Here is a 72,089-nt window from a genome sequence, read left to right on the forward strand (position 1 = left end):
CGGCGCCTGTATGAGGGGCGGGGTTTATCTCTAGAGACCGATGTTGTCATTGAGCGGGGGATGGAGCTATTCTCCTGTAGATGGGTGAAGAGAAGGGCAAGTTAAAAGAAACCAGATTAGAGCGGTGACACATGGCAAAGCAAGGACATCCAAAACTGTTTAACCAACATTTTTAAAGAATTTGGAGTAAATGATGTTTTCATGTCGTCTGTGAGCAGGTGGGATCGGGTGTCATGAAGGCAAAATCACATCGACCTGCAAATGTGCTGCTGCATCAGGTTCCAACATGGACCACGGTTTATGACAAGGACATATGACGCCATCTTCTGGTCCTAGAAATGAACTGCAGAATAACAACACTAATGGGCTTCACTGGGAGTCAACTTTAAGTATATTACTATAAAAGTAATACACAATATTGTGCAGGACTAATGCCATGTAGAACATAAAGTATATTACTGTAGATAATGGGTTTAATGCACCACCAGAAATTAACACAACCACATCTTTCATTCATCCAAAACAACTGTTTTGACAGTATTATGTTTTTTATAGTTTGTAACTGACTTATTGTTAATGGTAATCTTTAGTAATGAGAGTACAACATATTTCAGTATCATACTGTTTGAATGCTCGTGGTGTCATCAGCTCACCGTGTATCTGGCACTTTAAAGCTCCAGTAACCAAGCCGAGGTATTTATGAGCGCATGAGAAAAAGATGTCAAATAGCAGGGCAGCGGATATCCCTCTGAGCCAATCACGACAGAGGCCTTCACGACAGACAGCACTCGCAGCCAATCAGAGCACACATGTCTGTGTGGTGGGCAGCCCTTGTTGCCAGAGTTGGGATAATGTTATACACAGCTGTTTTTTTCCGATTTCAGGACTCATGACAAAATGCAGGGGGGTCTACAGCTTCATTTTTCACTAAAGTCATTAGTGGACATTGAACAAAACATCTGATGTCATCGGATTTTTTTTTTCCCACAGAGGTGTCTAAAGAGGAAATGTCTCGGGAAATGTTATTAGTTTTTAAACTTTAACCCCAGCAGCAGGGTCTTGCTAGAGACTTGGTGACCGGGCTTCTCGCTGACGGCTCTTCGCAAGGAAAGCATGAGGACGGAGGAGCAGCTCTTCAGGAAGGGATTGTTAATGTGCCATGCGGGACAGCAGGGCGGGCGGCTCCGAATAAACAGTCTGTGTCTGTCTGAGCCTCTCTTTGAATGGGACTGCGTGTTTTGATCTTCTGTACTACTCTGCAGGACCAGTTTCCGCGCATCCAGGAGCGCTGCGGCGCCAGCGGCGGAAGATCCCCGGCTGGCGTGCTGAACACAAACCAGACCACTGAGGCTGCATCGAAGGCGACTTTGGAAAGATTATGGTTGGGAAAGGCCTGGTGCTCTGTCTCTCCCGGTCCGCCTCCAACAGAAAAGACGGTTGCTTCTTGCATGTCTCTCGTGTGAGAGTGATAGGTGAGAAACAGCCTCAGTGAAAGTTGACAAATTAGCTTTGACTTTTACGGACACTTGAGAGTCGCGCTGCTCAGGCGTGCCTGCGCAATTACGCCCCCCCGCGTGGTGTTGTCAGTTTTACTCTCGGCTCTCAAAGTGTGACATTTTAAACATTTTAACCCCAGCTGTTGCGGAACTCATAACAGCCGAGGTGCTGTTTGGGTGAATGTATGAGGATGGTGGAGAGTCGGAACTGTGTCCAGAGGGAGGGAGTGTACCGCTGGTTCTCCTCCCTCTCGTCAGCCCAGAGAGCCGAGTTCCTGTGCGGCCTGCTGGACCTCTGCGTCCCCATCGAGCTCCGCTTCCTCGGGTCCTGCCTGGAGGACTTGGCCCGCAAGGACTACCATTCTCTCCGGGATGCGGAGATCAAAGCCAACAACCCCGCCGACTTGTCGGGCCTCACCAACATCACGGACGAGGTGGTGCGCAGCAAGCTGCTGGTGTCTCTCGCACTGCTCGGTTCGGACAACCGGGAGGCGGCGGGAGTCCTGTACCGGACCCTGACTCACATAGACACGGTGATCAATAACTATGGGCTGGCGCTAAACGACGGGAGAACAGAGGAGCAGTTTCTGTTGCTGTTCACCATGGCCTCTAACCACCCGGCCTTTAGCTTCCACCAGAAGCAGGTGCTGAGGCAGCAGCTCAGCCAGATCCAGGACATCCTGCAGGTGAGAGGGATGCTCAGAGTGGAGAGCCACGATAAAAGTTTACATACAACATCCACCGAGAAAACAAAAACAGCTTTAGCGTTTACTCAGCATTAATTCCACCTATTTTTCATGCAAGTCACATTCTTTAGAAATTATTGGAAAACTCTTGGAAACAAGTTGAAACACTGGACCACAGGGTTTTAATTCATTAGTAAAAACATTTGCATTGTACAACATGTAGATGCTCTTGACAAAGAGCTTCTGTTAAAATATGGGCAAAAAAAAAACAAAAAACAACAGCATTATAACAATTAAATATCAGCATCATTGTTTAATAATGAACACTTGTACAATCTGGGACTACGTGTCAGTATGAGGTGAGAAAGGTCCAGCATGAGGAAGAGACTGCTGTGTTTTAATGTGGGCACTCTGTGAGAGGAAGTGAAAGTAGCATCCGAAACAGCTCTGTGTTACGGCTGTGAATGATCAAAAAACAAGTGGAAGTTCTACAGAATTATCCATTGACTGGATAAACAATAGTTTGACTGAAAGACCTTATAAAACACAGGTGACACAGCGAACATGCCGAAGGCTCTTGCTCTGCTGTGAATCCTCCTCCCTCTGAGAAGATGTTCTGTAAATTCAGAGCAAGGTGCAGAATTATCACCGCCTGCAGCCCTCCACCAGGTCCAGGGCCATATGTGAGGCTTTTCACCTGTTCAGAAAGCGTCATCGTAGCAGGTGAAACAAATTTCAGGTGTTTGTGAAACCGGCACAGGAAGTTTATGACAAACACCAACATGTTACCTTTGCACCAAATTACACGTGAGACATAGACAATGACAGACTGTCTGTTAAGACAACAGACCTCAGTCATGTGTTATTCAGTAGTGAACAAAGTAAATTACATGCTTGGAGGTGCAATCTGACAACAAGCAGGAGTTCAGGATGTTGACCAGATGGGAAGTACATTCTTGTTGTTTTTTAACAAAAAGACAGTGATTTTCTGGTAAATCTACCATCTACCAATACAGTTCCTCTTTTGAAAGCAGCTAAAAGATGCGATAGTGGGATTATGAATCATTGGAACTGCCAAGATGTGGCAGTTTTTAAATTAAGATATTATATTAAGTATTGCTGCAACTTCACCAACTGTGTTACAACCTGTTGGGTGTTGCAGGTGAGCAGTGGAGGAGGAGCAGAGGCTCCAGCAGCAGGGCCCGGCGGGGACCGAGCTGCTGTCACTTATCCTCAGCTACACCACCACTATCATCATCAGACCGTGTCCCTGCCTCTGGCCTCGCTGTCCTCCGCTGCCTGCTCCCTGCCTGATGCCAAGTCTGCCTACCTGCCTCTGCCTGCCTGTCAACCCTGCCACACACACTGCACCTGCTGGCACATGGTAGGGTGATTGTTGGCTTTGTTAGCATTCATTTACATTTACATTGCCACAATTCAGAGTCTTTTTGAAGTCAAATTTGACATTATGACTTGTGTGGAACTCTGTGTACTGTATTTATGATAGTTTTACATGGAAATAGCAACAACACCTTTTTAAATCTTAAGCTCCTTGAACATGTATGATTAAATATATACAGATTATTTTAAAGCTCTAAAGCATGATTTCGTCATTTCAGCTATAAAGCCTGCAAATTAAGGCACACACAAAATACTAACATGGAAACAATTCAAATTGAAACAAGTCAGTTTTTGACCACTAGTGGCGCTATGGAGCACTGCTGTCATGCAGACATTCCCACTTATTTGCAGCTTGTGCTCTAACAGCATGTGGCAGTGGGGTGGGACAATACACTGCCATGCTAACGCTTACATGCTGACTGTTAGAGTCTGTAATTTACCAATGAATGTAGAGGAGGTTGGTGGAGTTTAATGATACTTATATATTAAGTGTTATACTTAATGTTACGGATGAATGAATTTCATAATACACTTCTGCTTGTTGTTATGCCTAGCCTATGTTCTTCATAGGCTAATTTAGATTATAATTAGTATAATTAGAAATGTGACTTATACACTGAAGCGACTTACATATATATTTTTTCTATTCAACAAGGCTGTTTTTGCTAAAACTTATACTCTTGTTCGACTAATAGTCCAAAATATACAATAGTTTGAAATCTGTAAAATTATTGTTTTAAGGTAAATTTGTATGCAACATACAATTTTCATTGCACACTGTTTTTTACACACATGCCACCTTCGATAGACAGCTCTTGCAGGTAACATTATAAATATTCCAGTCAGAAAGGGCAGCTAATAGCAATACTGATGCTAGATGAGGCACAGAGTTAGAGGGAACTGATAAAACCTAAAACCACAGGAGGTCAACACAAAATACAGCATAGTGAGTAGTGAATGATTCCCTGTATAGAGCCAGTGTTTGGTTTGTCTGTTCTGGGCTACTGTAGAAACTGTAGAAGTCAAAATGGCTGCCTCCACAAAAGGAGACCCGCTCATTGTAAGATTAAGAAAATGCTATGGTTGTTTTTTTCCAGTGATTACACACTAATGACAGTGAATACTATATTCCATTTCTGCTAATAGATCCCTTTATATATTACATATTGAAACAATGATAAAAGTAGGTGATGTATTGAGTGAATAAAGATAAAAACAAATTGGAAACCAAATTAAAACAAAAAGTGATATTAGTAAAATGATTTTTCTAAAGAGTCAAAGATTTGGCAAGTATCAGGTAACCAGACAGGGACTTCCAAACCTGAACGGCATTTACTGGGAAAGCCTTTAGACCTGAACCATGTCTTAGGAAGAGCAAGAAGAGCCCTGCTTTGAATGTGATCTGTAAAATTCAGACACCTACTGGTAACTGGCCATAACTCGTAACTAATAACTTTTTTGGCTTAACGCTGAATACAGTGGATTACAATAGTCAACACAAGATTTATCCAGTCAACTACAGTTATTTTCTCTCTGTGCCCAAAAAGTTGCTTGTTGTTGCTCAATGATTTTTGCGAGGATAGATTTAAAAACACACCAGGTATGATTGAGTCACAAACTTAAAAACTTTAATAAATTAGCTCCAGATTGAACGTCTGTTGCAATAAGCAAAAACATATGAGGAAGACAAGCCAAACACATGATACGGGATAAACATATTATTTTCCTATCGAGAATATTAGCAGAAGGATAAAATAAGGATTTAGTTTGGATACTAACTGCATCAAAAACATCCATGTGCAACATGGAACATTTAGTACAGTCCAGCACTGCTGTGTTATTCATAAAACACTTGCTGTTCTTTATGAAAGGTGTTGAAGAACATATGGGAGTACAAAACATATTTATGATAACATTTTTATGACCTGTCTAATGACTAGTTCTAAGCTAGTGAAATTGGAGCCAAAGTCATGATATGTAGTCTGGTAGCATCTCCATCAGCAACATCAGCAGACCCCCATGTGCAAGTACTGATGGAAAAAGAGAACAGGAAGAAGACCACTGCAGTTGTTTATTCCTAAATGTGGTTGCTAAATGTGTTGTTATAAAAGGTGGAGATCACAGGGTGAGGCGGACAAGGGGATTTCCCAGTGGTGGTGGGAAATGAGTGGTTCATTAATCCTCACAGTAACATCTGGGGTCACCCTGCACAGATTTGAAGCAGGATTACATAAGTTAGGATGAATAGAAATTGGTAAGACAAAAACTATCAATGCTTGTGTAACGTAAACAGAGATGTGAAAAGGAAGTCAAAGAAGCAACACATGTTGTTCCTCTCTTTCACAGTGACACAGATGCACACATTTAAATGTTCAGGCAGAATCAGGCAGAAACACTGTTTAAACATGTGTGCAGTGAAGGGAAAGTACCCAGCTCAGAGAGGAGCGTTTGTATTTAGTGTTTTGTTGCCCTTGGCTCCTGCTTAGTGCAGGTCAGCACATTTCTCTATGCTGAAATCAACCCTCTGTGGTGTGTGTGTGTGTGTGTGTGCGCGCACATGTATGTGTGTGTCTCCAGTGAATCCCCAGGAAGTTATAAATGCTCTCACTCTCTCACTTGCTCTGGCTCTCTTTCCTTCTCTCAGTGCTCTGAAGGGAATGACAGGGTTTCATTGTAAACCAGAGCAACCTTATCATCTGCAATGAAGTAGCTTTTAGCCTGACCCACTGTCACCTTCTGTAGATATATTTGACACAAAGGCTGAAGGTTGAAGTCCTTGTCAGTATAATAGTATAATAGTACTGTATAAATGTTTAAGTATATGCCACAGTCTTAAGAGTTTGGAAGTAAAAGAAATAATTGACCATCATTGAAGTCCCATGTGATCGGTGTTAGAAAAAGTACTCGAAACATTTGCTTAAAGCTGCACCAATCAATATTTTTATAATGACAACAAATCAAATCACTGTGTGCAATCTGAAAGGGGTCATTACTGCAGGTAGGTATTTCAAAACAAAACAAGTCTGATACATTTTTTGTTTGCTACCTGCCTAGCACCAAATGACAAACAGTCAAATTTAGTAGGTAGCTGGGGAACACAAGCTTTTTTGAATTGAATTGAATTGCATTAGTTTTATGTGACAAACTCCTGTTGTTGATTAACACTGCCGAAGAGCCAAATACATCACTCTGGAGTTGGTGAAAACCAAAACAGAGTTAAAATGAGAGAGAATATTATGTGTGGTGTTCAGAAGTGTGCCTACTGATGAAAGCTAATGCTTCTGTGACTGCATAAATGGACATTGTTTTGCTACATTTTAAAACCATTAAGCCACGAGAGGAAACACTCTGACTTTAATTAATTCTTGTTTTACTTTGGTGATTAAAAAAATGAAAATATTTATCTGACATGATCAAGAACAGTGTAACAACATAAAGTCACAGCAGTGGCAATATCTTTCTGAACTTAGCCAGTATCACCTATGGCAACCTATAGGTCATAACAGGCCAAGCAGGGCTGCAGAAGCTAAATCCCTGTACTGTATCTGTTGCTTACTGTATATGTGTACTGTATATGAATTTGACTTGAAAGAGGAAGGTTGTGTTATTTCCGTTTTCTTTAACGTCTAAGCCAAAATATAATGTTGTAGCCTGAGGCAGAGCTAATTTTTATGCTATATATTATTGGTTTAATGTATAATATCATATAATCTCATCCATTCCATCTCAGGGCTTTGATTTTAATTATCAAAGTAATAAGTCACTATAGCTTTAAGACAGATCTATAAAAAAGTGCAAGGTTTCCCTCTGTTCTATAGTAGAGAAGATGTAAAATGAAGCATAACATATAAACACTCAACATCTAAGTTCTTCAAAATTGTATTTAAGAGCATTTGAGTGAATGTGCTCAGGTACTTTCCACCATGGTACATAAGACTGATTTTAGTGTGGCACTGGTCACTGCAGACAGCTCCTCCTCCAGGATTTTAAGTCAACATGCATAAGCTTATTTTAACACAAAACAGCTGGATGCTTAGTCACTCCAGAGGAAACATAGTTAGATTTTTTTCCAGTGGGATCTTGCAGCAGCAGTATAATGATATAACAGCACATACAATACACTGGCAACATCTGTTGGGCCTGCACAGACTTGCACTCCTATAACCACCCGATTATATGAGTGCTTTATGTATCTATAAAAAACAGTGCCAGTGTCAGAATTAACACTGTCTGGGTTTTATTTTTATTTTTTGTACTGCTGCTACTAGCCGTGTTCAGCTAGTGTTCAGAGGTTTACATGTCCAGAGATCTGGAATGTGTCTTACTTAATTTCATTTCCACACTTCATGCTTTTTGAATTCTTCCCTCTAATCCTTCATGCTGATTCATTTAGTTCTCATGAGTGCTGTTTCTACTTTGTGCAATTACAGTGTTGTACAGTCATATTCCCCTTCAGCTCACTTACAGTCTGAGGATAAAGTGGAGAGTTGGCAGGTTGGGCAAGTAACATGCGGATGTGGCAATAGCACATTTAATTGATTTCAGATCTACTGCCTCCTGTTGTATGTGTGTGTTCGTGTGTGTGTGTAGGAGTCTACGTAATAGCACATACTGAGTTTTCCTCTGTGGATGGACACAGTACTAATTATAATTTTTTAGTTTTAATTCTATAAATCAGCAGGAAAATAAAAAGACACATAAGCATCTATCTGGTTTTAAAGAGAGACATGTAACTTAAAATGCTCACTGGACCATTTCAATCTCATTAAAGGGATCAGAATCACTGTGGGTCAACTCAAATGTGCTACATTTCCATGACAAACAGAAATCCAGTCCAATGTCGAAGTGCAATGGCTCTAAATTTCTGCTATGTTTGTTGTAAATGTCAAGAGTATGTAAGTAAACATATAAGCAGTATGGTATTGTGACAAATTGTTTACAGCACTGGCTTTGGGTTGCGGTAATATTTCATAATCTTTTGGGTTTTATGTAGTTTACAAACTGTGGTGTTTGTGTGAGACTGACATTTTGTGGTACAGGATGGACCTCATGTTGATGCTCTGCTTTCAGTAAAAAAGAATGCAAAAATGCAACAGCAGATTAGGAAATCCAAACCAGATGTAATACTGCAGTTGTTTTTACCATTTTTTTCATTAAGTCCTGCTTTAACTTTGTTTTTTTGGGGGGTTTTTTTGCCACCTTGGGGCAGTGCAACTAGCTGCAAACACAGCACTGACATGTTACCAACCTCTAAAGGTGATGTAATGTATTAGTACACAGATCAACATTAGGATTCATTTGGAGTTGCTGAAGACCTGAGGCGTAAGTCTAACATTCACTCTCTTTTTGGCTTGTTTTGGTCCTTTCCCTGTGCACATAATCATTCAATCTATATATAGAAATATTGACTGCAGCACCTTTAAAGACCCTAAAGAAATTGTTCATTTTACTGACACTGAGGTAAATGCCAGATTTTGGCAGTAGGCTTTTAGAATGAAACTCCTTGCTTGAATAATATCATGTTAGTTCCCTGGGGATTCTGGGAAATCTAAAAAAATACTATTTGAAGTAAAGTTTAAAATTAGAAATAATGAAAAAAAAAAAAAGAAAAAAGATAACTGTCCTGGTGAAAGACGTATCCCCAGGTGCAGTTCCCTACATGTGACCAAAATCTACATGCAGCTCCTGAGTCAGGTCAGAAATGTTTGATTGGAGATGTGGGATTGGTGAAGCTCATCCCGACAATCCCAATTTCAACTGAGGTAGTTTGTCCAGTAAAAGGCAGCTCTGGCTTTTAATGTGTGTTTGAATGTCTACTGTCCCTCCCTACAACTGCTCCTCTGGGGATTTGCTATAAATAAGAGCGCCCTCTCAGTCAACGAGCCTGGTTAAATATTGGTTTGCTCTGCGCAGCCAGATCTTTCTCCTCACTTTGTTTTAGCACTGTGCCAGCCATGGAGCCATGGTTGCTTAGTGTTTGAATTTGTTTAAGCAATGACAGCGCGGAGCTTAAATGTTGCATTGCTTGTTGAATATTGCCATGTGTGTTTGTGTGGGACTGTGAAAGCAACTGTTTGAGAGGAGCAGGCAGAGTTTCCATCTGCCAGCATATGAGCAGACAGAATTCACTATTTGCTTTTTTTGACTCAGCAGTTGACTGAGCAAAGACAAATTTTACATTGATTGATGAATATGACACAAAGACAAACCGTCTGTTGAATAATTCTGCCACAGAGTTGGACCACACTTGCTCCAGTGTGCAAACAAGCTCTATTTGAGGCTGACTAAGTAATGTTAGTACTGTGCTGGGTATTGTGGTCCCTGACCTTTCCTCTGTGGTTCTGGTTTTCACCCTTTGTGCTCTAGAGCCAGACCAGAGATGCTAGCGCAATCTCTGGCTCAGGGGGTACCACGGGACGAGGAGATCAAGGTTTCGGCCAAGAGCTTAACCCTCCTCGCCCAGACCTCCCTCCTCCGCCTCCTCCTCCTCCACCACCTCCCCCTCATAAGCCCCCTTCTCTACCTGCTGGGAAAGGCCAGGATGCAGCAGCACCACTCAAGATCAACCAGGGGAAAGCTGGAAAAGGTGAGCTACCAGATCAAGTCAATGTAGCAGTTACCTGCTACATTTCTACATTTGTAGTTTCTTCAGCATCTCTCTAACTTAACTGTATGTATGATGGTTTCACCCCCACGCTCCATTTGAGGATATGAGCATGAAGTATGTGTGCCTTGCTATAAACTCAGTTAAGCCCAGTTGAACAAGATGTGGCATGCTGGCACTAAAACACTATAACTAATCCTAAAGAATGCTTGCCCTGAGGCTTGTGTGTGTGTGTGTGTGTGTGTGTGTGTGTGTGTGTGTGTGTGTGTGCGTGCAGGTGTTTATCAGAAATACCAGTGGTGTCAGTATCGCTAAATGCTGAGTTAAATATTAGATATATTTTTTCTCTAATTAACAGTGAATGGTGAATAACATAGGAGTATATGATGTTTTTTAAACTTAACCAATTTCCACCAGAACTGTAGTATCGATTCACTACGCTCATTACATATAAACCTTTGTGCTTCACTGAGCAAGTTTGTGTGTTTTAGGAATATAAACACATTTCAAAAAGCCGTAAGGGTTAATTTATATGCTTTATCCCAACATGCACTGAAAGTAATCCCTATTATGATAATGCCAAAACAAAGATGTCTGACAATAATATTAGTTGTTCAGCTATTAAAGTTAAATGTTTGTACAACATTGTCTGAAGAATATGCATTAAAATGTAAGTTCAGCTGTATATTTTTCAAGTGTTTGTTTGTTCAAAACAGGTTCAGAAAATTTCATGATTAAAAAAAATGTTTTTAATTGTTTAATATCAGAGATGCTTTTTGTTACTCATAATCCCTGACAATGATGAATGTCAGTCTGTTCAGCAGCTATGTCATTCTGGACTTTGACAGAAAATCCAGGCTTTCCACCATGCAGCAAAATAATTTGTTGCTTATATGAAAAAACACAATATAAATTCATCATATTATGAAGGAAATTGCTCATTAATAGGACCAGAACCAGCTGATCCACACAAATAATTTCACTTGTCCTGGCTGATTAGGCTTGGCAGAGCTAACAGGACAGCAATGCAAGTGTCAGTCAAATGCTGTGTACACCCACACAGTAACAAGCTGAGGGCTAATCAGGCAAATGATAACATCTTTTAGGTGTAGAACAGTGTGCAGGACCTTTACATTACTAGGGCTAATAGAAACACACATTATGACAATGCTGACAGCAGTGTCAATTCAATAAATTGTACTAAATTATTGGTTTTCCTAAGGCAAATAGATTATCAGTGAAATCTATCATTACTGTCCATCTAAAATCAATCACTTAGTCACCAGCCAGTATCTCAGGTTGAACAGCACGTGGGTTAAGGTGGGGCGAGTCTGTTGTGTCTTGGCCCCTTGCCTCTGTCTGTAACAAAATGCTCAACTATCTCACTACCTCATGGTCACACCACATAGCTGTCACCAGCATAAAACACACGCAACACACATGTGCAGTATGCAGAAACACAAAAGACACAAACGCAGAGAAGTGAACGCACGTGAGAGGCACATGCAATTAGATTGCCATGCTCTGCTGTGTTTACAGTATTGTTACCTCGGGCCAGCATGTTCTGTAGAGCACATATGTCAGTGTGTTATCTTTTGAGGGTATAACTGAAACTCTTCTTTTGATCACATCATGAAAAAGTAATGTACACACATTACTGGAGCTTATTAAGTGTGTTAGTGTGTATCTGTCTGTCTGTGGCAGCCTCCATTAGGTGACATTTTTAAACTTTTCACAGCTGCTGCCCAACAGCCTCAGAGCAAGGTGGTACATGATGTGTGTGTGTGAGTTGTGAGAGCGACTGCTGTATCTCTTTCCTCCTTTATCCCTCTCTCTATTTGTCTCTTCATGTCTTTCCCTCCCCTGCTGCTTTTCTCTGCATGCCTGGTGTGGTTTCAAATGGGGTTTAACATCTAACATTCCTAAATCAATACCGACTGGTCTTCTTCTCGCCCACACACACCCATCTATTTAGTTTTCCCACCGTTGCAGCTTACTCTCACCTTCTGTCTGCTGACATGGATCTAATGACAGTGGAGCAGCCCTAACCAGACCTAATTTTCGCCCGAGGCAGACAAAGAAGTCAACATTAAGTGCAATGTAGAAGAGTAGATGATATTTTAGATACCAAGGCAAGGGAGTGATGGATATTATGTGTTTTGAAATTATGCTGGATGATTGGGAGTTAGGCTGGGGGGATTTATGGGGGTTGACGGGTGGAAATTTTATTTCAGATCTGCAAAAGCAAGGCTTCAGTGCCAGAGTTTAGGGCTGGATGAACATTCAGAGCTCTCAAGACTTTAATAGTCAGAGTTTCTGTCTTGATGGGAAATTAGAGTGCATGTATGCATACTAGAGGTATTGTAATCTGTTGGATCACTCATAATAATGGAGCAAAAGTGTGCAGAGCCAGAGATCTCCTATTTGTTAAATGTTGAGGATATTACATTTTCATGGATGAATGGAAAAACAAGATAAGTGTCTCATTTGTTCAGTGAAACTGGACATGAGCATGAGAAAGCAATGTGTAAGTAGTAGCTGTGGCTACTGAAAGAAAGTTGAGGGAGGATTGTGAGAGTATGCACTGTGTATTGCAAAATACTTGTCAAACCATTGCTAATAAACCAATCTAACTTTGCATATTTTGTAATGTTAAAATTGCTTTATAGATGACAAGCTAATACTAAGACAACAACATGCCAGTATTTGGAAGAGAGTAGCTGCATAAATACAGCTACAACTACCATCATATTCATTATCAGTTAACATATAGTTGTTCTATTAAATCTTTCAGGAGTGGGCACTATAGTTAATCTTAAGTTAAGTTCATGCATCATGGTATATACAGTTTAATATCACATAATCGATATTGTAAAATAATTAATTTTTTGGAAAAAGTAGAGTTTTTGCCATAGAAATGGCAGAATAAAACTTTTACATCAGGATATAAAATATAGAAAGTGACCAAAGAAAGGAGGGACAAAGTTGTACACAAAAATAAATAAATATAAAAGCAAACTTGTACTATCTCAGCACTCTCTTATGACCTGCTGGGTCAGTTTTCCAACCCATCTGTGAAGGGCTATTAAATGATCTATGACGTTTCAGGGGCAAGCTGGTGACCAAGGACCTGCTTTTCTCTTACACTGCTCCGAGTGAAATAACTGCATGAAAACCTGCTGCTTTTCTTGAAAATACAGAGGATTATGTTAGGTAATGGGAAACTTCTATTATGATGTACTTTTCTTAGTAATACTGTATTTAATTTGATTAGTGTCTTAGAACAGTGGTCACACACAGCACTGTCAGCTATGTGCAGCATGTGGCTGGGGACAGAGAGCTGTTTGGCAACCTAAAGAGGAAAGAAATCTCAGCACCTGGAGAAGCAATTGACCTCGAGTCACCAGCTTTTTGCATATTGTACATTCTTCTTCGTGCTGTGTTATGAGGGCAGCTAAATCTTGCATCTGTTCGTAAGCAAAAACACTCAATCCCCACCGGCTCTATGGTGCTGTGCATTAAACAACCCTGACCTTTGACCTTCCTGTCAACCTGATTAGTGCACTTGATGTATTAAAGTACTTGTACCTGTAGCTGCTGGTTATTATTTATTTATTACTTTTGATATTAGGCCACGTTTAATTTCCTCCAGGCCATTTAAACTAATTAATTTTAAATAACTGCACCGTATTGCAGCTTGGCAGGTTTTACTGAAGTGTGTAAAGACGGGAAGTGTGGTTACTCGTGTGAAACAATCTGCCCTTCTTTCAGTAGTGATTGAGAAGGTGACGCTGAGAGGAGTGACGCACAAATCTGAAGACACCAGTGAATATGTGTTTGAGGTCAGTACAGTGTAAGCTCACAGACACACACATACACTCACACACACTAGCTCCAGTGATCTCTGTTTATCTGTTCATGTTTTTACCCTTTCCTTTTACACATTTTCCTTCTTCCTCTGGTCCATCACCTCTGTTTTCTCCTGCTCCTCCAGGTGAGCTGGTCAGATGGTTTTGTGTTGTCTGTTATTCGAACTCAGCAGGAAGTGACAGAGCTGCTGTCCCAGGTGAGGACCACAGAAAGACATTTTCCCTGACAGACAAAATTTAAGGAGCTAACCTTTCACAATAATTTCCTTTCTTAATAATTAAGTAATTTTCTGTTTCTGATTTCATTATGGTAGACATAAATTTGTTCTTAATTACATAAACTAAGATGTCAATTTTTTTTGCTTGGATGTATATTTCATTATCAGAAATGTAATCACAAAATGTGCATAGTTGTAGCTGGCTACACACTAGATGATTTTAAACACGTGGGAGACCATAGACATAAGGACAGTTTGAACAAAAATTTGACCTTAAAATCCTACACACTAGATGATTCGACCAGACCGAGAGAACACACACCTGCTTGTAGTAACAATTTCACTTTGGCAATTCCACAGACACAATTATGCTTGGATTGTGCTGTGATGTCATGTTTGCGAGCTGTAAAAGTACACAACAAAAGTGACGTTTTCCTGGATTCTCGCTCTCATTATTGTTGGTATTCAGTTCAAGCATCCCCAAACAGATCAAGGCTCCAACTCGATCATGAGCGCTAATGTATTTGTTACCACTTGACACCACACACTTGTGGATTATTTAATCAAATAACCAATTACAAAAAGCTTTGAATTGGGCCAACATCCGCACGATCACTGGAGGGGGAAAATCAGGGTCAAACTCATTTAAAATAGCCCAGTGTGTAGCCAGCCTTAATGTGTGTTCCTGTTTTAATTGTGAACTTTTCTCTTTAAGTTGTCACAAGCATTTCCTGACGAAGGAGTGGAGAAGTTTCTCCCTCAGTCCATAGAGCTGGACCCCAGGTTAGTCCCATACCCTGAACCTTTGAGAAAAGAAACTTCAGATCAAATGCAGGTTGAGTTTGGGTCATATCCGTCTCTGAAGGTGACTGCTTTGTCACAGAGACGTCACTAACATCAGTGTTTTAGTTTTCATTGCATATAATTACCGTGTGATCAGTGGGAGTGCTGGATGCTTAGAGAGTAGGATTTAGTTTGCATTCAACTGACCTTGATTGCTTTAACTTCTCATCTTGCTGCAGTGATGTCGAAGTGGACCCTGTGACATCACTGTGTTGTTACACTTCTGACCACAGCCAGCATCACTGATAGTCAGAGATGAAACAGACTAGAGATGGCCAGGATGCCTTATATTGTAAACCCTGCACTGTTGGCATGTTTACTTGCTATCAGGCTCGTTATTCTGTTTTGCACATTGCTGCTGTAAGTGTTACTGCATTCTCTGGACTACTAGTGAAAAACAGGAAATATTAATAATATACAGACTAAAGCAGCCTCCAGCAGGTCCTGACCCTAAATAGGAATAAGCGGATCTAGGTAGTGGATGGATGATACAGACTAAAGAATGACTAAAAACTTTTTAATTAGAGCCAAACCACTAAATTTAAACACATCAGAACTCTTAGCTGCTCTCAGTTTCGCTGATGTTCCCTGTTTTTAAGTATGGTCTCACAGAGGTGCTAGCATGTTTGATTTGCAAAGTACCAAACATATCCAGAGGGTTTCTCAGTTGGCTTTCAGCTGCCAGTGAACATGACTTTTCTAAAGTAGTCTGCTTAATGGTGCTCTGGATTAAAAAAGCATTGCTTTTACTGAAATATTGAATTAATATCAAAACAACATTATTGTTAAGGTAACTGATTTTCTTGCTTATTGTTGATATGCTATGGCACAAAGCTAATTCTTCAGCGCACCTCTGTGATTCAGGTAATGTGATGTGAAGTGTTTTAATCCAAGGTCAGAGCATCTCTCCCTGTCATTTTTAAGTCTGGTTGACTTTTTGTGATGACTCCCTGCTGTCCTCTCCCTGCCTGCACCCAGGTGTCTGACAGCACTACCCTGCAACATCCTCCAGCACCAAAGCGTCCAACTGTTCTTCACCTCCGCCAGGCCTCTCTCACCCAACTGTCATTCCTCCCTCCCCTCAGCCCTCCCTCCATTACCATCCTCCCCTCCCACAGCTCCTGTAGCCCCAACCTGCCCGTTCACCTCCGGTTCTAGTAAGTCTTTGTTTTCTTTCTTTTTTGGGAAATGACTGGTGGCAGAAATCATCAGATCGGTTTGAACTGCAGATGTCATGAGTGTGAGGCAGCAGAGTGTTTATAGTTTTTATAGAGGGCAGAAGGGAAATAAAACAGGATATCCCTATTCTTAGATGAAGGGACAGAAAGTGTCAAGAAAGGACGGAGCAAGAGGGGCATGATAAAAGATTTTATGTTCAAGTGTTGGAGATAAAAGGGAGGAGTGGGGGAGAAAAGAGGTAACTGAAGGGACAACGCCATGAGCCTGGGTCCTGATTGGTGGTTGTGCAGAGGTCAGACTCCAGGCAGGATTTTCACTTTGTGTTTTGGAGGTGTTGCAGGGAGCAGACTGGGTCTATTTTAGTCATCTGTGGGAATTCGGTGTGGCATGTTTGTGTTGGGAAGCCTAGAGTGTGGTGACCTCATGTTAGTGTTTGTGTGCTTGATGTTAAGGGTGTGACTTCATCATGGAGAGTATTTTTAGCTGCCAGTGCAGTGTGTGCTTCTGTGAGTGTGTGCATCTGTGTGTGTGTTGGTGCCAGACTCACAGGAGACCCCAAGGAAGCAGGACTAATAAGAATGTGTCTGTAATGTAAAACCACAAACACACAGCCCTTTGCCCTCCACCACTCACCGTCCATTTTTGATAAGCTGAATATTAGGTTGTAATGTAATGTAACATTTATTGCACCAACCTCCAGCTGACACTTCTGTCAGACAGGCACAAAATGATGCATAAGTTTGGAACTGTTAGCATTTAATAAATTACCTCACTGGTACTGATTCTCTGACACAAGTTTAACGTAATGTGATATTATATGAATCTGAGGTTTCTACAGCTTAACTATGAAGGAACACAAAACTGTCAGTCAGGTGTACTTTATTGTTGATCTTCAATCCTGTGGAAATAAAAGTCATAGTGCAAAACTTTTGCAGCTTTTGATCCTACAAGAAGTACAAGAACTCACACATTTATGACATTTGCAGTTCAGTTTTATTTGTCTTTACATTCTGATTAACCTATGTTAATCAGAATGTAAAGACAAATAAAACTGAATGACAATTGCATTTCAAGTATTTTAGTGGTAATAAAATTACTGAAGCTGAAAAATAGCCTGTTTGCAGAAGTAGTGTTACAGTGTTGTAGGGTATTAAACAACAGTTTTTATGCAGTGACATTTTTGATTTCCCACATCTGGAAAAAGAAGTAAAACATGCTGCAGTTGCTTCCTTATACTAGATCAATGGCACCAGCACAGATGGGTGGCAAATGTAAGAAAAAAACAAAGTGTTTTTATTTTGTTTACAAGTCACCATTTCTTTCTTCACCTCACCTCGTTCTCTTCCCTGCACCTTAGATCCTCCCTGCAGTTTAAGTTTAATAAACCTATTCCTGCTCCAATTAGTTTTTTTTACTCCCTTCCGGCTGATCCTGTTAGAGGTCACCACAGTGGATCAATACATCTGCATGATTGAATAAATGTGATTACAGTGAGTTTATCACTAAAAGAACAGAATTAACTACTCAAAATAAAATCCATAAGTTGTCTATGAAAGGCTGCAGTTCTGACTGATACCATAGGACTAATAATTATGCAAACACATACTGTACATAATGAAATGTGTGTATATATAAATGCACACTTCATCTGAGACATATTTGAGAGGCTGAAACATCCTCAATAATGGTAGTCTTCAGTCAATATCTGAGTCAGGGGGAGAGAAGACAGTTATGACCTATATGAAGCTGTTGTTGCACCATGTGAACATGTTTATGTCCCTTTTCAAACAGTGTACAGTTCTGGCTGACATGTTGCTCCCATAGATGTTCAGCTGGGCTGAGATCAGGTGACTGATCATACTGTATGATTCATACTCAGTGAGCCTACTGAAACACATACATTTGTTATACAGTAGGTTATACAGTGAGATTGCTTTAAATGCATATTAAATGAAAAGGACTTCTATTGTTGGAGGTGTTGGTTAGTGCACCCAGACTGGTGTTTCTAATTTTAAGCTGATCTGGGGTTCAAGTCTCAGTCACTATATTGGTGGTGAAAATGTCCATTGCTTTTCCACTCTCTTACAGATCTGGGATGTATGCTTCAGTACAGAGCAGCCAACAGGTAAAGTTCTTCTCTATTTGTGTCTTCCTGTCATTCCTCTACATCATGTCTGTCCCCTCTGATTGCCTTTCCTGTCTCAGGGCAGTGTACAGAGTGGCCAGCGTCCAGCCTGTCGTCAGTACCCACAGCACCGTCTTGACTCGCTCCACTCCTCACCTCTCGTCCCTCCCTCCTCCCCTTCCTCCCTCCATTCCTCCTCATCAGCACTCCCCCCAGCTGTCGTCCCTTCCTCCTCCCCCGCCCGTGGCAGCTCTGCCCAGCCAGTCGGGCTCCATGGTGGGCGGAGGTGACACCTCTTCCCAGCCTCATCCCCAACACAGTCAGTCGCACTTGTACTCTCAGTCCCAGCAGCACTCCCAGCTCCACCTTCATGCACAAAGCAGCGGGCAGTCCAGCACACAGCCGCAGTCTTTGCACCTGTCCCATTCCCAGTCAACATCCCACTCACATTCCCAGCCCCTTTCATACTCCCAGTCCCATACCCAGTCTCGTTCTCAGTCCCATACCCAGCCACCATCTCAGTCTCAGCCCAACACGCCAGAGCAGAACGGCATCCTGGACTGGCTCCGCAGGCTTCGGCTACATAAGTATTACCCTGTCTTCAAACAGCTCACCATGGAGGAGGTGAGTCAGCTTGAGATTGCGTGATATTAGTTTGTATGAGATGTCTACAAGTTCACTCAATCATCCTAAATCAGTATTTCCTGCTCAAACCTAGGAAGTAGTGTATGTGTCTTTTTCTATTAAAAATGCTCACATTTTTCCTGTTTCCCTGCAGTTTTTAGCACTGACAGAGGAGGACTTAAACAAGTATGACTTGACCCAAGGAGCAAAGAAGAAACTCAAGACCCAACTAGAGTTACAAAAGTCTGCAGAGTAAGCTACAAAAACCATACATTCCTTGGAAGTTTTTGTCTGCAGCTGCTTTTATATTACCTATGAAGTTTAATCTGTACATAGAAATGTAGCTACAAAACAGCCATTTGTGGTTTGTCTAAGAGTCTCGCGATATTAAAACACAAGGCTATTTCTCTCTAACTCTAACTCTAACTCTAACTCTATTGCAATATCAGTATATAACAGCCCTGCATCAGTCAAGCATTTCAGGCACATTTATGTGTTACGTGCCACACACTATGCTTGCGATACAGCCATTTATCTAAAGCGCAAGCATAGCATGTGCATTTTTTTTTAATTTTGGGACTTTCAGTTGTAGAAAAGACTGTTTCTTCAGTATCTTCAACATTGAAGATTTCTTTAAACTAGGGTTAAAAAGATATATAAAATTTTGAATCTTTTTACTTCAATTTTGGCAAGAACTCACATACAGTACAATATTCCTTTGCCCATTGTACTCATTCTCTTTTCCAATGCTCAACAATTGCATCCCTTGTATGCAAAATCGACGCAAGAAAAACATTTTCGGATTTGAGGAACTGTCCTGTGTGACTGTGTGTGTCTGAGTGTCCTCTCTGTCTCCTTTTGAAGATTTGTTTTCCAAGACTGGACTGCAATACATCCTCTCACATTCTCAAGTGCTGTGAATCTGCCAGAACAGCTGCAGAAATCATGAGAGCAGATTTTGAACCAAAGGCACAAAATTCAGAAATTGCTCTTAAAAATTGTTCTACGATTACAAACCTATCCATGCAGATCAATTACAGATAGAAAAATATTATAATATTGTATCTTAGATGTGTTATTAATAAATTTTCATGTTTTAGTGATGCTAATTCCAAGGTGGATATAGGGCTGATGTACTAGCAAATGATTGTGTCCCTTTTATACTGAGGGAATATCTATTTACAGAGTGATGTGTGAAGTGTAGAATAAGCTTTAAAACATTAATTCATTTGAATTTAAAATGATGCTCATTGGCATTCAGTCAGTAGCGTTAGGAGAGGAGCAGATGCTTTGTCCTGGTAATGATTAACAGGCCGACTGATCTGCTGTGGATTTCCACAGTAAATACAGAGCAGAAACACTCCATACAATGTCAATGGTTAACCAGCTGTAGGGGAGTTGGAGAGATAAAATGTACTTAAGATGAGATAACCAGCAGAAACACAAGCAGCAACATAAAAACATGGACATGCAGGCAAGTGTTATCTCTTGTTTCCATCCCTGCTATCAACAGGTTTCCATTAGGGGGTGACATGACGTGTTTATGTGTGTGGACAAAAAAATGGAAAGTTCCTGCAGTGGTTTTCCATGAGACAGGTTTAATTATGTGGGATGTTGAGGAACCTGTTGTATGGATATTGTCTCCCCTTGGTGGTCATTAAAGGGTATTCCCTAAAAAAATATTAAAGTTTAGAAAATCAACTCCTGCTCCTGTATAGTCATGCAAAAAAAAAAAAGCTTCCGTAAGTAAAGATGTGAAGATACACAAAAAAATGAGAAATTAAAGTCTCCTATCCTCTCTCTTAATTCATAATATAAATGTTAAAATAACTTGGTACAGGCTGTTTTTCTTATTAGTGTGCATGTGTGCGTCCTCAGCAGGGAGATGAAGATGGAGAAGCGGTTGTGCAGCGGCATCGCCAGAGTGACGCCTTCCAGTCACATGGGGCCCTCAGCACACCCGACCTCCACTGCAGGTAACAAAGCTGATTTGTGTCAGGATACTTCTGTTGGTTCAAATATAAAAAATATCAGGGAAAATGTTTTGTTGCACCAAACGATTTGATCTAGGTGATCTGGATGTGACTTCTAAAACTAAAGATTGTGACTATGGATTTTTCCCAAAAATTCCCAAATTGTGACATATTTAAATATATTTCAGGAGAGCTGCGAGTGGAAGTGGACGCAGTACCACACCATCACCCGGTCTCCACAGACAGCAGCTCGTCTTCAGGCTATTCTAGCTCTTCCTGCTCCCCCCGGACACCACTGTGCTGTGACTCCACCTTTGACAGGAGCAGAGACATTCACAGGCGTGAGTTATTTAAAAGGACTGTGATTATAGAATTATAAACTTAGCAAAAGGACAGAAGCTAGGTGAGTTTTGGATTTGTGACGGATGCAGCTTGAACCAGATCTTAGTACTTTCCCCTACTGCTCTGTTCTCACGGTTCTTGACACCAGATAATTTTACCAAGCAACATGTATTTCTTTGTACATTTAGAGAAAACTCCTATCACAACAATTTGTGTTTTGCTTTAATAGTTTATGCACAACCCATAGGAGCTGAATTGATTCATCAATTGACTATTTTTAGAATTGATTTATTTAAAAACACTATGTCTGACAATCATTCACAGTGTATTTACATTAGCTGTCAGCACACCACCCTGTGTCTGTCTTTCAGGTGTATCAGGTCCAGATGCAGCAGGAGGGGCTTCAGAGAAGGATCGATCTTGCCTCTTCATCCTGAACTCCAGCTGTCCCACAGGCTCCAGTCGCCCCACAGCCCAGGTCCTACCCGTTCAAACTGATCCAGCTCCTCCTCTCCCTCCCTCCTGTTCCTCTCACCTGCCGTTTGGCCTCACACAATCGCCATACCACCCCCAGGCCAGCTACCCTCAGACCCTTCTCTCCCCAGTCTCAAATCCAGCTCGCATCCTGACCTCCCCACGCAAGCCTAGGCCTCCTCCACTGTGCACAGAGGACAGGAGTAAGGCGCTGGGCTCAGGCCTGCCTGCAGCTGCAGCAGGCTTCAGCCCAGGGCTTAATGTGGGGATGGGGGTGAGACTGGAGAGCCTGTTCCCTGGGCTGAACATGGATGGCTCCTCTGCTTTACAGGACTCTGTGGTTTGTCGTGGCCTGGCAGGAAATGCAGTGAGTTTGATGGTGGAAACCAGCTCTGGCCTGACTTCCACTTCCAACAGCCTGCACCACGTCTCCCACCCACCTCTCCACTTTCATCTCTCATCCTCTTCATCCCCCTCTCCATCAGGATACTACTCCTGCCCACCTACATCCTCTTCCTCCTCTTTCTCCTCCCCTTGTCCTCCATCAAAGTCTGGCTCACAGGCTGGGAGCACCACCGGTGGAGGTGGCTTTGTTTCAATGGGAACGGCCACCAATGTTCCTGTTGCTGCAGTACCTGGCAACACTTACTACCCACCCCAGCCTACCTCCAGTCCCTCCCCCTCCCCCTCCTCTGCCCCCTCATTGGAGCAGAGTTCAGGTCATACTGCCTCTGGGTGTGTCTGCAGCTCTTGCGGTTGTCGGGGGAACTGTGGGGCCTACGGGGCGTTACCTGGATACGCTGCAACCGGCTACCTACAACCATTTTCTGCCGGCCCCTCCCTCTTCACCCTGGGCCCTCTGCTCCATCTCAGCCCCCTTATAGCCTCATCCAGCGCCGCCGCCACCGGATCCACACCCTTCTCCTACCCGATGATGATGCCACCACCCCTCTACCGGCACAGCCCTGTGTCACATGATCAGCAGCAGGGCTTTGGCTTTTACCAGCCCTATGGCATCATGGGAAACGCAGGCCAGAAACGGCCAGCAGGCAACCTCTCATGTTATAACTGCGGTGCCAACGGTCACAGAGCAGAGGACTGCAAACAGCCGCCCATGGATTCAACACAGCAAGGTGAGTGAGTGAAGGAATGTCTGCAGTGTTACATTACAGTTTATTATGTAGACATTGTCAAAGCTTCAGCACAGTAGCTGTATGTTTCTGCTGTGCTTCACAGGGACATTTCGATTGAAGTACACTCCTCACTCTGACAGTAAGGACTCAGGGGAATAACCAGCAGATACTGTGCAGTGGATTTATACGGGCTGACACAACTGTACCTTGTGTTTTGGTGAAACCAGCAGGCGGCGGCCACAGCGATGACATCGAGTCTGTTCAGAGACTGTTGATAGGACAACACAGACCCCCTGTATCTTTTGAAATTCTTTGGCAATAGCAAAAACAGATGAGAGGCGGATACAAAAGAAACAGGTGAGAAGAGAACAGAGGAGCAGTTCACATAGTTTGTGTGATCAACGTGTCAGAGCTGAGATTTGCTTCCTTTCAGAGGCATAACTGTATCTCTGGTTCATGCACAGAAGAAACACTACAAACAGTCCGTCCCCCATGTTGCCACTACTGGGATCTTGCCAGAGAGTCTCAAAATCCACACCCAGCATTTACAGTCATCTGGATGGTTCACAAACAAAAGTCACTGCGCCCCATTATCCTAAAAACGTCCTGGACACTCAGTCGAGTGCATTTTCTGACATGTTCTAAAACATAAAATACAATCAAATTATGTTCTGGGAAATATTGTAGGCCCAGCTCTCTCAATGCGCAACACAGCACCAGTGTTACTCTCGCTTTGACTGAAAGTACTGGTGAAGAACTTCTCATACTACTCAGCTGTAAAGCCTAAATGACTGAAGAAACTAGTCTTTTTGGATGTGGTTTTGGCATTCAGGTTTGGTTCACTGCTGATGATTAACAGCACATACAGTACAAGAGCTGTGTCCCAATTCCATACTACATGCCAGCTTTTATTGTATGTTATAGTGCGTGGTTAGTATGAAGCAATTCAATATACTTCATCATTTTATACTAACAGAACAGAACAGAATGCAAGTGTGACATGCAGAGGCAATATAAACTTTATAATGCTGCTGCCAATTAAACCTCTCAAAAAGGCAGAAAAATTATTTTTACAAAGTATAATGTTGTATTTTTGTATTCCGAGGTGTCCCTGCAACTATCCACGTTTAGCTTAACCTTTTATCTTTAGTTTATTTCTTTTGTGCTTTTCCTAGTGGGAGAATATTATTTTGTCTGCATATTGTTTTGAATATATTTTTGTCACTTTTCCAGTGTGAACACAATCCAGACAAAAATGCGAAAATTTGCTTGGAATTAGTGTGCACTGGATTTATGGATTTAGGACACAGCTAAGGTGTTACAGATGAGGCCTTCAGAAGTGTTTTGTTGATCATTCTTAACGACGAAAAAAATAAAAAATTCAGGAAAAAAGATTTTGAAGATACCCTCTGGAGTTTTGCTATGATGATGAGCAGACCCTGTCTAAAACTGTGCAGGATTTAAACTGATACAAATGTTTTACAAAGAAAGAAATGGACTCAACATGGTTGCAAGGACACACAGAGTGTGTTGTGGTAAAAAAACAAAAACCCAGCTTTTGTTAAAACGCCACATTAAAGACGTTAATTTGGTTCAGGTTTAGCCTTAGAGAGATTACAACTAACAGTACATTCACATGGTTCTACAGTGTTTCCTGTGCAACACTTACGAAAGTGTGACAATCAAAAACTGATGATTCCCTAGTTGTAATCCTCAGAGTTGTGATGTTTCAGTTCTGCACAGGGTGGCTGACAACAGTGCAACAGCTAAATACGGTACATCCATACAACCTCTACATATCTGTAATCCCTATGATAACAACATGCCCTGGGTTCCTCACATTTGGATTATGCAGTATATTTTTACCAAGAACTGACACCAGAACATTTCATTCACAAGGATCATCAAAATCTTGCATTTCATAATTTTTGGCCACTGTGCTGGGTCACATTATCAACATCATCATTGAAGTGTGTGTGGACAGGTCACACTTAGCAGCTGGAATCCCACGAGCAGCTGCAGATCAGGTGGAAGCCGCATCAGCCAGCATCTTGTCTGCAAAACCCCTTCAGCACCGCCCCTTTGAGTGATTTGCGGCTAGTCGACCTCTGAGACAACCTGAGTACTAAATCAATACCAGGAGAGGACAAACACAATGCAACCTGAATGTTTTTTAGAACCTGAAAAAAACTGCAGTTCACACCAGTGTGGACAATCCTTCAAAAGTGCCAATTTTCTTTCATTACAGTTTGAACAGCCTGGATGTTAATCCTAAACTTTTTCTCACTGCAGGAGAAATGGAGCTGACACTTTTTGTAATTAGAATATACAGTCATTATGCCGATTAAAGTCGAGTGTGGAATTTAAAGAGCTGGAGAAAGTGCATTCATGACCCTTCATGTTGTGTTTAAGTATGGGACAGTGAGCGAGTTGCTGGGCAGGACCCACAGTTTTAGAGAAACAAGGACAGCTGGCTCTTCAGACGGGACTCTGTCTGGACCCCTGGGGGGCTCAGCAGAAGGACACAGGACTCTTTATTTAATTTGGTACTGCCTATGTATGACAATTTCTGTTTGTTGCTTAAAGCAAATTAGCAATTTAGTTTTCTAATGTAATGTAACAATGTATGTAACATCTTTGGGGTACTGCCTTGTCAAAATAAAATATGGGGCTCAGTGCCACACAGCCCAAATTTCAACAACTATCTCAAAGGATGTGGCCATATAAAAACACCTCTTTTTAGCAGTTGTCAGAAATATATCAGCTCAGGCTTTAATTTCAGTATTCATCAGATCATACCAAAGAACAGCTTCTTCTGAGTTTTATTTTTTATTTTCAACTAGACCCTGGATCCTTAGACCAATAGACCCTGGTTAACTGATGCTCCACCATGCATGCTGCTTCATCTTTAGTAAAACGTGCCTTTCAAGTATTTGTGTGTGAATGTTTGAACACATTTTGTAATTACTCTGTTCATTTTCATGTGAGTTTTTATATTTCTTATTTTTGTGTTTTTAAACTTGTTTTATCTGAACTTTGGTGAGAGAAACATGTTTGAGTAATAAAATGTTTTTTGATTCTGCCTTTCACCACATTGATTTATTTATCAAATCAGAGGCGAATATCAGCCATTTTGATTTCATCAAAGTACTTACTCATTAGGACAGCAGACAGTTGGACTTGTGACAGTAGGAAAAGCTAATGTGTGTTACTAACATTAACAGTGGCTGTCAGGGTGTTCCAGTACTGAAGCCTGACAAAGACAAGTGTTGATATGTTCTCTCCAAATTTCTATGCAGCACAATGAATGCTTTAAGCTGGACACTGCAGGTTTACCCATGTAATTCCAATGGTCACAACTGTGACTGATTTTTCTTCCACATATTTGGTTTAGTAATGAAAAAGCTGTTAATGCAATAGACTAAACAGCAGGTATTGTGCTGTAAAGTGACTGCCAGAAACTGAGCCAACTAAACAGATACTGCCCAGTTTACTTCTGCATATTGCTGCTTTATTAGTAAACATAATAATGTATGAAGACTATACCAAAGCATGATTTTCACAAAAGACTAGACTGTCTTTGTATTTCAGTAGAATTTGAACCCTAAACCTTCTTCCTGTAAGGCAATGGTGCCTAACACACACACACACACACCTAACCACCATGCCACACCATGTCATATTATAGTATGTTTACCAATTTAAGTCACAATTTACTCTACATATAACACAAGCTCTAAGGCCATACTATACGAAGGAATAATTTTCACCACATACCATACCAATGCACAAATTTCTACACATACTATGCTAAGACATAATTTTCACTACATATTCATTATACTAAGGCATCATTTTTAAAGATATTTAAGACAAATTTTGACACATACTACAATAAGGCATATTTTTTACCACACAGGATATGACAAGTTTCATGTCATACTTTATAGTCATAGTTTTCAAAGCCAGACACCATTGGATGGATGAGGGTATCAAAATAAGCAAGTTGCAAGTACTGAAACTCTAGAGGCAAGTGACGAAAAATGTGCCAAAATAGCAGGGGCTGCAGTATCTACAGTTCATCAACAGGTGGAGCATGAAGGAAGTGAGTCCTATATTTTTAATACAGTCAAGATCCTGTTAATGTTTTGATACAGTGAATTAAGCCCCTCCTGCTCACTATGGACCAATCAACAGTGAGAGCCTCCTCCCAGCTCATGCAGAATGGGCGGTGCTTTATGGCCACCTGGTCGCACCCTCTCTTTTTGAGGTTGGATGTGATTGGCCTAATGGATAAGTTGCACACCACTGGCCAAGCACTTACTCTATTATGGAGAAAAACAAACCAACAAACCCACTTTAATGAAAGAAACCTCAGTCAGATCAAGGCTCGGGGCTGGCGGCCATCTGCCTCTACAATCTGTAAATACATTATAACGAACTGCATGCACAAAATCAATTTTACACATTTGTATTTCAAGATGTCACCTTGGGTTTCATTTTAAGTATTTAAAAAAAAATAAATAAACAGAATTATTAATATTTGTTGTAGTTCTCAGACCACAGTTTGAAGAAAAAGAAATTAAGCCCATAATGAATCTTTTTTTTAATCTTTTATTGTTTACAAAATGCCAACATAAATACATAAGAGGAGGCTGTGATATGGCTGTGTGTGACAGAATCAAGACAGCACTGACAAACGCTCTACCGTAACTTTTACCACTCAGAGAAAAAGTCACTTTCACGTACTGTAGACAGTGAACAGTGAAGTCATGTCACGCAATAAAATAAAAAATTGTGTTAAAAGAACCGAAATGATAAAATACTGTGATGTAAAAGCAGCTAAACATGTGATCTCTTAGCAAGATGGTGATGGAGGAGACAGGGTAATCATATATTTTTAAAGTTTTTTCTTTAAGAGTGCAGCCCTTAAAAACCCACTGGAGAAGTGGGAAGTTCCCAAAGAGACAGTGATTGTTGTATTTCAGTGAAGTGAAACAGAACAGCAATGGCAGCTCTGGGAAATCAACCCTGTAGGTCAAAGGGAACGGACAGTCCTACATCACCGTCTTGATTATGACAAAGGAAATAAGTAAAAGCAAATGTCAACGTTCTCCCCTGATCAGCATTTACAGAAATACCATCGACCTCAGTTTACTCATGCACTCAGACCATGCTCCTTGTAGTGTCCGAAGTCAACTAAGTTACACTCTCATCAGAACCCCTTCTTATATTCAAAGCTGTATTATCTGTACACCAAGGCATTTTTGCAAACTACAATCATCTGTTTCAAGAGCAAAAGCAGTTCCCTAACATCTTTTCTATTACAGTGAAGAAGATGCTTTAGGCTATAAGGCAGGGAGGGTTAAAACACCAAGGAAGGATCATAGAGGGCAATATGACAAGACACACAGCAGTGATGCATTGATTAACAAGGATCTTCTCTATTTAATTCAGCATTTCTGGCAAAAGCACTTGGTTCGAGATAACTAATTTTAAGCTCAGACCGTAATAAAAAGGTCCATGTAAAACCACGTGTAAATCCAGAATCCCTTCTCTAGAGCCAATCTCCAGAAAAACCTCAAAATTAAGGTTGGCTTTGTTCAATGATAACACTACCTGAAATCTCTATATACATTAACATAAATACAGCCTAGGAGATATGCAGCCACAACATTGAAAACAGCTGTTGTCAACAGGCGGTAGGTTGCTATGGCAACAGACACAATTCACCAGAGAGATGATAAGGACGCAGACACACACAAAAAGACTTGATTGGCCTGAGTCTGATTCTGGGGGTTTCTGTACCTAAACTTTACTGTTCCGGTCAACCCTTGTGGCTTTATGCTACTGGGTGAGTGTGGTGGTACACAAACTGTTTATCCGCTCAGTGGAGTCAGAATACAGAGCTCAGCTGGGAATTTACCGTACACTAAAGTTTGTGTTTTTAGTTCTTACAGTCAAGACTAAAGATGTGTGACAAGGAAACACAGGGGCGCTAAAAACTACAACTGTCCAATTGCTGGCCATGTGTAAGAAGAAGAAGAAGGTGGAAGGTGGTTCACTGGGTAGTCGGGGCAGAGCCAAAGGTCTCCTGGGAGGCGTACACCATGTAGAGGAAACCATCTTGGTCCCGCTCTCTCTCGTAGACCTCAGAGATGGCAGCTGACACAGACACCATGCTGTGGCCGTTGACCAGCAGGAAGAAAGCCTGATTGGAGTTTAGCTGGAGGCGCCTCCTGTTGGGGAAAGAAAACACATGACAAGGGTTTAGGAGGAAAGGAAAAGACAAGACTTAAGGGAAAGAGAGGAATGATAAGGAGGTGAAAGGAAAGCAAATGAGGAGAGAAGAGGAGATGATAAAGTCAGAGTGAGCAGAAGAATTAAGTTGAGAAATTAGATGAGTGTAAAGCAATGGAAGGGGAAGGAATACAGCAAAGAAAAGAAATGAATGGAAAGTAAAAAAAAGAGGAGACGATGATAGAAAAAGAAATGGATAAAAGAGGAAGAGAGAAAAAGAGGAAAGTATAAATGATTACTAAACAGAAGAAAAAACAAAAACTAGAAAAAACAACAGTAAGACCAGAGAAGAGAGGAGAGATGTCAATAAAGAAAAAGGAGACAAGGGGAGAGAAAAGGGTCTTGGTTAGAGGAGTTTCAGGTCTACCTGATAATCTTAATGAGTTCACTCATGTTAACATGGTCTGGCACCAGGAACTTGGTCTTGTCCAGCATGGGGAGCTGTTTTTCTCCTTTATACCTCTCGATGATCACCTACAGGAAACACACATAACAGATCAACCACTTCACCACCACTTATTTTATGTCACCCTTTTATTCTTGCTGCATGGACCCGTGCCCTGACATGTGAAGCTGTTTTGATACCAATGTATATGATCCACACAGAGATGTAGTTAAAAAAAAAAAAAAAAAAAAGGCCTTGCTGGCTTGTCCTTATGAATCTGAAGTCCATGTTCACTGGACAGAAATGGATTTACAAGGAATCTTTTATTCAGCAAGGTGTTTAATCATGATGAGCCTTTAAAAGTAGCACTGCAGAAGCACATCTTCATCACTGCCGACAAGTGCAAATTACATGCAGCTGCTTTAGCACTAATCCTCTATAGGCCTGGCTGCCACAGAGCATCCTGTCTGACTCTGGGTTTATGCAATAGAAGACACTTTACATTACTTGTCTGAGCTGCTTGTGGTTATGTGTGCATCTTAGAGCAAAGGCATCAGCTGTAATCACACCGTTTTCTTTCAAAGGTTATTCCCTTATTTAGTGTTTTGGTGATGGTGATGGAGAGCACTGCCTAACCCTGTCTCCCAAGAGTCAAGAATTCATTTCCTGTCATTCTGTCACCTGCCTGCATATACTGTGCCATTTGTTTTCTGTTTAATATGCATGCTGAGAAAGTCTTACTGCATCAGGATCATTCATTAACTATTAAATGTTTTATTAACAAAAATAAGAAAGATTTGTGAAATACGAGCAGGTGTTTCAAAATGTGTCGCTTTCTGATAGGTATGACTGGAATCAGGTATATTGTTCACTGAGGAAGAGTGTACTCTGAGACCTATAATCAGCCTGTCTTGCAGTCGGTTGCTCCTCCACCCCTCACCAGCTCTACTGTGACTATCTGGATGGCGTTACATTACACACGCACACGCACACGCACACGCACACGCACACACACACACACACACAGTGCTTCTGTCTCTGGTATCAACACCAACCATGAGATAGCAGTGTATAGCCCCAGGAGAGTACACAGGAAATACACACACGCAAAGTGGGGGGTTTTTAAGATGAGGAGAGGCCTTACATGTGGCAGCAGATGGAAGGCTGCTGTGACACACTATCTCAAAATGATAAAGTGAGCAGGTGAAACACGAGGTTTGTGTTTGCTCTTAGGTGGTTACAAGGAGCCGTTGGACACTTGATTTATTAGCAGATACAGTTACACCCATATCTCCCAAGAACACATCAAGCAGAAGTCAACAACAAGTAATGTGTCTGATACCACAAAATGACATGTAAAAACATCTTGCAAGCAGAGTACAACCAGGAAGCATGTGGTGAGGCTTGCTGTTGCACTAGGTTTTGTTCTAAGCAAAAAGTGAATATGCACTTGACTTCTGAATGTGCAGTTGAACTCACAGGTATCTTGTTTGGGTGCTGCTCTCGAATCAGTCTGACATCTTCTACTCTCTGCTCTGTAGGGGAAAAACAGGTTACTGGAAATTCACTAGCAGACAGATTAGCAGGTAAACACAAATCAGATCCAAGAAAAAGTGTGCACAAACAAACACATGAAGAGAAAAACAGGCAGCTGAAAACTCTAGTCAAAGTCTAAACAAACAGGTATTCATAGTTATTCTTTGCCAAACTAATTTACATACAGTAAGCCAGCCCTTTCTGTACAGTCATTTATTTAGTGATCATGTGAGGAAGTGATGTGAATTATTACAATGACTGGTTCAACAGGTTTGTGAGGGTGAGTATAAATCCTACATTCATATAAGATCCATCTGTAATCAACTGCCCACTGCATTTCTCTGATCTACTCAAAAAAAATCATATGGACATGATCAGATTTTACAATATCAAGCAGAACAAACATCTGAGAAACATATTATTTATATATATATATATATATATTTAGCAGACTGCTTAGTGGACTAAGGCTCTCTAGTGAAAACATAATGAGCTTTCCTAAAATCCATTCATAGTGTAACCACAGTTCCACAGTGATTAGCAGATTATTATAGAAAAATTATGATCCACTTATTTCCTACTCAAGCAGTCCTAGGTGTGTCCATAGGCACTTATGTAGGTATGTAGAACGCATCAGGATGTTGGAAATGAAACTAAAAGTTGTTATTTGCACATTGAAGATTTGATATATTTACATCCATGGTCTTCCTATAACTCCTGATACATTGTTAACAACAATGTTGAGTTAAAATCATGTTCAACACTGGGGTTTCCTTGCACACTGGTAAATCAAGGGGTAAGGTCAGGTCAGGGTCACTTGTTCATCAGGGAGCAAGAGCCACTGATGCAGGTTCCAACACCAACAAGTGATTTGTAACTGGGCCAAAATCATCAACACATGACCCCTTGTGCTTACTGAACTTTGAACTAACAACAGCAACAACATATCAAAAACAGATCAGTAAACAAGCTTAAACACTGCAGGAAAAAGTCTCATAACAAGCAAATCCATATTTTTGGACTCAGAATTACAAAGTAAAAAAAGTAAAATTACAACTGAGTGTTGATTTTTTTCAGCCAAACAATCAAAGGCAGTGCACTGGCCCCAGTCACTTGTCAGTCAGATGAGGTTTTCCAGTCTTATGACATGTCATATTTGCTGAGAGGACAAAGACAGAACCCAATCTTGCCCTTTCTCTTGCTACACTTGAGGAAATTCAGGAAAATGTTTTGTGATTTACTTTCAGTCAGGATGAGCTCAGACAGGGTCTGTGTCAGTATGTCTCATCTTCTGCCTCTTATGACCACACTCCAAGCGACAAACAACCTTTGACTTAAAAAACACACACACACACACACACAATGGGAAGCAGCTGACCAGGAACTGGAACACGTTTCTCTTCTGTCATAATATGGGAGTGAGACAGAAGCACCTGGTGCAACTGGAATATTCCCCCTGTTTTCCTGAGTCATTTTATGACTTACAATAAAGATATGTAACTGTTTTAAGAACCTCAACTCAGTTGTGACCTTGTGACTCATACAGACTTAGGTACAATGGAATAAACACTGGCAAACATTAAAAGTGTATTTCCTTAAACCTGTGGGCTCAAATAATCCTGTATAGACAAGGCAGTGACATAGATGTATAAGAAAAACTGAATGATGCCAAACTAAAAACAACCAGTAACACAAACAAGCTGTTCCTAAACTGGCAGCTGGTGTACTGACAGCATCAATTATCAGTTAGCTGTGCTTCAATATGTTTATCAATAAAAATACACTAATATGTATACATATATATATATATATACACACACATGTATGTATGTATGTATGTATATATATATATATGAGAGAGAGAGAGAGAGAGAGAGAGACACTCACTCATATATATACATATATTTCTCATCACTGGTCACAAAAAACAGTTAAAAGCCCAAGCTGAATTAATATAGATGAACACAAAGTAAATGCTGTCAGTGTAGGTAAGTAACAATGATTTTGCAAAACACTGCAGGCCTCATCTTTGGCCCTGCCTGCATCTAGGCCGTGGCCTCCCATTCACACGCACAAAGAAACAAAGGACAATTCTGCACTTTTATTTAGCATTTCATTCTGTTTCCTCTTTCAAACTCTTCTCCCCCACAAGCTGTCCCATCCCCCAATCCTGCAGCTCTCCCTTTCTCTGGCCTGCATTTCGACAACACTTTGTTTCCCTCCCATCGCCCTGATGCAAATAAACACAGGGAGAGACAGGCCTGTGTTCACATTGTGTATATTTACGGCTGCACGTAGAGGCCGCCCTGGGGATCATTTGTCTGCAGCCTTCTTTTAGATTAGTTGGCACGGCCACAACATGGCTGTATATGGCTGGCTCCTCTGGTTGTGCTCAGACTAACCCGCAACATTTAACACACACTGACGCTGTTATAGGGACCAGCTGGACTACATGAAGCCTGACACAGACCACTGGGACCAGAACAGCCACTTGGCCTGTGCGTATTAACGCTGCACTCCAGTCTGGGACAGCTTGGAGGAAAACTCGGGTTATATGTAAGTTATACAAACTAAATGAAGCTAAAGCGGCAGTGCGGGGTTAAAACAAACCGGAACACCTACCGAATGTCCTTCTTTGTTTGAAGGTTTTTTCTGAAGGCATACTGCGTCAAAGTCACACCAGCTGGCAACAGATGAACTGAGGTAGCGGCTCTGTCACAGCAAAAATATCAAACCTAAAAACGCCTTATAATATTATCCGTGGCGAGGGCGCCTGTAGCTTTTCTCGGTGAAATGCTGAGCGAGTATCAGCGGGTCGGACACGGTTTGGTTTCGTCTTCTTCTTCCTCTGTTTTCACCAGGACGAGCTCAAGCAGCAAAACAAACCTGTCAGCTGACCTGTGACGTCAGGCGCCTCCCTCCCATGTCCGTCCAAGTCAATTGATAAGACGTGACGCTCCCTGTAAAGAGTATTTATACTGTATTAGTGTTATATATGTGTGTGTCCTCACTAACGCTGGGTAAACTAGCTCCTATATATTATCTCATATAGAATCATAGACAATGTATGAATGGATTTTTTTTAAAAAAAGACATAAATAGCAATAAAAGTGAAGGGTGCCAGAATGATTACCTCTCTTTAGACTGGGTTCTTCTAATCACATTTGTTGAATTGGAAATTTTAATTGTAATTTTACCACACAACATTACACTAATAGAAACTACTATTAATTAACTATCTAACCCAGGGGTGGGCAACTCAGGTCCTCAAGGGCAACTACCCTGCTACCCCCACTCCACCCGATGTGAATTGGTATCTTACAGCTTCCAGATTGGCTGAACACACCTGATCCAGGTAATCAGCAGTCAGTAAGTAGGGTAGGAATAGTTGGATAACATGCAGGGCTGAGACCCTTGAGGAACATGGGTTGGCCAACAACCCCACTGGACACACAGCTGTGCTGTTTCACCACATATTCAGGGCCTGACCCTGGTTGGACTCTTCCCCCCACCTTAATTAGTTAAAGTAAAAACCAACGAATAATCACTTGATTGTACTGTAAGCCCATCTACTCCTCCCTCTATTGTGCTCAGCCCCTTCTCCTGTGTGAAAAATCTGCCATCACTGTGCTTCAGTGTTAGACAGGTAAAGAGCTGTGCCTGATGTTTGCCAGACACAGTGACTGTTGGGTTCATGGTCACATCCCTGATAAAGGCCCTTCTTGCCAGGTTACATTGTTTATCTGTACAGCCAACACTGGGAAAAGTGGTGGTTCCAAACTTGTTCCATTTCACAGTTAGTGAGGCCACTGTGCTCCTGGGAGCACTCAAAGCTTGGCAGCATGGTTTTATACCCTTGCCCCAGTCTATGACTCGCAACACTTTCATCATGGAGGTCAAAAGAGAAATATTTAGACTACAAGGCTTGGTTTTTGTCCTAGGGAACTATGTCTAATCAATTCAGTTTACTATACGTGCACTCCAGTTAAGTTGTATATGCATGTCAAGGACAATTATAGCAAACAAAATGAACAGCAAAGGTTCCAAATACTTTAGTAAATGAGAGATTTCAGTAGGGATAGGTTCTGATCAGTGAATTAACTTTGAAATGCAATATTTATTTATTAATTTATGTACAGTCCAGCATGATAAAGAAAGACCTTGCATTAAATGCATTGTGTAAAACACCATTTATTTGATGTTCACTGACCGACGAAGTAGAAATAACGTTATGTACACTGTGTTGTGTTTACTTTAGCTTCTGCAGCTACAGCCTCCCAGTGAGAAACAAACAGTTTCCCCTGTGCAGCAGTCAGGACAGGTTATGTCAAATAATAAAACAAATCACATCCTGTCTGCACTTCCCCTAAAATCCTCTAAAGTAAAGAAAATCCTAAAATAAAACAGTAAATAAGCTGTGTAACAACACGGGAGAAAACCATATAGAGCGGACACCAACCCACTACACTAGTGTCTATCGGCAGGGTTTTCATCCCTCCACTCAGTGCCAACCAATTTGGTGACAACTGTCACTCAGAGCAGCTGAGCAAGAGAGAGTTGACACACACACAGAACTGAATGCAGCCAAATACAGAGGAGACCTGAGACTGGATGGTTTACCTTTCAACGTGACAATGACCTGAAGCAAAGGTCATTGTCAGAGGTCAAATTTATAGATCTGCTGGAAAGAGTAAGTGAAACTGGCATTCAACTAAACCTTTGAGTTCAGGGCAGGGCTGAAGGAACAAAGACTTCAGTTGGTTATATTTCTAATGAAAAACTGTGAAAATTCCTCACTAATAAAAACATATTTTGCTTTAGTCAGATTTAAAAGGTGTAAACAGTTTTAAGACTATTTGAATTAAATTGAATACTACATTGTAGGCATATCAATACAAGCAGAAATGTATTGTTTTACTTGCTCCTAATAACATTGGTTGTCTCTTTAAATATTTTCCCCTGAGATGTAATTAGTGCAGATGAATACTATAAAAGTGCCTTTAAACTGTAAGTAGATCAGTCTCATTAAGGCTTGACGGCATAATGTAGTTCCCAACCAGCAGGTCAAAGAAGAAGCTGCAGCTCTCGTTTTTATCCAGCAGGTGGAGAACTCTGATCACCTGTTGTTACTAATGTGTACTGTTAAAGGTCCAGGAGCTGGGACACTCAGGCTGAACACAATCCCACCTCAGAGACAGGCTTTGGATGCAAGAGACATACACATACTGACAATACAAGGCTTATGCCTTTGTTTTTCAAGAGAAAATGGGCAACATAATGTCCTGCATATTTATTAACACACACATGCAGTATTTTCTGCACTATTTCCTAGCTTATGCTACAGTATGTTTGTTTATTGGCAAAGGGCCAGTGCATTATACTATTGTGTGAGGGAGTGTGACAACTAAGTGTGAGACAGGGCTTTGGGGTGTGTATTCCATGTTTGAGTACACACCTATAAGCTGGGGGACACCCGTACACTTGAATGAAATATTTACTGTCAATATTTAGACTCCTTTCTTCACTCCTCAGTGTGTGGCCTCCTGCTCCCCCCAGTCATTAGGTGGTGGTGTTGTGATTTCATGGTTCTCAGCAGGAGGCTCCACAAGTGCAAAACTGGCCCTAATAAGCTGGAGAGATGGCTGAAGTGCTAATCCATGTGATATGAAATGTTGACACTGTTATAGTGTTACATGGTATAGGGAGGAAAGGGCTCAATAACAATGAGAGGGAGTGCGAAGGAGGAAAAGGTGGAGGTTGGGTACAAATTATATATATGTACAGATTTCTTCCCCTAAGCCTTATTGATTTCCTGTAATCAATAAGGTCACTTCACATCAATTACAAAAATACTTTTTTTTGCTTTGTGGTGCTCTTAGCAGTGGAAAAAATGTTTTTTATTCTTTTTTTTATCTTTCAAGAAACAATATCTTGGTTCCTCTGAATAATCTGCAGAGCTCACTGTGAAAAGTTGGAGCTACTTTATATCCCAGATCTGCAGATTTTCCATAAATAGGACACTGTGTCTGGAAAGGTAAGGCAACTTTCTGAAATGGATTTTTTTTTAGTGCTCTGTAGAGCATGAACAAATATTATTTACAAGATGTTTCAAACTGAGAACAATATATTTTGTAATTTAAGCAAAATTTCTTAAGGCTCATACTGTTTTATGCTGAATATGTGAAAATAATCTTTCAAAAAATGTACGACTGTTAAAATCTGAATTATTTGAATGCTACCTATTGACCTACAATACGATAATTGAACTACTCTGGTTTTTCTGATTGTGATATTTACAATACTGTTCAATTGGAAAAGTGGAGTAAAATACGACAGCAGAGACAAGAAATATGGCATCCATCTTCAGTGTAATAAAACTGCAGCCCCTCAGTCATCAGTGGGCATTCTGTCTTTTATATTTCAGGGATAATGAAATTCTCCCTGGTAAATCTTTTCTGACCTTTTTTCAGTCACTTCCCTGTATCCACGTGATTATCTGTTCTTACTTCACATCCCACCTGTATCTTTGGCCAGTTTTCAGCAGTAACTTTGAACCACAAGCCCCCTCGATGCTCTACTCTTTATGAAGCTCTTAAATCCCTCAGAGTGGACTGGTCTGTTGCTGATGCAGTGAATTTGCAACTCTAACAAGCGGCCCTGTTGGAGAGGATGCTTTTTTAAAACCTTTTGAAAACGTCTTTGTTTTATATCAGGGCAGGTCTGATGAGAAGTTAGGACATGTGGTTGTCTTTGGTAGTAGCACAATTACCCCAGTGCAAACACCTCTGGTTGAAAATATAGAGTGAATGGCCTAAGGTGGGATAATTAAGCTCTAATGTGTGTAGGTCTTCCTAAAACAAATGAAAGTCAATGAAGCCATGGATTATCGCTGTGGAGTCATGTGACCACAGCCAAATGACATCTCAAATGTCCAATCATAGAGTAGGGTGCAGCATCCATCATAAAGGAAGTACCGTATGTAGAGCATAGCATTTTGACAAATGAAATGTTAAGGGTATGTCTAATGGCATATTACACATGATGTCTTCATGATATGTTTGGCCATCACATATTATAACATGGTGCAAATATACTTGATATTTGTCATCATAATCAAATTATCCATTGTCCCACTTTATGAAACACAATGCCTAAAGCGGGACAGTTCTAAAAGTGCTGCAGTCAGGCAAAAACAAGGTGTGAAGAGGCAATGACTGTAGAAAAGCAATATTTATTTACATCATCTTTTCAGACTCAAGGATAAAAGTTTGAGTGAGACGATGCAATGCATTTCAAAAGCACAAATAGACAGAAATTTAACAAAATCCATCCCAACTGGATGGATTTCGTTAAATTACTGTCTATTACAGTCATAGCCGATTATGGATCACTTCATTGAATATATGTCAGATCACAATAGCAAAGACAAGACAAAAGACAAGGAGATAACACCAGACACACCATAGAGAGGCAGGCAAAAAAAAAAAAAAAAATCATAAGTCATAATGTAATCGTGATAGAGAAGCATGATATACCTGCAGTATAGAGATGAGTCACTACAGTTTATTGTAAGCAGTTGTTCAATGCAGGTTCAAGTTTTTTGCTTTGCCTCTATGACATGTTGTATTTAAATATGTCTGTTAGTTTTCACTGTTTAGTGAAATAGATCATATTTTAAGTTTTGCATTTGAACCTTTTAATATTTACACAAATTAATTAAAAGCCAATTCATTAATTAAATAAATGATTATTCTCTATTGTTTATTTGATGTTGTTCAATATGCCCATTTTTTTTAACTGAACAATGGCACATTTAACTCTGAATTTTTATTACATTAATTAAAGAATAAGATCTTTTTAATATAGACTTTTCAGTGTGCCACATCAATAATGCAGGTTGTCAGAGACAGCAAAACCAAGCGCTCTTTTGAATCAGGCATCTGATGTTGTTTCTGTGTGATTCATTTTATGTTCAGATATTAGGTAGTGTACTAAAACAGAAATTGAACTGTTAAAATATGTGCATGTATTTCAGGGTCAACTTCACCATATGTGTCCTCCAACAACAAAAGTGGACTGTAGCCTCACAGTGTACACTACACTTCTTAGAGTTTCAGAGGTGACTGTCAGCCAGATGATTAAACATGTCTCTGTGTTTAGAGACTGCCCTGAGAAGCAGAGCACTGCAACAGGAAACACTTAGGATTATGGCCTTTTCTGGATTACACTGGTTGCACTGTTGCCAAGACAACAGCAATTAGAAAAGACTAGGTTACCAAGCAGAGAGCGGTTATGTTTCCGTAGCAACCAAGGTCAGGGAGAAGGCTCTAGGTTTACTTGATTCATAGGAGCAAGACGAATACAATATATATTTTTTATTGTGCTAAATACTGGACATCAGGATCATGGAGCCAATAGCCTTTTCTCTATTGACTTGTATCAATATTGGTTTTTAAGTATCTGTGGAGAAAATGTAGCACAAATGTGACTGGAAACAAACACACACACACACACACACAAACTTAAACAATCCTGCACTTTTTCTATAAGCAACCTGTTTGTGGAGATGATGACAGCATACTGTGTCCCTCCTATATGTAGGTCTGTCTGTGCCTGCTGCGTCCGCTTCCTGTAATTGGTTGATTATCACAGCATGTCATCACACACCACCTTACACAAACACACTATAATGACAATGACATAACACGGCCGCCTTAGGGCTTGATCCACAAGACAGTGTTTACTGTGTTTATGCAAAACTTAAGCAGCTACATAAAACAGTCGCTGCACTCAAACCGCATCGATCCCCTCTTCACCTCCCTCCGTCTTGCTTTGCCAACCCCCGTCTGTCACCAGTTCTCATCTCTCCATCAGTAAATACCTTCTTCGTTCTGCCTTGGTCTGTCTCTCTAGCACGCAAACACACACACCTCACCCAAGTCCACTGTAGCGTGTAACCAGAGGCTAGGAGAACACTTAATCCCACAACACCTGCTTTCTATACCACCATGACCTCTCTGCAGCTGCCTGGGTGTACAACTTCTGCCTTTATGTCTGTTTATTGTATATATGTGGGTATTAGTGACTCTTCATTCTTATTAGAAATGTGGGGTGTTAGTCTGCATATTTGTTTATATTTGTATGCGTTTTAATGACACATTTGAGCTAAACAGATGTCTACCAGTGCTTTAGTCTGCAGAACAGATGGCCACATTTCAAATAGCAACATTATGATCCTATACACTGCTGAAGAACAGACTGTAGGGATCAATACTGAAATTTAATACACACAGTGTTGTCTTTGTATGCACTTACAGTTCAGGTTCATTATAAGGCACCATGGCATCTACAATTTTCAATTAGATGTTCTCACCTTTACAGCTTCTTAAGAAATGGAAAGGCAAAGTGTGACACATGCAATGGCAAAAATTCTCCATGTACAGTATGAAACAACATAATTTCATCCTTATTATACAATTTTTGCACCTGCTTTTCCATTTCAAAGCTTCCCCACCCACATGTGTATGAAACAGCTTATGCCCAAGCTCACACAAAGACACAGTATATAAATAAATAAATCATTTCCCTACAAAATAAACAGATCAATATTTAGGCAGCATATGGTTAAAAACTTATTAGCTCAGAAAAACAAAAATGGTGAGTCATACAATTTTATTGGCATAAAATATGTACAAGTAGTAAAGCTAAATGTAAAAATAGTGTAAAACAACATTTCATAAAATTAACTCTTTCCCCATCACAAAAAAAAAAAACTTTGTTGTACAGCTGGTCACAGACCAACTCAATAAGCAATTCTAATATGAATGTGCAGCCTTCAGTGCATGGTAAGGAAAAGAATGTAAAAAAAAAAAACCAAAAAAACAAACAAAAAAACCCTTTGGCTCTTTCTAAGAGGTTCGGCTGCCTACGGCTCCCACCTCTGTCACATCAATCACTCTCTCCACATCTCCATTTACACATATTCCAGCCTCTCCTCCCCACAGTTCCCTCTTTGTTCTGCAGAGGAAGGGGGAAAGAGGAGGCTAAAGGAAAAAAGCAGAATTGCCGCCTTCTCGCGGAGGGGGAGGAGTGGTGGAGGTGGAGTGACCACTGTGCACTGGAGAGGACAGAAACTGCGGTTGCCATCAGGAGGAGAATGCAGGAAGAGGACTGCTGATTTATCTGCAAGAAAGGCTGCCTACCAGAACAAATTGTTTTCTGTTTTCTGATGGAGTACATGTTTCTTGTATTATTACCAATAGCTGTTAACGGAAGCCCAACAGTCCTGCATTCAGTTGAGTCCACATGGTCTTGGAGCTTAGTTTGCTGCACACACACACACACACACTTCTCAGGCACAGACATGCCTCATGTGGAAGTTAACCACATACTCTGCGTTAGTGCGCTGGACAGAGATGGCAAAGGGTTCAAAGGGGTGGAAGGTGAAGGCAACAAGGCGTCGCACAGCATGATTTACCGGCCGTCCTAGCAGGCCTGCCTGGATCTTAAACTTCAGCAGGCCGGAGTCACGTGCATAAAACCTGGTGGGTGAGAGAGGAGCACACAGAGGTTGCATTAAACTCAAGGTGTTGTCTTGTCTGCTTGTTTTGAATTGAATTAAGTGCCCTGTTGAAAGTGATCCATGTTGCCATTTTTGGAAGCTGTCTGAGGAGCAAGAAGCTGGGCTTACATATAACATCATATTTGCATTACTATTGACTGCATAACTTTATCAATTAATTGTTTAGCCTCTAACCCCAAGTATCAATCTGCACCAGCTACTCCACTTCCACTGGTGTAAATGAAAAAAAGAATCCCTAGCTGTCAAGACTCTAGCGTTCAGTAGCACATTGTAGTCATACCAAACACAAATACCAAATGAAGTCAATCACTTCTGAGCTTTTTGACCTTTAAGAGACAGCTCTTGTAGCAACATGTTTGTTCACAAACTGCCCCCTATTCAGTGGGAAAAAAAAGCTTTTAGCTGTTACATATTTTTGAAAATAGTTTTGTTATATAAAAAAAAGCTATTTCAAGTCAAAATGTCTAATTTGAGAAGGCTGAAAAAGGTGATGTCTCAAATTGTTTGTCTGGCCATAAGGCTAAAGCCCAAATATATTCAACAGAGAAAAGCAGCAAACGCTTCACATTTGACCAGCTATAAAAATGGAAATCTTAAAGGGAATCGTCAAATGCAGCTGCACTGATTGCTGCAGGGGTAGCAGTAAGAAGAATTTTTAAGTCCTTTAAATAGGATTTAGATGGTCACTCAACCTGATGGAGACAGTACCTGATGGGGTGGTCTCCACAGGTCTTGGGCCTCTCCATCACTGACACCCACTTGTCATCGTAGCTGAAGAGGGAGAGGTCGAGGTAAGGGCTGCTACTGTAGGACTGGGCGCTGATAGGCAGCTGACCCAGCAGCCGCCGCACTGCCTCGGTGTGACCGCCATATTTGGCATTCACAATGGTGTCTTTGAATCTAAGGCACAGAAAAACAATTATGTAATAACCCAGCAAAAGTAACATCACACAGCAGCAGCAAACTACATTAGTGGACAAGCAGTCACTTTTTGGCAATGTGGACTTGATGTAAGTCTGCCACTAAAGCATTTCTATGATCCCAAAATACTCCGGCTATGAAAGTGAACAGCCTAGTTTCCCCTGTAAGAAAGCCTGAGATCAAGTCAACAGATATTTAAAAATAGATGTAAAATACATTTGTATTTATTCAAGATAAAGTTTATGATACATTCCTGGCAAAATTAAGCCGTCCCATGTTTCATTATTACACATTTCAGCACTCAGCAGTGACTTACAAGGTCTCACTTTTCCATATTTTTCAGATGTCCTCTCAGCACATTTTGTGCTACAACATCCCCGGCTTTACAGCTCTGCCTGTTTCTATCAGCTTTACTGTTAGCCACTGAAAGTGGTACAAATCTGGTTTGGTGAATGTGCTTGCCAGTTTTCTGTCTCCTCTACCTCTTCCCAACATCAATTTTCACCACTCTAAAATCCAATTCAAAGCCCTTTTCTTCACTCAAACTATCCTTTATCTTCTCCTCCTTCCTCAGTTTCCCCCAATCTGTCCGCTCCTCCCCGTTCACCCTCCACTGAGGATTTTGTCACCTATGCTAGTGAGCTGAACAGCCAAATTTAATCACAGCTCCTCCAGCCACGCTGACTATCTTAATGTTTTGCTTCTTTATCCAGATTAAATCCTAAAACTCCTTTGTCCTCCTCCAGGCGATCACTTCTGTTCCTAGTCACCGTCTTTAAATCCTCCCTGACATTTGGCTGCACATCAGCTTCAGTTTTTTTCTTTCAATCACCAACCAACTCCTGACGTTTTGTTTGCCAGCACAATTATAGTCAAATTGAAATATATATGCATATATGTATTTTTTGACAGGAAAATACAGTACATTAGATGAACGTCTCGTGCGCTTCCTCACAGTACCTCCTCTGGACCTGCCGTGCATAGTTGTTGGAGGAAGCAGAGCAGGGGAACTGGACGGCTTGACTGTGCAGCGTAGCATTTCTGAAAAGGTCGCAGAAATTCTCAAACAGTTCCAGCAGTTGGTCGGAGGTGTTCTCAAAGACAGCCAGCACCTCTGTAGACACCATGTTGTACACAACAAAGAAGGAAGGCTGCCAGAAAGAGAGGGGAGGTGGGGCGAAGGTTTTGTAGTATTTTTTTCTTTTAGAAATATTTTCTCAAACCATAAAGCAATCCTCCTGGGTCTTTAGAATTAAAAAACACAAGGCCAGTCAGAAAAAGTGAAGCATTCATCCTATCTAACCATTTCAGGGTTTGGCTTTCATCTGCATTTCTATACATTTACTTTGAGATGAATAACTTGTGCAAGAATGGCATAAAGTGAGCATTATTAGATGTATTTGTTGTCACTATGAATGAGATACAGGACTGAACAGAATCTATAGGAGAAATGTGTCCTTAGAGACCCGAGGAATTCTTGTTCTACGGCACAAACAAGAAAAGACACAAGAGAAGGAAAGCAACAAAGAGAACAGGGGAGGAATTCAGGTAGGTGTGTGTGTGTGTGTTCTAATACCTGTGAGGGGTCGGTGACTCTGAGTGTGACCACGTCTTCACTGGTGTATTTAATTAAGAGGTGATGCTCATCCAGCAGCTGCATCTTCCACATCCTCAACCTCCTTAGCTGATCAAAAAAGTGAAAGAACCTGACAAAACCATCGAATATATAATTAATTATCAAGGGAACCACTAGGATCAATAAAGTAATATCTATGCATCAGTACATTGGGGGACTGGACTGAATAAACTGAGCAATTTATTTAAATTACAAAATTAATCATTTATTGATAATACAGATTATGCAATATGATAAAATATAAATGTTCTGTTTGTAGATACAAATTAATTAGAACCTACAAAAATTGTCTGACTGTAGCTCCTCAGATGAGAGGAAACTGTAGAAGTTGATGTGTAAACATTTTTGGATTGAAAACTGAGGATGTTCATTTGAGCTCTGGGAAATTACACTGGCAATTGTCACTATTTTCTGATATTTTATTTACAGCAATTGCAAAAAATAATTAGCATATTAACCAAAGATTATTTAATCCTTCACAAGATCCAAAATTTCATTTGTAAGATAAAAGCATCATTTTCCTATGATGTACTAAAGATAATTCTTTTTGAGGCTGCAAGAATTTTAAAGCACCTAAGCAATGAAGACCAATCCTACACCTTTATTTTTTTCATGCCCTTGTAGTGAAAGAAAGAAAGTTGCAAGAAAAAGTAATGCTAATGTTTTCATTTTCCCAAGTTTTCTGTATAAATTGGTCAAGAAATGTGACCTGATCTTCACTAAAGCCACAAACAGTATTTCAAAGCCAATAAAGCACATGCAGTCACAACCTTTTATGTCTTCTTTCAACACAACCATTGAACATACAGTGATGGTGGAAAAAGTAATGGCTACAGTGTTTTAATAACTGCTTGAACCACCTTTGGCTCCAATAACCTCAACCAAGCGCTTTTTGTAGCTGTGGATAAAACCTGCTTCAGCGCAGACAGCCACCCTGACATTATCTGTAAGACACCTTGATAAACTTGGGAATTCATTGTCCCTCGACAATAGCGAGTGGTCCAGATCCAGAGGCAGCAAAGCCACCCCACATCATGATACTTCCTCCATCGTTCTTCACTGTTGGGATGATGTTTTCATGTTGGTACATGGTTCTCTTTTTACATGTGGTACTGTAAGATCTTCCCAAACAATTCTACCTTTGTTTCATCAGTCCACAACACATTTTTCCAGGAGTGCTCTGGAGTGTCAAGCAGGTCTTTGAAAAATTCAGGGCTGCAAAATACCTCCTGCTGTGCTTTATTGCCAAATAGTGCAGCACGTAGTAACACAGCACTTTCCACCTCTGCCTTTATACACAGTTTGTTGAAGCTTCTCAACAAAACTTTGCACAACTGTAGGAACTGATTGAGACTATTTTCAAGGCTTCAGTGTTTCATTAACCATTACAATACAACCTCCCAAATAAAAGGCACAAAGCAGGCATGTCTTGTATGCTTCTCGCTGTCCTGAGCCACGAATGTTATTCTAAATTTAATGTTCAATTATATAGAAGGTTAAGCTTGTATGGACGACTGAAGTACACACATGCAGAAATTATATTATTATTATTATTATTATTATAGAGAAAGAACTTTTTTGTGGTTGTTGGGTGCGCACTTGCACAGCTCATTCATGTCTCCACCAAGGGGTAGCGTGTCCAATGCCTGATCTCTGAAAGTAACTTCCATTTTCAGTTTTTACTGACCTTTGTTTTTACCTGGAAAATGCAGCATCAGGGTGTATAAAAATGGACTGACCCTAAACCTTTGACTGATAGTGTACATAACAGCTGTAATTTTAATGCCTAGTTGATCATCCTTAACTTCTGTGAGCTGTGTGTGACACCACAGAAGATGAATTACAATGTATGTCTCAGTCACCAGAAGCGGATTTCCCCCCACAAGGGGTCCACGGTGCCGTGAAGATAAATTGGGAAGAACATGATCAAAGGTCTCCAATCAACGTCATCCTATATAACATGTTTACTCCTCATGCTGATTTTTTTTCAAACAAAACTGGACCAGCATCAAAAGGGAACCATTATCTGAACTCACCTAAATATGTAAAAGCACCATTAACTAATAAGTAAAGTTAAAAAGTAAAGTGAACACAACCATAACTGGATACACAGCAGAGAATGACTGAATGGATCAAAGTAAGTGAACAATAAACAAAAAACCAAAACAGGCTGAAAAGTGGAGTGTCTTGCATACCTCCTCTTGGCGGTGGCGCTGCCATCCTGCTCAGCCCTCCTCCAAAGGTAGACCAGCAGCCTGTGTTTTAGGGAGTTGATAGTCTTATCAGTGTACAAGCGAGGGAAGCCAGGCTGGCTTTCAGCCTGAGCCTCCGCATAAACAGCTGAAAGAGTTAGGAGGTCGTCCTCATAACAGAACCGCCCAATAGTCCTTACATCCAAAAATGTTCCCTCTGGAGTCACCTGGTTAGAAAGTAGAAAGAAAAAAAGACATCGGGGGAAATAAAAAGTAAAAAGTTAAAATTCATACCAGTTCTTCCTCAGTTCTCTGAAATACAAGTCATTTTCATTTACAGATGTTAGATTTAATATACATGGCTCACCTGAAAGACATGTATTGTCTGCTGCTGGACTGACAGCACAGCCAGGATATTCCTGTAGAGATAGAGGCCCTGGTTGTGGGACAGGATGATCTTGTCACATTTAAAGGACCTGGTGTCACAGAGCCTGCCAGTGTGGAGGTCAATAATATGGAGGGAGTAGTCTTCTAGAGGAGACCGGGGATTTGGAGTCACAGACTCATTGTTACGATAAACCTGGTGAGAAACAAAATACTGCTAAGAGAGGCAGTCTGGGCCAAACTATGGATGAAATTGAAAGTGTCATTCTGTCATTACCTCAAAAAAGTAAGGTGGTGGCTCCTCAGGAACATACACAGCCGACCCAACAATGACATAGCGGCAGTCATCTGTGAAGAGGCTGCACTCCCTGTTGAGGTGTTCTCCATTTGAAGCAACATTAGTGACATGGAGCAAAGAGAAAAAGCGCTCGAACAGGCGGCTCCGGATGTTCAGCGAGCACTGGTCATTGGCTGTTAGAAGAGTTTCTCCCTCTTGGCCTCTCAGCAGGTCCTGAGCTGCCTGACAGCCTTGGTATTCATATATCTGAAAGAGGAACACTACATAGTTTCTCTTTCATGTATTTGTCTCAAGGACTTGGTTAGTTAGGTGGACCAAATCTGTTATTGCTGTGTGATATTTAACGATTTTAATGTTTCAAGAGAAAATGTGAGAGAGAAAAAAAAACACAGCCAGATTGCTCTCTTCTTACCTCCAGAGATGTCTGGTCAGAGGAGAAGGCGATGAAGCAGCGTCCATCTGGTGAAAACTTCCTAAGGAAACAGGGGGGCTTCTCCACATTGACCACAGTGAAGTTGGGAAACAGGTTCTGGTGGAAGCAGCGCACCCTGTACCAGTGAGCCCCGGGTCGGCCTGAACAGATCCTGCGCCTCTCTAGACGATGAACTACATTTTGATTCTGAATCCGTCTAGGCTTCAGAGTTGGGGTGTCCTCATCCATCGCTGTGATTAACGAATGAACTCAAGTCCTCTCTGAGCGGGTAGTTAGGTGGTCACAACGGTCAAACAACTACATCACAAACAGACCTGTGTTTAGAAAGAAAAGAGATAAAGGATAAAACAAATTAATGCTCTGATATCTATGCTTTCAAATTTTCCATGTTGACCAAGTACTGAGCCTTACATGATTAGTCGTGCAACAGATTACTCAAATGAAAGACAGAAGGCAAGGGACTATAATTAAAACACGTGTATAGTAGGAGGTTAAAGTACACACAATTTTAGTTATCACGAGGTTCAGAGTTATACAGATAATGTCTTTGCATTCAGCCATTTGTGACTATGTGTTGGAGTCCAGTCTGAGGGTAGAGGGAATGGAGACAGAGCGAAAAACAAAAAAGGCCAGAAAAAAGACATTAAATACTTAAACTTAAACTGCCATATATGTTATTTCTATTTCCTGTATTACTGTAATTTATTACAGTAATGGCTTCTGCTCAGAGTAAGCTAGAAAGTATTACATTTATAAGTATTTACTGTCATTAAGAAGTAATATCTATGTGTGTTAAGTAAAACTACTAACGCTACTGCCTGACAGCTGCTGTGAAGTCTCTCTCACTGATACTGTACATGAGCCAAACCCACAACAGGACAAACCCACAACCGGGCTCTTCATGTGGAGCCGCAGGAGCACAACATACACACCGTTACCTCACAGCAGAAACCATCCAGACCCCCAGACCTCTGATTCTGACCCGGCTCTGCCTCCCCAGTGAGAGCCCTGGTCTAAAAACCACCGGCTAACTACACCTACTTGACCTCATTATTTCTATCACTAGGTAGATATCTGACACAGTCAGCTCATACTCACTGTGTGCTTTGAAACGCCAGCTATCCCAACAACACCATCACCAACACCACCAGCTTCCTGCTCCGTGAGCTCCAGCTGCTGGTGTCACCAACACCGCCGTGTTAGCTGCTAGCGCTCGTTTGTCCACAGTAGCGCAGAAGAAGAAGAGCTTCAGAGGCTGTCATTGCAAACAGCGCCGCGCCCTCCTCCTCAGGTGAAGAATGGCATTGCAACATGCCACATAATACATCAAATATCAGACGGATTTGAGATATTGGCAGCTGAAAGTGAACAAAAATATGTTTCACGACTAACTCAACACGATTGGCATCAGAGTAACAGTACTGTACATAATGGTTACATTAAAGTGTAACGCAGCGCTTATGATACATGTGTACTGAGAAAAATGAATTTATACATTTTTGATTACCTAGAAAACATATGAAAGACTTTTTGGAAACATTATATTTGACATTCTTGAAGACAAAGGAATCGTTTCACTGAAATGTAAGATAGACATAATACATAGTGGTTCTCACAGGGCCCTGTGTGTTCTACACAGTAGTATGCCAATTTATACACTAAAAATATGTTTCTGAGCATCCCAGAGTACCAATTTTAAGTAGGTAATTGCAGTGGACTGCATTCTGAGGCAAACTTATAGTGGCCACACATGAGCCAAAAGTACACCTGCTGATTTTACTCAAGTGCCAATTTTCTGATCAGTAGGTGGGTTGGCAGGTGAGGAGCAAAAGTGCACGGGCAAACTCTGAACATGATTATAATTGCTAAAACTAAATTGGCAGGGAAAAACAACAGATCTTTGGCCTGCTTATAGTGTACATAACTGTCTTGTTTGTTTAGCCTGTTTCATGTAATTGATTTGTTTATAACAGCATGTAGCATAAGTGAACTCAAGTGACCTGTGTTTTGCTCCCCATTATGACAGATAATTAAATTATGATTATCCTCTCTCTTATGAGGCATGTTCTTACAGATTGAGAAGAGCATTACAAAAAGAAAAAGAAAAATGCTCACAGTAAATCGGGCTTGGAAGACTGCTAATGGTTCTTTGTGCAATTATCCCTGACCAAAGAGTTTCATTTAAATGTTGTAATTTTCTATAAAAGCACATGTAGTGGGCATGAAAGGCCAGTTTGAAAAGAAAAATGAAGAAATGAATGGAGGAAAGGATGTGAAATTATCCACTTTAAAATCTAATGGCATTTTTCTTTTCAGCCAAGTCTGATTAAACCTGTACTTCAAGATGTAGTTGTGTGCATGTGTCTTTCTAATGTATGTGTGCTTGAGTGCACATGTTAGAGCTGTGCCTGTGTTCTTGTGTCAAGCCTGTGCTTCTAAATTGTGTGTGTGCACGTATGTGTATGTGTGTGTGTGTGTGTGTGTGTGTGTGTGTGTGTGTGTGTGTGTGTGCGCGCGCGCGCACCTACAAGTGTTTGTGTGCTACACTAATAACCCACACAGGAGTAATTCAAAATAGAAACTATGTACTATCCTCTAGTTGTTCTTCTGTTATTTTCCCTCTAATAAACCGCTCACTGCACAGGACCCTCGCCTCAGCTTTTAGCATCAGCCCATGAAGTACAGAAGAGATGGAGGGTCTGCATCTGAGTGTTTTTATACACTTTTTAGCCTTTCTGTCTGGAGACACAGTGCTTATTTAAGATAATTTCTCATCCTTCTGGGGCTTTTTACAGTCCAAAGAGAACAGTGTCCATTCTTCCTGTTCTTGTCCTCGTCTTGTTCTCTAGGTGAGCCCACACAGAATTTTGCCCTTAACTGTATGCTTTCGGCACTATCGCCCTACCTCAAAATGGAGTTACTTGAAAACTTCAAATTGCTCCCTTTTCAGTTGTCAGTAGATGGTGAGAAAATGCATCCAGCGGAAGCAGTGGCTTTCTGCCTTATGTACAATTTAAAAAAAAATATTAGACAAAAAAATGGAAAGAGAAAGAGTAGAACTCTACTCAGTAAACAATAGAGCTGAAGAGAGAGCAAAGTCTGCCATTGGAGTTATTATCATCATTATAAGAAAGGAAAATTTATAAAAGCACATTTGCAATAAAGGACATCTGGATGAAAAATATAGAGTAAATTCATTGACTTGATACAAGTCCTATATAAAAGGCACTTAGAAAAGGTTATTCAAAGCATGGGGCACAAATCGAAATACATTGTTTTATCATTTTCTCCATCTTTTTCACTCAGTCAGTTGTGTTTGGCATTTAACAAAAGCTTTTAACTTTCGATCCAGCCTAATTTCAGAGCACAATAGACCATTTTAACACTGTAACTTTCAAATCCTGAACTTTTCCTGTCTTTGTGACAGTGGATGATTTCGGCTTTTTTTCTGAGAAATTACAGTGATCACAAATGCATTATGGCAGGCCGGTTTTGCTGCAGTCTCCACTGTGCTGCAAATTGTGAACTGACGCACTTTAAGAGAGGTGGACCTGGCAGAGATGGTTTGCGAGAAGGATGCAGCTTTGTCTGTCTCCTGCATGGATGGATTAACCAAAAATCGATGAAGAATTGAGGGAATCTGGGTCCCACTGTCAGAGCCTCAGGACAAGTTAAATCTTATTAGTAGAGCTAAATATCACAACTCATAAGGGGCATTATTTTCTTGTTACAGAATCATGGGCTTGTGTATTTGGACAAACATTCAAAAGTAAATCACCAAAATGTAATAAAAAATTAGTTGTATCATATATAAGTGCTCAAAATGCAAAGCAGTGGGTGAGTATGTGAGAATTACACCATTAGGCTATTTATTTACTTGTATCTGACTGAGGTATAATTTATTTTAAGAGATTTATATATAACTACATAGTTTAATAAAAATGGATATATTATATTTTATAAACTGACCAAAAAAGTGGTGGAGTAGAACAACAAATACAAGTAGCAAAATATGGAAATACTAAGGTAAAGTACAAGTACCTCAGATTTGTACTTTAACTGCAGTTCCTCCTTTGTATGTTTTAATACAAAATCTGAATTGTAACAAAGAAAATCTTTTACGCTTATGTCATGTAAATATTTTCATTTGGCTCCACCTCATTTATAATATAAGGAAGCATTGGTGGGGTGGTAAAGTGGTTAGCACAGTGCCTGTCGTCTCATAGCAATAAGGTTCCAGGGTCAAATCTGTTTCAACTTTGGGTTCTTTCTGTGCGGAGTTTGCATGTTCTCCGTCCGTCGGTGTGTCTGGGTTTTCCGACCCTACTCCAGATTTCTCCCACAGTCACATTCAGATTGGGGTTAGGCTAATTTACTTGTACAGTAGGTGCAATTGTGAGTGTTTGCCTGCTCTATGTGTCAGTCCTGTGATAGACTGGTAATCTGTACAGGATGTAGTCCACCTCTCACCCAATATCAGATGGGGTTGACTCCAGCGCCCCCACGACCCTGGATGTTCTAGTAAAAGCGGTAGATGATGGATGGATAGGCACTCTTGCCCTGGACCACATCAAATCAAATCTAACAGAATCACACTTATTCTCGCATCACACTTTGCATGAGTGTTGGCATGAGGGAAAATAATTGAGTGAACAGTCCTCCAATCATGACACCTTATTGTAAAATAATGGAGGGGAGGAGGTGGGGACCCACTATATTCATGTTAAAAGTATATGCAGTACAATAGACAAAAAATCTACAAAACTGATTTACAATATATATAGAGCAATAAAAATAGTGGGCAATACATTAGACAGAACAGACTATGCAAATGAATTACAGAACACATGTACACTATAGGGCAGCATGGTGGCTGAGTGGTTAGCACTGTTGCCTCACAGCAAGAAGGTCGTGGGTTCGCATCCCGGCCTTTCTGTGTGGAGTTTGCATGTTCTCCCTGTGCTTGTGTGGGTTTACTCCGGGTACTCCGGTTTCCTCCCACAGTCCAAAAACATGCATGTTAGGTTGATTGGTGACTCTAAATTGCCCGTAGGAGTGAGTGTGAGTGTGTGTGGTTGTCTGTCTTTGTGTGTCTATATGTGGCCCTGCGACAGACTGGTGACCTGTCCAGGGTGTACCCCTGCCTTCCACCCAAGAGAGAGCTGGGATAGGCTCCAGCAGATCCCCGTGACCCTGAGCCAGGAAAAAGCGGGTATAGAAGATGGATGGATGGATATACACTATATACAATATGTCTCATACTACAATATGTCTCATACAGTAGCAGCGTGTCCTGTTTTCTTGGCATGCAGGGCTGTTTTTTGGAAAAATATTTAAGAGCATATGTTAATAGATGTGTAAAATGACATCGAACCATAAACTGAAGTGAGCCTCATTTTATCCGTGACCAGACGGTGTGGGAGGCACAGGCCAAGTATGACAAGAGCTTGAATAAGAGACAACTGCTGTTACTCGGATGTCTTATGGAAATTGGTATTTTTTTCATTGAGTCAGCCCACACAAATTATATTTCATTTAGACATGCACAAGAAAGATTTGTAGGTTAAATATACACACAGGGAGCCACAAACACACACTGTGCTGTAAGCTTCAATGTCATTTCAACATGAATAATCTGGTCAAGAGATCTGGCCTTAGAGGTCATGAGAAATGAGAATTCCACTTCTGATTGGTTAAAAAAAGTGAATAGTGTATGCACATTTTTTTGGTGAAGATTTATTAAGTTTTATATAAAACTATGGCACTCTATTAATCATAAATGTTTTCTCCAACCACTGTTTTCAGTTATTTAATTTATCTGAAAATAGCCCCCCATCCTTGGGAAACTGTATTCTGGTTCTTGTGTATAATTTGTTATAAGGGAACCCTCCTGTTAAATGTTCCACATTTTCAATTTCAATTTTCTTCAAGTGAAGCATAATTTTAGATGTGAGTTACCGTTGGGGAGAGGAAGGATAGCGAAGATGCAAAAGCCAGTGTACTTGTTTGTCAATGTGTGTGTAGGTTGTAGTGTACGTGTGTTTGTGTTTGCATTTGCATGTGTCTGCACATGCTTATATATAATGGGAAAAATTTAAATTATCCATTCCTTTCTCTTGATCAGTGCAAACAACAGAAAATTGCCATGTCACAATTACAGTTCTAATTCAGCATTTTACTCAGACTGACACCTGTTCCAGTTTTTGTTCTCTTTTTCTCGTATTGACAAGCTATTGTATTTCCCATTTGTCTGGTTTTAATATAAGAGGTAAAAGCAGAGGCTATAGTGTTTATGAGCGTATTTTTTCTGTGTGCAACAGTTGCAGAACAGAGAACGAGCATTAGACATTAGAAGAGTATTGATCATGGACAGGACATGGCCAGTTCTCTTCACAGGGTCAAACTTTCCCCTGACTCAGGCTAGCAGCACAAGAGGAGAAGTCAGGGACACAATTATTTTGCCATTTTCCCCAAAGAAAAAGAGACCATGCTCAAAGGAAGAGCTTAAAAAGAGGTCACCTGAACTTGCCTCACTACCCTCTCACATTCCCAATTCAGTCACAAGCGAATGGCCTTGGTGGGGGACTGAGCGGCTGTACACATTACAGCCGAGTCTCAACAGCTAGAGCCGAGGCAGGCCTGTAATTTCTGCCATTTGAGAGTGTGAGCTGAAAAGCAGAGTGATGGCCACTTTTCTGTTATTATTCCTTTGGCAGAGTGCTGGCTGAAGGAAACAACCATTCTTTAAGAACATGCCCATCAGCTGCTGGCAGTATTTGGAAATGGTATTTGTAAAAGTAAATCTGTCATGTTGCATCGTTAACTTTGAAAAGCAAGCGTGGCTGCACATGTTGCAGTATATAGTTTCCCACCGTGCATCCATCCTCGCTGCCTACTGCATCATATGGCAGCAGCTACTGCAGCTTCTTTGCCACTTGAATGCTCCACAAATTGATGTTTGATACTCAGATACTCCATGACTGAAATACACCAGATTCTTAAAACTGTTCTTGTTACCATCGAATATTATAGCATCAGTGTTCAGTATAATATAGATTTGCATATTATTGTACCAATTACAAAATTTAACACATTGACCTGAAAGGCCAAGTTGCCTGTGTCAGATCAGGAATTTAACAGAGCTACAGTATCTCCCCCTTAGCCACAAGAAGGGCGCACTACAAAAAAGGCAAGACTGCTGGCAGCAGAGCTGACAGTGTTTCACTTGTTAATAAACCACTGCTACATATATGTAACACAAACAAGGCTAATTTAGGACAAATTTCCATGTTAGAATAAGTCAAAATTTTCTTTCATTTAGCGATGCATGACACATTAGATATGCTTTTGCAAAGAAAACTGACAGAATAGAATTTCAATAGTAAAATTTCTCAAGTTTTGTTTTGTTTGTTTTTTATTCCTATTTCCCACACTCCAATTAAATTAAATTGAGAGATCACTATCACATCCCCAGGGTGCTCTTTTTAAGAGGCCTGGTGTCATGGTTATGAATAAAGAAATACAATACAAGTTGGTGTTTGTGCCAAAAGGAATAGCTGATGCATGTCATTATTGTAATAGAGTTCACTGTTGAGGTGTAAAATTGTTTACAGACAGAGAAGAGACAACATGTAAGGAAGGTGTGATTGTACAAATGTTTATTCAATAAAGACAATAAATGGCAGACAACCTAAACTGACTGAACCATTAGTGTGAAAACCCAAATCCGGTGTTTGGACTCTTTAGTTTTGCATTTTTGACCTCCTGTTGAGCTGCAGCTGCATAGCTGCTCTGTTTTCCCCCTCCTCTTTACTCTGCATCATCTCTCTTTCCATCTCTCTTTTCTGTTATCAGACCCACCTTCGTTGTTCGCAGGTAAATTAGTTCTTAGTGAGTATTAACTAAGATCAGTGGTGGTTATCTGATCGGAGCAGGTCACATGGAACAAAGGCCTCTCCTTTTCCTCCAACCACCTGTACTGTCCACTACAAATCAGTTTGAAAGCCCTATGTGTGTGTGTGTGTGTGTGTGTGTGTGTGTGTGCGCGTGCGTGCGTGCGTGTGAGTATGTGTGTGTGTATGTTTGCGTGTGTGTATGTGTCTGCATTTGTGCATGTGACCGAATGTTCATGTAAGTATGTTTATCTATGCATCTATGCATAACTGTATTTGTGTGTGTATGTGAGTGTCTCCAGGGCCGAGGGGTCGACAGATGCTCCTTCTCAGTGAACACAATGAATTACTTATAGGCCGTTAAGCCAAACACGGCCGCGCTGGCCACTGGTTTACCCAACACTGATAGGGCCATCTGCCGAGTTGACTCTGCCTACCCCACTGCTCTTTACAGACACGTAACCAGACGCTTATCTTCCAGGGTGGGGCCTCACTGCTGATTAAAAACATCAGGACTTCTACAATTGATTGTGTGGATTTGTGTATGTGTGTACACGTGCATTTTTTTTTTTGGCTGAGGCTGGAATTAGGGTCATGTGGAGATCTGGGGTGAGGAGTAAGAGACTCAAAACACAATTTGACTTGCATTATATGTCTGCGCAGGTTTTACCTTGCTCAGATTACCACATAGACACAGATACAACAGACGAGACCTAAAGAGAAACTACACCCAAGCAGCAACTGCTGAGCTCTTTCACTTTGATGCTAGAGGAAAATGATTACTGGTCATTAGAATTTATCCTATGGGGACAATGAATGTCTATATGAAATATCATGACAACCTTTCTAATATATTTCATATATTTTATTTATTTATTAAAATACCTGGATCTTTAAGCAGATGTTATACCAGGGCGCAACTAACTTTCCCTCCTAAAAAACCCTTTTGAAATGGGTCCCTATTCTAAAAGCTTTTTCTCTTGTAATGTTAAAGGCTTAAACTGCTGTTTAAAAATATATAATATATATATAATGTATATAAGATAAGCAGCCAAATAGGACCTTAGCTTTTGGCACATGTAGCCATTAAGTCATATTCTGGCAGTAGAAGAAATCACAGATCTTTTTAGAGTAATAAATGACCTTAGGATTAATAATGATCCAAAATATTCTGATTAAGAGACTTCAGGTTTCTGTTGGTCTAGTAGACTCAGCTCTTAGGTGGTTCACCTCTTACTTAAAGGACTGAAGCCTTTATGTTTCTGTTGGCTCTTTTCAATCAGTTGGAATGAAAATCTTTTCAGGGGTCCCCTAAGGGCCAATTTAGGGCCATTGCTGCTTCATTTATATATGCTTGTACTTGGCAGAATCATTCAAAACCACAATGAAAACAAGCCATAAATACTAGTTCAAGGCCCTCATAAGGAGACAGACATTTACATTTTAATTTACTGTCTTTTGAGTACAGTGAGCAGATCAATAACCTTGAAGTCATTCTTGATGCTGACCTCAGCTTTGAAAGATATATCAGTGTTTTAACCAGGACACATTTCTATCCCTTAAAGAATATATCCAGTTAGAGGCTTCACATCTCAAGCAGACTCATTCAGAATGCAGCAGCCAGTGTTCTTACACAAACACACAAATATGAGCATGTTACTCTAATTCTTATATCTCTTCATGGGCTCCCATGAACTTCAGAATTTTAAAACACTTCGTGGTTTTGCTTCCCGCTATGTAGCTAACCTGTTCACTGCCTATAGTCCAGCCAGACCCTTTAGGTCATCTGCTGGTCTTGTATTCTGTACCCAGAAGGAGCTTTTAATTACCTTGATCCTATTCTCCACACTTAAGATTTTCTCAGGTGTATGGTTGATCTGTGTGTGATTTGGTTTTCTAAGATTGATTAATTTGATTGTGATTACGTTTATTGATCACTTGGCTTATTTGCTCATGTGAAGTACCTTGAGTTGGCTTTGTGTATATAGGGTGCTGTAAATAAAACTTGACTTGACTTGACTTAACCTGACTATTTAAGACCCCTTCGCAGGATTCCAATTTTAAAACGAGTCCACCAATTTACAGAGCTTTGTTGGCTAGTCTGCTGTGGCTGATAAAATCTGCCAGCAGCAGTTGTTATTTCAGCCAGCAACAATGATGGTTAGAAATGAGAAGCCTGCTTTTATTTACCTGTTTAAGATCACTGATCTGTTGAATACTGTAAGTGCACAGTCCAGATAGCTTTATAGGCACAGCAACACTAATCATGAAAGGTGTGGCTTGGTCAATGGTCATCTGGTTATGGGTAGGGAATGTTATTATTTGTTATTATAGCATGGTATTATTATGTATTATATTATTGTGGTTAAAAATCAGAGGGAATATTTAAGTGTAGTGAATAGAATAAAGACTTTAATTAATCTAGAGTATAATTTATTTGTTAAGACAGTGAGTAACAAGATCTGTAAAAAAAAGACAAGATAAGCAGTCATTTATAATTTATAATATCCTATCAAATTAAGGTCAAGCAAAAAAAATATGGTAAAAAATGTTTACAGGGATTGTTTCTGACTATTTCAAAAGTGGCTGTAGAGACAGCTTTTGCTAAAATATACCTGCCAAACAGAAGCTTGTACATTACATTTAATTTTTGCTGATTTGAGTGTCAAAAGAAAATTGTCCATGCAAAGGGTTAATGGAGGCTCTAGTGTAAAATTGTAATTGAATCAGGGTTTTCAGTTTAGTTTTGCTGAAGGGCTTGACAATGCTAGTTTTGTGTTTGTGTGGGTGTGTTTGTGTGTCTGGGAGCGTAGGTGTACAGTATGTACCTGATAGTGTTCATGTGTGTATGCATGTGTTTGTGTGTGTGATATTTGGACTGGTTGCCATGCTTACAGGACCCTCTGAATAAACTGTGGTGGTCTATCTCTGTAACGATGTTTGGACCAACTTCAGTCAAGCTGTATTGTAAGTGCAATCTCTGCCACATTCAGTTCTATGAATGTGCAGTACTCTGTCAAAAATGATTAAACTCTGAGTATTCCTTTAGAAGTGTTGAACATGCCCAGTTTTTTTGCAATCTGGACATGTCTGAATGATTCTTTTATGTGTTTTATGTGTAGTTTCAAATTCTGTGTCCAGATATTCCACTGAAGAGTTCAATATCAAAATGCATTTGCTTTAAAGGAGAACAAACACATTGTTTTCAGTATTTCAAAAATACAATCACTTGATAATCTGAAATGTTATTAAATCCAAAGCTGCATACTGCAATGCAACGGTAAAGCCTTGTAATTAGGGTGAGTATGACCTTTTCATATGAACACATGCTGCTGCAGTTCTCCCAGTGGGCTCAAACCCATTAAACTAACCTAACAGTGCATTGTCATCCAGTCAAATATAACACTGTTCATCAGTCTCTTTTATATAGGTTCCCCATTGTGATTAGATATTAATTTTTTTTTAATGAAACTGTGAGCTTTACTGAACTCTGCAGAGGTTTCACACACAACAGCAGGGCCCAACCATTCAGGTTTAATCAAGAAAAAAAAAAACCTGATTACATCTGCCAGCTATTTGTTTTTTCTGTGAGTACATTTGCGTAAAGCAATTAGCAAAGCAAGAAGTAAATGTGGTAGAGTTTGTTGGTGACCATCTGCTTTACTCTGCTGTAACAGGACAAGTAAAGCAGAAGAACTGACAACTCTGCAGTGCGTCTGTTTCTACCTCTCAAATCTGATTACATTTCAAATTCCCTGAGCACTACATTGTTTGTCAAAAATTGAATACAACATCAGGTCATGCAAAACATCTAAAAAAACCACAAAAAAACGTCAAAAACAAACAAAAAAAAAACATACTAAACAGAAAACATTATCCAAATTTCCCCATGGGAGACCATTAATCTATTATTTTGTCTAACAAATGTCACAGCGTTTTTAGATTCCTCAGCTGAGTGTGTTATTGTAGATATTTGGTCCGCTCAATAATCATATTGTGTATGAGGACAGTCTGTTACATTTAATCATACTAGTGTTTACACGTACAGTTGGCATTTGTGCTGCTGCTTGTTTATAAAAAATAGATGGCTATAAGTGTGTTCGTACTACGTGTTATGTAATTTGGTTTTAAATGTTTTATTTTTAACAAAACTATTAATAGTAATTGGTCCGGTGTTATATTTGAGGCCTGTAGTGTATTTCTTTCAGTATATTAAAACATTACTGAGATATTTTTGTGAAGTCCGCTTATTTCCACTCTTGCTCTTGTCTGACTGCTCAATATGAGCAAGCAACCAGTTAGCTTAGCTTAGCACAAACACTCAAAACAAAAGAAACAAGTATCTCTGTCCAAATGTAATAAAATCTGCATATTGGCACCACTAAGCCTCAGTGATTAATAAATTATCCATGCAGAAATGAAAGTATCCACTTAGCCCAACCGGTCTGGTTGCCCAAACTGAGCCTGGTTCTACTGCAGGTTTCTTCTGTTAAAGGGAGTTTTTCCTCTACACTGTCACCAAGTGCTTGTTCATAAGGGATTTGTTGGGTTTCGGTGTAAAATGTCTTGAGATGATAGTATTGTGCTTTGGTTCTAAAAAAACAAACTGAATTGAATCGAACTGAACTGAATTGAATTAATTGAAATGAATTAATTGAATTGAAGTGAAGTAATAAAAGTGATATTATTGGAGTTTTTCTTGAGGTCCGCCGGTTTCCTGGCAACCACAATGTGCACAGCTAAAACAAGATATGATGTGGTAATTGGAACAGGATTTCAGATGAAGCCAGGTTAATTGTTTCCAAATGATTCTACTCTTTTGCTATGCTAAATAAACACACAAGATTTTACTATACAGTCATAAAAGCAGAAACAATGTTCCATGTACCTCTTAACATTAAAACAAGTGGTTCCAAAATTCTTCCTTTCATACTTCGAAGTACCTTGAATTTGACACAATATCCATCAGTCAGGTGAGTAACATCACTGATGTAGAATGCTGCTCTCCCTGCGATGCATTACAGTTGGCTTTTGTGTGGAAAAAGTTCACTTGCAGAAAAAAACTGCTTGATTTAGCTGAACCCAAATAAGGAAGGTTAAAAGTTAAACTGCAAAACCATCACCTCAACCTCTGACTTCTGCAGTTTGCAAGTCAAAATGTATTTCTTATGTCATCCTGAGACATCTTTACCTCATGATATGTCAAAGGTCGATCTTTATATGGACAGGCCAGAGTGGTACAGTCTATGCTGTTGCCTTTGTCAGAATATTACAGTCGCACATGAAGGGGGCTCAGACTCTCGGCATACATGTATGTGAAAAGCAACACCTACAAACATACAGTAGGTTACGGTCAAGTTCCCAAAAGACGAAAAAAAAAAAAAAAAAAAAACACAACAAAAACCTTGCACAAAAGTCTGTATGAGTGTGTGTCTGTATATACAGACCAATTTCAAAAGCTGCACACACACACACACACACACACACACACACACACACACACACACAACTGCACAGAAAACAAAAAAACAAGCCCTCCACAACACAATAGCATTTCCCACAATGGTTTCTGAGTCTGGGAAATTAGAAAGCACAATGATGCACAGAGCATACAATGGCCTTACAAATTGCTCATTTGTGTCTGAAAATACACCTCTTTTCTAGTGTTTCTGCCATCATTCCGCCAGGGAGATACCCGGTGACAGATTATGTGTAGCTGTCATCTGCTAAGCGAGTAGAGTTCACATGAAATGTAACATCATTTTTTTCAGTGTCTTTATTGGCCTCAGATGCAGCTATAGTGCTGCTGCTTACAGCTGGAGAGCAACAGGGTGACAGACACGAATGGGTTCACTGTATATGTACTGTAAGCACCTCTTATATTTACACAGACATATTCATTTTTAAAAACATCACAGTGCGATAATCTAACCTAACAGTTAAATTACTGCATTTGAGTACTAATATATAACAAATGAAGTACAGTATTACATTTGGTCCTCTGTGACAGGGCTTAAAATGAGCTCTCTAAAATACAATTTAAACCACAGATCTTTTTTTATATAGCCAACATTCGAACACAAGTAAACCACAGCTACACAATATATGGAAGGTAGGAATTCAGATATTTGTGGTTAGCTCACACACAGGTTGATAGCTGTATTCATAAAATTATAATTGGCTCTCAAGGCTGTGACACTCACACGATGATGCAGCCTTGGGTTTTAATGACACCAGACAAAGCAGGAAGATTTATCTTTGGCCTTGTTTTTGATTAAAGTATATTTTTTGGGAGAGGCACTCAGATGTGTCCCTGATAAACAATTTCCCACAGCGTGTCAGTATTATGGCATGTCCCCACTTTCATATAAAAACATGTAAATATGGTGCTGATTTAATGTGGCCACTCCTTTGTGGGGTGAGCTCACTTGACCAACACTGGCCTTATAAAATATTTACCCTTTTCTTTTCATAAACACTAAAATTACGCTGATTTTATTTTTGTACTGCATTCTGTTTTTTAAATGCAAGTAGTGTTCATTATGCAAAATGGCACCATTAAGAGTGATATACTTATCATATACAGCGTACAATTTGGTTATCATTGCTGATGTATTAGCATAACATAATCAACATTCTAATATTTTCAGCATGGATCTGATTATTAACATTGTATAATACTTGTGCAAATGTACTTAGTTATGCATGGACATAGGATTTACAAAAGAAAGCTTCACTTAAATGAAGGACATGCAGAGATACTATAAGTTAGCACTCACCTGGTCCTCTGTCTCTCTCCTCCTGTCATGAAGCCATGAAAGGTTTGGCACATTCTGCAGAAACTTACTGAGTGAATACACTTCAGTGTGTCTTGCCTCCAACCTTACATATGTTAAAAGCATGTCACTTTCATACAGCATGTCACTTTATGTTCATAAAATAGAAGTAGCAGGAAATAAAAATGTGAAGAAATGAACTGAGAGCATCAAACCAAGGCACCAAAATCTTGTGTGGCACCCAGACCTTAAACGTCTCAGTCCCCCCCCCCCCCCCCCCCCCCCCCCCCTTGTATCTAGAGCGAATAATGCTCATATAATTTCTCCTATAGTAATGGGGGTCGGGGAGGTGACGTCAGGTCCCATCAGGCTGACAGACCTCCTATTGGACCAGTGGAGGCTTTTTAAAGGAGCAGGCAGCAGCGCACCGGAGGCTTGTTCTGGTTTTCAGACGCGCCGCAGCTCTCCACCTCTGCGTCTCTCCATCCTGCGCGGCGGCGGCGGTGGCGGATCCGGACCGACAGCAGCCAGGTGAGCGGACAGAACCCCAGCATGTCGCATTTTAGGAAAGACGACGGGTTAGGAAGAGTGGAGGGCAGGAAGAGAGCGGTTATAGGAAAGAAGCGCACATGTCTAACATTTGGTAAGCTGCTAAAACAGAGAGGATAAAGACATCAGAACGGCAACAGGGCTCAGAAACAGACTGTGTATATTAACCAAAGCGCTTTGTTCTGATCTGAAACGAAAGACAAATGTTTTGCATGAAACTCATCTTTTGCTGCATGTTTCTCTTTTTTTCCTTATACTGGACAGGTAACGCCGAGGAAGCAGCATGGACGGTGCCAAGCCCGATCTGCAAGATAGCAACAGGTATGTGAGCCTATAAGTGTCTACACTTTAGAGGAACAAACGGGCGAACGCCCTGTCCAAGCTACAGAAAGTCAGTCTCAGCTTAGTGGCTGGTCCCAGTGCAGTCCGACACATGCCTGTACCTATTGATCTGTAGGGAGCGCAGATAAAAGTTCTTCCTCTCAGCTGCCCTGCAGACAGAGCAGCGTGGTCCCCGACCCCCGGTGGACTGTCTAGGACAACAAGTCAACGATGAAACCGTCAGACTGAAACCATAACTGTGTCAGACACAGGAAAGCGCGACAGAAAGAGAAGCATAATTGGTCTTTTTTTTTTTTTTTTTTTTTTTTTTAATAGGTGTTTAGAGTGTGAAGCGGTGAAAATGAAGCGCGGTTTAAAAAGCTCCAGCAGGGGCCTCTTGCCCTTAAAAGACTCTAACCGCAGAAAATTTCACTTTTAAAAGATTATTTCTTGCGCGCAAGCTCCAGCGGCCTCGTCCTTGAACTTTGGCTTTTTAATTTTCTTCTTAAAGCTGAGGCGACAGCAGAGCTTTATGAGCGTGAAAAGAGAGGGGGGCTGTGTGGTTAACACAGGCGGAACAGAGACTTCAGCACCGGAGCAAAGGGACAGCTCCACACATCTGGCCAGATGCGTCTATACTACACAGACAGAGACACAAACAGAGGCCTGCTGGCATATCACAGAGTGGATTGTCTGCCTCTTATTTATTTTACCGCAGACAAATCTCGAGACAATCTCCTTCTAGGTGTATAATTTCAGAATGCAATAGCTGATGAAAAAAACTAAAAAAAACTAAAAACTAACGGAGACCAGCAATGGCAGCATGAGAAGTGTGAAGGCCAAGATGTATCATGCATATTATTCATTTTTTGTCAAAAGTCCCAAATTATTCTGGGTGAGTGATGTGTCAGTGAAAGGCAGCCTCCTTCTGGTGTGAAAATGGAAACTGGAACACAGCCAGTAGTTCCTATTTACATTCCCCCCCACCCACCACCACGACCACCACCACCCCACTACCTTCCATGAGGCTGGAGGTGGTGGGCTAACACAATCTGAAGCTTGCACACAGATGCATACATACACCCACATGTACACACAAATCACCAAATGGTGTGGCACATACAATCTGTAGCCATGAGAGAAATTCAGTGCTAACAGGTGTTCAAACAGGCCACTCGGTACATTCTTCCAATTATTGCAATTAGATGCTGCCTGGTTACCACTCCATAATGTACAACTGCTGTGGAGGAGTGTGTGTGTGTGTGTGTGTGTGTGTGTGTGTGTGTGCATGTGTGCGTGTGTGTGTGTGAGGGAGAGAGAACGAGAGAGAGAGAGAGGCTGACAAAGACAGACAGAAATAGAGGGAAAACAGCAGGAAAACACAAGAGAGACGGAGAGCATTTGTGATGGTGTTGCGATTGTTGCTATCTGTGGAAGAGGAAAAAAAGACAAGCAGCGTGAATTATATGCTATTGAGTGAACGCGCTGTGAATGCATAACTAATCCCTTTTTGCCCTGAGTCATTATCAGCTTTAGCAGATTGTCTAGAAACTGCAGGCTTTTTGCCTGTGTTGCAGACAGCAGTGTTTGATTTCAAATTAAAAAAAAAAAACAAAGTCCCTCAGTACTGTGGAGTGATCGGTGCATTTTAGATAAACTGGTGGTTATTACCGGTTTTGTGTGTTTTGTGTGTGTAGACGCGCAGCATGGTGATTGGAATGGGCCTTGGTTGTAAAGCTGTTTGTGTAAGAGTGAAGAAAATGTTAATTTTACTTCATCTGTTGGTTATTTCTCTTGAGTAATCAATAAAAATCTGTTCTGGTAACCATCAGAAAAACTCTGAAAATGGTCCATCATAGTTTTGTAGAGGCCAAGGTGACAGCTTCAGATGTTTTGTTTTGTTTTTTTTTTTTCAAACTGTTTATAACCCAAAGATTTTTACTTTACAATAATAGAAACAGAGAAACATTGCACATTATTATAGTCAAGAAGCTGGAACCTTAAAATGCTTGTAATTTTTGCTTGAAAAATGACTTTAACAATCGCCAGAATAGCTGCACATGAATTTTCTCTCTTTAATATTTATTTCCGCTGTAACAGCAACACAGAAAGGTGTGTTTTGTTCACATAACAGACGACAGAAAAGATTTTTGTGTGCTTTTTCCTTTTTTTAAGATTTGTGGCATCTAAAGGTGGTTATGATTATGATTATGTTATTCTTTAGCTGAGGGGAAAACTTGAAAAATCTGAGAATAACAAGAAGAGAAAGTGTCTGATAGAGGGCTCAGGTATGCCATCATGATGAGGGAACATCTTGATTTGATGAGTGATTGAGCTGTCATACTTTACGGAGAGCAGAGGGCAATCATGGTGGTTGCAGTCTTATCAGAGAGTGAGAACGAGAAAGAAATGTAACAGGGTGCCATAAAGCAGGACAGCAAAGGGTGACATCTGATAAATATCAATGTGTGTCCATAGGTGTGTGTGTGTGGGTGCACGTGTGTCATATTAAGCAGGAGATGTTTGTGGCAGCTGTCGGCCTTGTTTGAACAGCAATCACAATCAGCAGCAACAGCAGCCAAGCGTGTGGTTGTGACAGGGCTTGTGGGAGACTCTCCGACATTACTCTCCCACTCTCTGCCCTGAACCTTCTGCTCCTCCACTCCTCCTCCTCCTCCTCCTCCTCCTTCTCTCCCTCCTGCACCCTCTGTGCCTCTCTAAACCCCCCTGCACTTACTATCTGGCTCCTCTTCTCCTTGCTTCTTCACTTTCTTCAGCACAACTGGCTGACATTGCATCAGTTCAAGCACAGTTAAGGCAGGATCCCTCGCTCTCCCTGCAAAAGTTCCTGCAGCTTCAGGTCTCTTTCAGTCTGGTTTCAGAAAGCCTCTTTGCAAAGCTGTGAAAACAGCGACAATGTGTCCCTGTTCCTCTGGTGTGGCCTTGTATAGCTCTTCTTTAATGGAAAAAACACCCAGGCTTCCTATGTACTGGTGCTGTCCTGTGTGGAGATAATGTGATGATGTTACACGATATGAAGTGGTTTTAACAACAACAAAAAAGGATTTGCAGAAGGAAGGAATAGGAGTATAAATGTGAATTTAACATATGAGGGAGAAAACACAAAGAGTAAAAGAGTTTGGCCTAATTTGTTTGAGTAATTACAGTAATAATTTGGGTATTTAGCACAACACTTGAGATGTGATACAAAAAAGCTATAAATAGACCTGGGCCCCATTAAACTATGGAGACTTGTGTAAAAAAACAAAGTGGTGAATATATTAGGCTACATGCTGATGGATACAGCTCATTTAAAGATGAATGGAATTGTAGAAATGAATTTACAGGAAATATCGGAGGTTGCAGCATAAATACAGCATATACCCACGTGTCACTTTGTACCTTTGTAAAAGGTATATTTTAGGTTTATGCAGACATTTTCACATTCTCTACATACTCTTTCCATCTTCCACCACCCTCCCCCAAACTTTATCTTCCCCTTTCCTACACTGTACCTCAACTCACACCCCCACCACAACCTTTACCTTCTTGTACCTCAGCATTGTTTCACCATCTCTCTCTCTGTTGTTTCCCTTCCCCTCATCTACTTAGGGAGCAGGCTAAATCCATTGTTTGATGTGGCCTTTTCATTTGCTGGAGGAAGGCACAGAAGAGGTGAGAGGGGGTGGGATGCAGGGGAGCAGGGATGAAGCAGTTAGGGAAGTGGGGGTGGTGGGGAGGGTGATTTGAGGATGAGAGGGAGAAGAGAGAAATATTACTGGAAGCTTGAGCTTGAGTCCTGGAGCCTTACAATGATTTATTGACGCAGTAAAATCAAGGCGTTTTTTTTTTTTTTGTTTGTTTGTTTTTTTTATATATATTTGAGAGACAGTAATAGTGAGTGGTGTAAAAACAAAGTCAAATATTAAATTGCAAACACTGGCACTATCATAATAGTACATCTATTACATTAGTCTGCACAAACTATGAACTTTGTTCTACACAGCTAATCTGTCATTGAAAACTGTGTCTACACGGTAGATAACTAATGTGATCTATGCATGGCTGCTAACGTTACAGCAGAAAGGATGAAATGTATAATCTTTGTTGGACTTTAGCTGATTGAAGGCCATGTTTTTCTCTTTGTTTAGTCATGGCAGCTATCGGTGCTGAAGCTAACTGCTGTTTATTCTGTTGAAAAATAAAAGCAGGAACACAAATGGCATCACTTCTTGTGCATTAAAAAAGGAGCTTCCACACCACCAGAGAGGTTGCTCCACGAAACAAATGTAAAAGCTTTAATTGAGTGGCGACCAGCTGAACCATTATCCTGTCATAGTATTGTGTCAGTGACAAAAAAGAAAAACAGAAGTCAGTGTCATGGGTTATTCTGAAAAACACATTATTTTTTGGACCCGTGATATGAAATTTAACTTGTGAGATAAATTGAAATGATGGACAAGAACGGTCTGACAAACAATATTCACTGAAGTCAGCTGAAAGGTAAATAAAATAAACAAATAATATGTCAGATTTGTGCATCGGTAACTGCACGGATGAATCTCCTGACATTTGATCCCCAGCTCCGGCACCTTTGCTGTTATTCTCCTTTTCCGCGAGAAGCACAGGGCTTGATGAGCACGGGTGCAGACTGACTGACTGACTGACTGGTTGATAGTCAAACTCAGTCTCAGTTCTCTTATTAAAGGCAAGTTCTTTAAAATGGAGCAGAAACAAAAACATCACTGTTTAGTCATGATGTGCAGGTTGTGAGTCATGATGGGCTCGTAGAATAAAGGCTTGTGGCTGTCTGTCTATCTGTTCTCTGACAGACAACATCTGAGCTGTCAGCCTCGCCCCTTTGCACAATGATGAGAAAGAATTTATTTCAACAGCACTTACAAAGGACTGTCAGCATAAAGGAAAATACAGTTTAATGCAAATACACGATCTTGCTTAAAAACTGGAAGGTCAGAGAAAAGATCTGCACCATACACGACTGCCTTTGTGTATTACTACATTGCTTCGGTACAGACAACTGGCTATTTTTATTGAATGTACAGTATGTGTGTGAGAATGAAGTCCCTCATTTGCTAAAAGATATGTCCCCCCATCTAAACAATTAGATTTTTATTGCTTTATTTCAATAGATGTTTAATCTCTTAACTGTTTGCTATCAAAGAGAAAAATTATGTGCATATGATCAATTTCGTCCGACTGCCTTAACATTTGATTTAATCTAAATTTCAAGATAATATGAATGGAAATATAATTAAAGCTGTTGATTACCTTCCTTAGTCAGTGGCAGACTAAAAAACATTTATGTACTAATTATCTTGTATTGTGAGTACAATATAACCGCAGTAGGTGTAAAAATGTGCTTATTTAATACAATATTTGTGTAGAACAGGACAATTTGACTCGAGAAGAGATGGCTGTACAGATGTATTATATCTCTATATGTGAAATTATCTGAATACAAACACAGATTGTTGCTTCATTTACATTTCAATGCTTCAGACCTGCACACTGCAAGTGATTACATATACAGAACGAGAAAGGAGAACAGCACTTAGAGTTTCACACATCTTAATTGGTAACTATTCACATTCCCGTGTATCAGACAGGAATGTAGAGGAAAAGCTCCCAGAGCAGCTCACAGCATTGTTCGTGTTTGATTGCATTTAAATGCTCACATTTCTATCAGGCCTTTCACTCTATAGAAAATGTAACAGCGCTGACAATTATGTATTTCTGTGCGCAGATTTGTTCGTCTGTTTTTGTGTGTGAATGACTACTGCAGTTAACGATTCACATTTTTCATTCCAAGGTCGATGCAGAGTTCTGTAGCGAGAGGCAAAACGCTTCCTCGTCCACCTGCACACAGTGAGTAACTGTCAGCATGTCGGCCATCTGCCACCTCATTCTTTCTACACACTGCATTGTGTTGTTTCTCTGATTGTAATGGTTGGAGATGGCCTATGTGTATGTGGCTGCTGTTTATTTTTTTCCGAATGTGAGACCTTTTTTTGCACACCTATGTGTGAATTCTGTTACGAGTGTGCACGTGTAAAACCCGGCATGCTCTGATGTAATCTACTGCCTCGATATGTGGACTACTTTAGTTGGTTGATTGTGTGATTTTGTGTTCTTTGTATGCTGATTCTCACAGTGCATGTGTGTTTGTTTATTTGGTGTGTGTCTGTGTGTGTGTCTGTGGGCGTGTGGATGTAGTTCTTCAAGCATGATGTGTGAGTCTTAAGTTTGTGTCTGTATCCAACTGTGTTTCTGTATGTATGTATGTGTCTATGTGTGTGTGCGTGTGTGTTTTGTGTATTTATAATCCAAGGCCATTCAATAGCACCACATGGATCCATCCCATATCCTGGTCGCCATGGTTACCAGGGCCACTTATCACAGAGGGTCCCGGCAGATCAAACAGGTGTGCATCCTGACGATGCCTCTCCTCGACGACTGTTGCTAGGAACCTTTGTTGCACACAACGCACAGGTGCTTGTCGACACTGGTGAATATCAGCAGGAGGGCAAAAATATTGTCTTGATGTCCCAGTCTGAACTGGTGTGTGTGTGTGTGTGTGTGTGTGTGTGTGAAGGTGTGTATGTTCTTGTAATTTTTCTCCTTTAGAGAAACAGTGTGGCGATGTTTTTGTTAGAAGGAGGTCATTTTGTGGCTCATCACCTCATCAAGCTGCTATTTCAGGAGCTGGTGCTGGGTTCAGGGTTCAGGTTGGAATAATACCAGGGTTAAACCTGAAAATGTGGCTTCAAAGTTGAATTTTCTTTTCTGTAACATTAAGGAATCCGTTTTGCAAAACACCTCCTAGAAGTGGAATGTCTTGGATGAGAGAGTTTTTTTTAATTGTCACATTATCAAATGCTAAATTCTCAGTCAGTGGACAATGCTTACCTTTAATTCCAAATACAAGTTAAGCTTCAAGAATAGTTCCCATAATGCAACTCAGTATTCTTTCCTTAGTAGTTCTCTACCTGTTAAATGTCTTTATGTTTAAAACACCATACTTTAACATAGCTTTCTGGACTATTTCCTCAACCCTAACTCAAAACAACCATGAAGACATCATTAGGGGTTGTTTCTTTCAGACTTTGGATTGTGCCTACTATAGCCACAAAAGACTATACTTGATTTTGCAACTGTTTACAATAACAGAATAGTACTTGTTCATTATGAAATACGCAACAATCCAAGTACATTGTTGAGCAAAAACGTCCTTAAGCATTTATTTACTTACTTCCTCTGAAACTCACTTAATTTGCTTAAGTGACTGGGTCAGTGTGGTTTGATCAGATTTTGTTCTGACCTTGGCAGATAGTGTTGTAGGCATGTAGGATGCTGTGAACTGATTGAAAAACAGACTTTCAGGGCCTTTAAAGTAAAAGTAATTATAAGTGTTTATTTTAGGAGTATGACTTAGGGTTTGGGGTTAGTGGTAAAATTAAACAACTTCACTACCACTAACCCTGAGACCCTGGTTATTCAGTTCTTTAGGAGTAAAATATAAACTGTCTCTGATGCAGCTGTGCACATAGACTCCTTGCTAATAACTAAATTCCTCATCATCTCTGTCCCCTAACTGCCAATGAGACACAATTAAATCTATTGTCGCAAAGCTAGTTTCAAATTGTTTGTGCCAGCTTTTAGGGTTTGGTTTCAGGGTTAAGGAACAGATGTTGTTGAAGACAAGGAAAGAAAAAAAAAAAAACAAAATGATTGGAAGCAGTTCAACAAAATTAAATTAAAGGACAGAGAACATTTGAGGGCCAGAAAAAAAGAGCTGGAGGCTAAAGAGCCAGAAAAGAAGGAAACGTAACACATTATGAATCCAGTGAACGCCCTTTGACCTGCCAAGCACACCACTCTCCCCAGCCTCCCATTCTCCAGCTACTGTACTTCCCTTCTCTTTGGCGCACCTCGCTCTCTCCCTTTGCTGCCACCATCAGCCTTTCACCTCACACCTTGCTGCTTTCCTATTCTCCTTGTTTCTCCACCATCCTCCTCTGGTCTCCACACCACAGGACCTGGTCTAAGTCATCCACCTGCCCAGCTCTCCATCCTCCAGTACCCACTTTAACTGTCGATAGAGCATGTACCCACAATGTCTCTGCATCTAATCAGACTTGTGGCTTTTGCTACTCCTCCCCCACTTCTCCTGGACCCTTTCCTATCTAATAAACCTGAAAATGTAAGCTCCCCCCTTAAAAATTGCTATTACCTCTTAAATCTCTCGCCCACCTGCTATTAATACATTTCTCCAACGATCCAGGGTAAAGCTACGTCCGACAGTAAACTAGAGTTACTAAATATGTGCATTTCCCGATTCTGGGCTCTGTCCCTCAGGTAGCTTTGCACATAACACCCTCTAATAATATTCATGAGCTAATTAATATTGACAGGAAGCTTTTGGCCTCATTGAGTCAGCTCTTGAGTCTGAAAGTATTCTTATGAATCCATATTGAAGAGTAGGTTGCCCTCCACCTGTCTGTGACTTAATTTCTGTGAGCACAATTACTACATGCAGGCAGGATCTGAACCTTAGTGTGCTCCAGGCACATTTATGCCTGCAGTTGATCTGATTTCGCTCATTCAGATTATGATTTTATTAGGCTGTACTTTGGTGCCAGGGGCAAAGGGGTCTCAAATGGGGAGAGGTACAAAATGCAAATATTTTTTAAAAAAATCTCTGTCACCCTCTCTGTCACACTCTGTTTCTGTGCAGTTTTTTTCCCCTACAAATCTTTCACCTTTTCCATATGTCACTCATTTCAGCTTTAATCCCTACATTGCACCTATCCGTTGTCTCGCTCTCACTCCTCCACTTCTCTCCTATACCTCGCACCTCTCTTACACCACTTCCCTCACCTCTCCTCCTTCAACAAGA

At 40.5% G+C, this 72,089-nt stretch overlaps 3 protein-coding genes across 5 annotated transcripts; 1 reads left to right on the forward strand and 2 right to left on the reverse strand.

Annotated features, from left to right (window-relative positions):
* Window positions 1-649: 649 nt before the first annotated feature.
* Window positions 650-24,361, forward strand: zcchc14 (zinc finger, CCHC domain containing 14). Of its 3 annotated transcripts, none has more exons than XM_026311683.1 (14): window positions 650-2,182; window positions 3,345-3,566; window positions 9,950-10,169; window positions 13,959-14,029; window positions 14,182-14,253; window positions 14,990-15,057; window positions 16,096-16,274; window positions 18,385-18,421; window positions 18,502-19,045; window positions 19,200-19,297; window positions 20,924-21,021; window positions 21,207-21,359; window positions 21,732-22,967; window positions 23,071-24,361. In XM_026311683.1, exons 1-14 carry the CDS (start codon window positions 1,682-1,684, stop codon window positions 23,124-23,126), a joined length of 3,555 nt encoding a protein of 1,184 aa, XP_026167468.1. In that variant the 5' UTR covers window positions 650-1,681; the 3' UTR covers window positions 23,127-24,361. The 3 variants fall into 3 exon arrangements, with proteins under 3 accessions (XP_026167468.1, XP_026167469.1, XP_026167470.1); XM_026311684.1 differs by having other exon boundaries at window positions 13,962-14,029; XM_026311685.1 differs by lacking the exon at window positions 3,345-3,566.
* Window positions 24,362-27,561: 3,200 nt separating this feature from the next.
* Window positions 27,562-34,074, reverse strand: map1lc3b (microtubule-associated protein 1 light chain 3 beta). Its single transcript, XM_026310844.2, has 4 exons — window positions 33,811-34,074; window positions 31,132-31,187; window positions 29,635-29,741; window positions 27,562-29,206 (listed from the first exon to the last, which is right to left on the reverse strand). Exons 1-4 carry the CDS (start codon window positions 33,848-33,850, stop codon window positions 29,029-29,031), a joined length of 381 nt encoding a protein of 126 aa, XP_026166629.1. The 5' UTR covers window positions 33,851-34,074; the 3' UTR covers window positions 27,562-29,028.
* Window positions 34,075-40,454: 6,380 nt separating this feature from the next.
* Window positions 40,455-48,864, reverse strand: det1 (DET1 partner of COP1 E3 ubiquitin ligase). The gene is made up of 9 exons (XM_026310843.2): window positions 48,733-48,864; window positions 47,614-47,948; window positions 47,181-47,447; window positions 46,887-47,099; window positions 46,523-46,746; window positions 44,268-44,397; window positions 43,652-43,842; window positions 42,479-42,670; window positions 40,455-41,729 (listed from the first exon to the last, which is right to left on the reverse strand). The coding sequence occupies exons 2-9, from the start codon at window positions 47,860-47,862 to the stop codon at window positions 41,540-41,542; spliced, it is 1,656 nt and encodes a 551-aa protein (XP_026166628.1). The 5' UTR covers window positions 47,863-47,948; window positions 48,733-48,864; the 3' UTR covers window positions 40,455-41,539.
* Window positions 48,865-72,089: the final 23,225 nt, after the last annotated feature.

The sequence above is a fragment of the Mastacembelus armatus genome, chromosome 6 (genome assembly GCF_900324485.2).
Source record: "Mastacembelus armatus chromosome 6, fMasArm1.2, whole genome shotgun sequence".
Lineage (NCBI taxonomy): Eukaryota > Metazoa > Chordata > Actinopteri > Synbranchiformes > Mastacembelidae > Mastacembelus > Mastacembelus armatus.

Bases quoted from the DNA above. Each gene is read 5' to 3' on its own strand.
- zcchc14 (XM_026311683.1), top strand. From the start codon at position 1,682: ATGAGGATGGTGGAGAGTCGGAACTGTGTCCAGAGGGAGGGAGTGTAC. The intron at 18,422-18,501 runs GTAAAGTTCTTC...TTCCTGTCTCAG, and splicing joins CAGTACAGAGCAGCCAACAG to GGCAGTGTACAGAGTGGCCA. The intron at 21,022-21,206 runs GTAACAAAGCTG...AATATATTTCAG, and splicing joins ACACCCGACCTCCACTGCAG to GAGAGCTGCGAGTGGAAGTG.
- map1lc3b (XM_026310844.2), bottom strand. From the start codon at position 33,850: ATGCCTTCAGAAAAAACCTTCAAACAAAGAAGGACATTCG. The intron at 29,742-31,131 runs GTGAGTTCAACT...TGTTTCCTGTAG, and splicing joins AGCACCCAAACAAGATACCT to GTGATCATCGAGAGGTATAA. The intron at 29,207-29,634 runs GTAGACCTGAAA...TTTCCCCAACAG, and splicing joins GAACTCATTAAGATTATCAG to GAGGCGCCTCCAGCTAAACT.
- det1 (XM_026310843.2), bottom strand. From the start codon at position 47,862: ATGGATGAGGACACCCCAACTCTGAAGCCTAGACGGATTCAGAATCAA. The intron at 44,398-46,522 runs GTATGCAAGACA...TGGTTTTGTCAG, and splicing joins AGCGCCACCGCCAAGAGGAG to GTTCTTTCACTTTTTTGATC. The intron at 43,843-44,267 runs GTATTAGAACAC...TCTTTCTGGCAG, and splicing joins GAGTCACCGACCCCTCACAG to CCTTCCTTCTTTGTTGTGTA.